General features: G+C 37.3%; 1 protein-coding gene, 1 long non-coding RNA gene and 2 pseudogenes across 2 annotated transcripts; 1 reads left to right on the forward strand and 3 right to left on the reverse strand.

Moving 5' to 3' along the window:
* Positions 1–3289: 3289 nt before the first annotated feature.
* Positions 3290–3773, reverse strand: LOC147524242 (uncharacterized). The gene is made up of 2 exons (XR_015196916.1): positions 3690–3773; positions 3290–3601 (listed from the first exon to the last, which is right to left on the reverse strand). It is a non-coding gene; the product is annotated as an uncharacterized LOC147524242 (long non-coding RNA).
* Positions 3774–8087: 4314 nt separating this feature from the next.
* LOC147524243 (small ribosomal subunit protein eS26x pseudogene) lies at positions 8088–8683 on the reverse strand (annotated as a pseudogene).
* Positions 8684–12674: 3991 nt separating this feature from the next.
* Positions 12675–16257, reverse strand: LOC147524244 (uncharacterized; annotated as a pseudogene).
* A 19985-nt stretch (positions 16258–36242) lies between these two features.
* LOC147524245 (uncharacterized) lies at positions 36243–36845 on the forward strand. The gene has a single exon (XM_086574041.1). It carries the CDS (start codon positions 36243–36245, stop codon positions 36843–36845), a length of 603 nt encoding a protein of 200 aa, XP_086430167.1.
* Positions 36846–62438: the final 25593 nt, after the last annotated feature.

Consider the following 62438-nt stretch of genomic DNA (forward strand, 5'->3'; position numbering starts at 1 on the left):
TCATTTAAGGACTTTACAGGATATAATATAGGGGCACACCCTACGTTCCTACAAAGCCTTATTTTTTTTTAACAAAACTAAAGATATTTACAAGAATTGACACAGGGGCAAACCCTATTTTCCTACAAAACTTTGTTTTTATAAGATTCGCAATACAAATTTGTATAAAATATAATTCAACACTTTTGTCATTTTCCCTCGATGGTTGAATGTACGACTATCGGAGAGAAAATAGGGGCATATTTGTATACATATTTATGAAAATAGGAAGTAGATATGTGACAAAACTATTTATGCAAATATGGAGTAGACACGTGACAACACTTCCGTAGTAATTGGATAATATGTAAGTATGGGTAAGAAGTACCAGAACATACTTTGAGCTCACTTCCAGATCAACACACTTTCTATGGAATGAAAGTGGAACTACAAGAGGAGTTGCTAGATCTTCGGAAGTAACTAGCAGTATTAGAAGACATAAACTCCACTTTCCAGTCAGGAACTCCAAGTTTGGAAATACACGTTTGGAATTTGTCTAAGTTCGGAACTTCACTACTTTCTAGCTAGTCAGGAACTCCATGTTCGAAACTTGTCCAAGTTCCAAACTCCGCTTCCTAGCTTGTCAGGAACTCCACGTTCGGAACTTGTCCAAGTTTGAAACTCCACTTCCTAGCTAGTAAGGAACTCCACGTTCATAATTTGCCCAAGTCCGGAACTCCACTTCCTAGCTAGTCATGAACTACACGTTCGAAACTTGTCCAAGTTTAGAACTTTTCCAAGTTCGGAATTCCACTTCCTAACTAGTCAGGAACTCCAAATTCGGAACTTCACTTCTTCTATGCGGGAAGTCCAAGTTCGGCATTGCTCTATCGAGTAACAAACCCGAAACTGTTTGTGGACTGAAGAATCTAGAAATGCATTGTCTAGTACTAAATCCGGAACTACCTCACCAATTGGAGAGCTAAAAATCTGATTGGTGAGACATCAGAATTGAGAGCACACAATCAATTGATAAAGTCGGAATTGGTTCTTTTTACTTGATCAAATTAGGAGTTATGGTTCGATTAGCAAACCCGGAACTAATCAAGACTGAGTTTGACAGTTTAGTTTTTGAAGAAAAAGACATGGTTGTTTACACCGAAAGTCTCAATTTTCTCTTGTACAAACTTAAAGAAGACAACCGAATGCAAAGAGAAAGGCGTTGTGTGGTAACTGATAATGGTGGATTTATGATAAGTTGATGAACAGTAGAATTATGAGATCATGAACAGTAAATTATGATGGAAAAATAGTAGATAAAACTCATCAAAATCATGTGATAAAGAGGAGAGTAGTCGTGTTCGCCAAACTCTAGTTGTACACTACTTGGATACGAATCTAGATTGCAAATATGCTTCACTAATGAGAGTCAAAACAGTAGATATGAGGTGAAAACAATGAATTTAAATGATGAATAAAGGTAATAGAAGGGATTTAATCCGCCACGCGATTCGATTGACTATTAGTTAGTATCAAATTGCTTGTATTGATCCCTAGTGAAGACCAAGTCCTCTCGGATCGAGGTTTCACTAACATGAGAGTCTAGCTCCACCACAAATCTCTTTGGTGGTGGATCTATATTCTAATTCTCCATTATGAGCTCTATCTCTAGTTACTTATAACGAAGAACTTGAAGTTCTTTTATGCAAAAGAATAAATACTAATGGTGAATCATTCTCACATGGCTTCATAAACCTCCTCTAATCGAGGTTTAGCCTAGTGTCATTGGAATTACTATACTAAAGCAATAACAATGAGATATTATAAAGTAAAGAAGAATTTAATAAAAAAGCTTTTATTGAAACGTTTCTAATGGTGGCTACAAACTAATTTATTCTAACCCTAAATAAAGTAAAACTAATTAAAACTAAACTAAACTAATTATTAACTAAGGAGGGGAAGGAGAGAAAGTGTTTAGCCTTAACCTTCTTTATATAGGAGATGGTTAGGGTTATATTTTCGTGCATGGGCCAAAAAGTGGGACTTTGGGCCTCTAAACGAACTAAGCCTAAAGTCTATTAGGTTAAGTTTAAAAGGGCCATAGTTGCTGGAAATTACTTATATACCTTTTTTGTTCACTTTTACAGCTTTGATTGGGGAAAACCGAGGTCCATTGGAAAGCTTATTCCTAGTCAGTCGTTTTGACATAAAGTAGGCCCAATGTCGAGGCCCGAGTCCAAAGATACGGCCTGTTGAAGTTCTGTTGACTTTTATTTTATTTTTCTACCCAGATTGACTTTGACTTCCCAGCTTTGACTAGGCTTGAAAAAGACTTTTCTCCATGATTCTTAGGCTTTAAATGTAGAACTTCCTTGGCAATCAACTTCAAGTCCTAAAATACACAAAACACGTAAATAGTACTAACTTTTATTTATTATAAACATAATTGGCCTAATTAGAGTACTATTAAGGGGTTTAAACTACCCTTTTGAGTGCTTATCACACCACCCCCAAATAGCATTTTGCCTGTCCTCAAGCAAAGATGAGAAATAAAAACAGATAAGTGGCAAAAAATGTTGTCCTAACTCCTAACAAATCTTTTTTTGCAGAGTGTGATTGCATTAACCATATGCAATAAAGCCTTAAACCACTAGGAATTCTCTAATGGACGAGTTATAGCCTCGTGCACTGCTACAGAAAAGCTCATATACCACTGTTATTTACAGTGGTAAAAAGCCTTTGGCCACTGTTTTCATACCGTGGTAACAACCATCGTGACAAATACTTCTAACAAAACCGTGGGAAAAAGTACCTCTTATATACCACGGTTTTAAGTAAAACAGTGGTATTAGGATTTACAAACCGTGGTTAATAGTCCGAAAAGTTTGGTCTTATATTTACAAACCGTGGGAAATAGTGATGATATATACGACGGTTGGATACAAACCGTAGGTTATATAAACTGATTATACCTCGGTTCTTATCAAACCGTGGGTTATATAAATTGCTTATACCTCGGTTCTTATCAAACCGTGGTGTATAGTCATTACAAACTGTGGGTTATATAAATTGCTTATACCTCGGTTCTTATCAAACCGTGGTTTATAGTTTTTTTTTTTTTTTTTTTTTTTTTTTTTTTTTAAAAAACCCCTAATTATTTGATTCTAATCATATTCATTCAACCTGCAACCTGCCCATTTTTACCATATATATCCACACTGGATTTAAAAACACATTGCTCAAATAAACAATTCATAGTGCAACACAAACAAAAGAAATAAATTTACATATCCAACACAAAGACATTGAATTGCTAAAAGAATTTTGAACTTTTTTGAGTCATCAATAATGAAAGAAACATCCAAATTTACTTGTTATATCAAAATAATAATGACCTAACTTGTTGCATCAATAAAAAAAACAATCTATTTGTTCTATCTAAAATATAAAAAAGAAAATGGTGAGACCAAGCACCACACCTTAATTGGAAAGGGTCAAAACCTAGCTAAGACTCGACGCTTGGCTCTAACGCTCCATTATGCTGGATGAATCTAAGAATTTCAAGTCGAACAACATCAAGTTCCTCTTGTGTGTATGTATCTTTGAGGGATAGATTTGTCATCTGCACGATCAAAGATAAAAAAGTATATAATAACTAAATAATGAAGAGTAACACAAAATAGAGAATGCTAGTGTATGACGAATTATACCTTATTTTCAAAAGAATTATCTGAACAAGCTTCCATTATTTCTCTCATAAACTTCATTACGTAATACCCACACTCTTTACTACCGGGTTAGTGCGGCCCTAAGTACAAACATGGAAAATATTCATAAGCATATATTTTTCCAAACACACAGTATGTATGCATAAGAATTTGTTTATTACCATAATCTTCTCCCACTTCACTGGACCTTTACTTCCTTTCCCTTCAAGTCTTTCTATTTTCATGACCGCACTTCAAAATAAGATCAATGTAAAACTTAATTAGCAAGTAAAAGATAAGCACGTAATGATCTAATTATTTCATATACATACACAATCATGACAAACCTGTTAAAATAGATATCCATATCATTAGATGGTAGATTATGCATTGAATCCAACCAATTAAAAGTCATCCGTGATAAATTAATAGCAATCAAAACCCAATGTCCACTAAAAAGATCAGAGGCATGTGTGGTTAAAAAAGAAAAATTAGGCATTAAAACTATAATATACATTCCAATGAAAATGATAAAACATGGATAATATTAAAAATATAAGACAATATCCTTACCCTGGATTATAAGGGATAAGAACAACTCTTTTTCCACTTGTATTCTGCAAGCTCTCCACAATAATTTGAGTTTTCTCATTCCCATTAGCTCTTGTGAAAGATAAAGGGTTTACAAATCCAACGATATCACGACAACTCACAAATTCGTCATAAAGAATCCTAGAGAAAAAAAAAATAAAGCAATCATAATTACTAAAACTAAATATGAATATCTAAGATTTACGATAGCACCAACAATGAAATTTTGCAGATATTCTAACCTCATATATACCACCAAAATAGCAACATCTAACCAACCCATGTTACATACATCCATTATATCGCTTTTCTCCATAATGAAACTACCCATATTATCTCCAAACAATTCTCCTCCTACTGGAAAATGTATCGAACCTTGGTCCCCTGGAAGCGCCATATTGAGGAATCCCACAAACGAATCTATTGCACCTTGATTATGACTATCACTAGTTTGATTTTTACTTCCCTAAATTAAAAATTCAGAACAACCAATTATTAAAAGAGAAGCCAAATTCAGAATATAACTTCATATTAAAGAATCTTGTTATTTACCTCAATGTCATCTTTATAATAGACATGGTCCTTTGGCCAAGGAACTTGTGTGCCAAGAGCATCTGCGACATATCTAAGCTCCTCATTCACTTGTATAGGAAGAGCAAGACGGCCAGCTTCTTCAGAAACAAGCGATACAACAGCAACACGAACATTATTAAGTCCCAAAGGGTAACCGTGAATTTCTTTTCGTTTATTTCCCTCGTATACCAAGCCTTCAGCAACAATATTTGTTCGGCCAACCGCAGCCAAATAACATTATTTTTCCTATATAAATGTCTATGTATCATAATAAGCACACAACATTATATTTTAATAACATATTACGTGTAAACTACAATTTACCTCCCCTAGACCAAATGTTTGACCACGTGTTTTCTTATTTGCCTTGTTCACATGATCAAATTGAGCCAAATTACACTCTAGGCCCTACAATTGAAGTATAAATCTTAGAACCATTTTAAAATTATATATATAATGTGTAAAACACTACTTACCTCTCCTGGACCAGATGTTGGACCCTGAAATGATGTTTGACCCCGTGTTTTATTCTTATTTACCTTGTTCACACGATCAGATTGAGCCAAATTACACTCTAGGCCCTACAATTGAAGTATAAATCTTAGAACCATGCAACATTATTAAAATTATATATATCACGTGTAAAATGCTACTTGCCTGTCCTAGACCAGATGTTGGCCTCGAAAATGGTGTTTGACCTTCTTGTGTTTTCTTATTTGCTTTGTTACCATGATCTGGTTTGGGCTTTGATGGAGGTTGGGCTGCCTTCCCATTTTTTTTCAGCTATTAGTCAGAAAAATAAAATTTGTAGTTAGAAGGTCGGAATGCATAAAATGGTTGGGTCAAACTGTTGTTGCACAAACACTAGATGCAACGATGAATGATGCACAAATAGATGGCAGGTTACCAATAAAAAAAAATAAAAGAAACATTCAAGTAGTAACTTACTTGGCCGAGCATTTTTACTAGTCTACCCAGTTGATGTTTACGGATGAGTGTATCGTCGATCAATATTGACACTTTCGTATTCTTTGTTTGAAGAGATTTTTTCAGATGGTAAGGAGTTATCTTTGTCCTCCAACCTCCGACTCTATCCAACAGCAACCTAATGTCTTCCTGAAGACGGTAGTTTTGGTCCCGTTGCTCTTGAATTGTTGATTCCAACTTTGTAACATGTTCCTTTGAGCCACGTTTGTTAACATGGAAATATGTGGTGGGGGTGATCCCCTTTCCAACTGCTCGAGTGCGACCAGGATGCTCGGGTGTGCCCAATGCTAGAGTTAAGATGTCTTTACTTCCTTCAATAACTACCTTTCCCTCCTCTACTTCCTTAGTCAGCACATCCTTCAATTAAGTTTTGAAGTAAACAAGGATTTAGCAAATCCAAATCACAACAAGCATTCATGTCTAACATGAAAACATAATAATAAATGATTAGAAAACTTACAATCTTTTTAGCCACTCTTTCCGTAGCTACTTCAATATATTTTCCTTTTTTTGAGTAAGCTCTTTTCCATATTGAAGGCCTTCGATTTTTTCCATTAAAGGATGGTCCCAACTATTTTTTCTATGGTTACAAAATAATCACACAAACGACATGGTTAATACGATGCATGTCTTCGAAACTCTTGGTTGAAGGTTTATCATACCCAAACAAATTAACAAGTGCCTACATATATAAATGTTGAGACAGACAATGTACTCACCAATTGTTCTCCAATATCAGCAAATCCCGTCTTGCCCGTCCTGTGGTTATATACTTTTGCTACTCGTCGCTGTGAATTAAGTTTGCTAATTTCCTGGAAAACATGGAATTAGTCGTATTTAGGAATAAAAAACAATATATGGGTTTAATGTGATTGGATGTCTTTAATAGTCAAGGAATTAATTATCACAGCACACGTCAAAGGCAATTTGGGGAGGTCACATTCCTATTAACAACCTAGGTTGGCACACAATCTTAGACTATCAAAGGGGCTGCCTGAGTTTAGATGTGCAAAAATACCGCTTGTAGATGACATCCTATGACAGCAGCAATTTGGGGAGGTCACATTCCTATTAACAGACAAGTAAAGAATTTTTAGAGGACTAACTATTTAAAGGTGCTTACTTGTGGTGGGTTTGTGCGTCATGATGATTGCCATGTTGTTAGGGCCTATATTGACAACATTCATTGTGTTGACTGGAGAACAAAAGAGTGAATGAGACATTTCGAGGCTTAGTCACATGATTTTCATGACTTAATGTTGGCGGCATATGCATTTTCATGACTTAATGTTGGCAGGAAGTCACTACTTAGCTCCTAACTCTCCTCGCCTAGCTCCAACTCTCACTTTCGTCATAATGATTTTCATGACTTAATGTTGGCAGGAAGAAGTCACTACTTAGCACTAGCGGTAGAAGGTTCTATTTACACAGCAGTAGTAGCTACCCTACAAGGAATGCATATATAAAGATAGCAATCACTATCCATAGCTCCAACTCTAGCTCGTCGGTCAAGCTCGACAAGACTTCACTTTAGCTCTGTTATCCTTGTTCGAACATTTCCTAAAAAGTCGACTACAAGTTATAAATCGAGGGGAAGGCAGGTGAAGTCCTTTCCTCTGGCCCGCAATGCCCCGGATTTCATCGGAATGGAAAGAGAATCAAAGGTAAGCCAAAGCTTTTCGCGATAATGTCACTACCCGTTCCTATAAGCCATAGCTCCTCACTCTTCACTGACGCAACTATAGCTCCTAACTCTCCTCTGCCTAGCTCCAACTCTCACTCGTCATAATAGTTTCGTTACGTTCTCTATTGTAAACAAAATTTTAGTGAGCTTACGCTTGGGGCCCTGTAGCTAATTAAAGCTTAGAATATAATGGAAGAGCGACTTCAGGGAAAAACATTACTGGAAGCAGCTGTAAACAGATGAGACCTACTAAAGTTATAATTTTCTGGAAAATATTTTGTACAACTTATATTTAACACAAGACCATGAATTACTGAATTCCACTAGGCATGAATTACTGGGGAGAATTTTCTATTTCTTTTTTGAGAAACAGTCCTCAAAAGATTAATGGTTAAGTGATAAAGAGGACCACACACAAAAATGGGGTGTAATCCAATAACCCAAATCTCTAACCTTTGCATGTAGATGAGAAAAGAAAGTCTATTTTTTGGAGTTCATACTTGTGAACCAAGTGTATGCCAGCTTGTCAAGACCCAGGACTTTTTTTTTCAAAAAACATGACCATAGGTTTGCCGACAATTCTACATCCATAAATGATATCTTCCCAGCATTCAGTGATGAACACTAATGGGTCATAAACAGATTGAAAATAAACAAAAAAACAAGAGCTTGAAGCTCTGAAAGTTGATTGCTGATGGTAAACACTACATAACGCTGAGCATGTAAGAATTAACTTGAAAAAAACTCAGATGCGAAATGGGGAAGGAGCTCCAGCTGGGCGTGGGGCTTGTCCAGGCTTTGACATGTCATCCCTGCGTCTGAAACGCTGTGGTGGCTTACGGTTCCTTCGGTTAGTACGAGACCGAACCCTCACAACATGAGAATGAATTGCACACGAAACACAATATTGCATCTTCGCATACAACTTTGGCAGAGTATATCCTTCATTGACACAAGCTTCTTGAACATCTCTAACAGCAGCTTGCTCAACAATATTCCTAACCAGAAACCTCTTGATTGCCTTATCCTTGGGGCAACATTTGCCACAGTTAGAGCAACGAATGAACTTAACATGACCACGGCTGTGCTTGTTACGGCCCCCATTCCTACGCTTGAACGTCATTTTCCCTTGAGGAGATGGATTAGATCTCTTCTCTCTTCACTTCAACGACTGTAGTTGATTAGCAAGACCCAGGACTTTCAACTGGGAATTATGACTGGTGTATAACAGTTTACATAGAGGTTTAAAGTGTATAACAATTTTTCCAGTACATAATCTCTTGAGGATTGTGCTCGAAAAGAAATCAGATTGCTTTCTATATTGTTTATTTCATCTCAAGGTGGAAGCAGTGTTTGAAATGTAAAGTTTTCAGGCACCATCTCCATTTTCCACAGCGTCAGAGAGTACGTGTGATTCAAATTACTGGCGGTCTATAAGTCCACTACTCTACTGGACCATGAATTACTGAATTCCACTGGGCAGCATGAAAAGAGAGGTCTTAAAGGGCAATAAAGTTTCCAGTTGGCTATCTAAGGGTAGGATGCACACCGCCACGACAGACTTAAGGATACTAAGAAGACTTGATGTTCAGAACAGAAGGGTAGACTAAGAAGACTTGATGTTCAGAACAGACTTAAGGATACTACGAAGACTTGATGTTCAGAACAGACTTGATACTAAGAAGACTTCATTGGGTAATATCAGTCAAATTCTTACAAGTCTAAGACTTATAAGTCCCCTGATATTCTCTACAACAGCTAATAGGTGATTGTTTTCAAGGTCTAAAGGCAATCGAAGGTTGAGTTTTTGAATATTCGATCTGCTTCGACTAATAAACTGATGAAGACCCTCTCTACTATCACCATCATAGAGTAATAGTGAATTAAGAGAACTGCAATGTTCAGCTAATAGTAATAAAATTCTATCAACTAGGAACATACAGGACTGGAAGTTATTTACTCGGCTTTTCTATAACTTTGCCCCTGTTCTGTTCTCCATTTTGATTGTCCATAAAATTACGGGCAAATCATTGTCACTTAAGTAGTACCATCCCTTCCACATCAACAAGAGCCTCTACTACCTTTACAAAGACTCTCTTTCTCTTTGGTCCATCTGGCCTGAAAGAGTGAAGGCCATTACAAACAGCTCCGAAGGGATCAGTGCCCGCTTGTCCTGAAGGCTAACATCATCAGCCCCGACTCACGAGGCTTAATTGTTCTTCGAACGATAAGTAGCTCTAGACCCTGACCCAAGAAGTTGTAATCAATCCAACTTTTAGCTGATGTCATAGTAGAAGAATTGGAGTTTATCCTTCATTCATGACGTCCACATTCGTACAACAACCATTCTAAAACCTGAAAAGCTAAGTTTATTTGCATCTTCAATATGAATTTCTGTTGTAGAAACACCTACCAAGTCCCTCAACTACCCCTGTTCTAGTACCAGAAAATATTCTAAATATGTCGTATACGGTCGGCTCGACCTCGTTACATCGGTTTCTCCTTAATAGACATAGGTTCATGCAGCGAACTCTTATAGATGTCGGGCTGTTTTCTTTCTCCTATAGCTAACTAACAAGCAAGGGATGAGCGGGCTACCGCGAAAGCCGTATAGCGTTAGCGCTTTAGTGTTCTTGCTGCATATGTTTTCTTGGTCGCTAGTGCGCTCATCCCTTGCTTGTTGGGACCAATTGTTCAATCAATCAATAGGTGGTTACAGCACTAGCATCTGTGGAGAATTCCGCTGACAATGCCTAAGGTCGAGCAACTTATAGTTGAACTTACTCAATGAAGCACTGACCCGTTACCGGCTTAGCTAGGTTACCTACACTTAGTCGGGTTGCCACTGTAGCTTAGACCGGGCTGGTGGAATTGCTTGCCAACTCCAACTCTGCACCGTTTCCTTGAAGAGTCGGATGGCGGCGATAGCGATATCGTAAGTCCCACCCGTGGGGTGAGACAACCAACGCCTTTACTACTGCCCGTGATTGCCTTCTTGTACCGAGTGCGTTTCAAGATAACTCATATTGATAACTTTCCTGAATCACGGGTTCCACTTCGGAATGGTTCTTGGACAAGAGCAGGGGTTGGCGAGTCCCTCAAAACATAGCCGAACCAGAGGGTTTTGTGTAGTGAAATATATCTTCGCGCTCTCCTATTCGTTCCTCCTTGAGTTCATTCACTCAAGAGGGAGAGCAGGGTCTATTGGGATTTTATGGCCTGAACGCGTGTGAGATACGCATTTGATCGGACCAAGTTCTCGGTATCGATCTTGACACCTTTGAACGGACTTCCCTTTAGCTGCAGCTACAAACAACTCCTTACTTGCTACCAACTCCTTAATGCCCGGACTCGCTCCTTCCTGACCAGACTTCACTTTAGCTGAAGCTACAAACTAGGGACTTGGAACTTGCTAGAGAAATCGAACTGAAGCGGCTTCAGCCGCAGATAACAAATGGGGACTACTTGCCCTAGCCACTAGGTATTAGGATACCTTTACGGACTCTTCTAAGACACTTGGCTTCCCGGGAGTTGATTTTTGCATTCGGTCGGACGGATAGCGACTAACTCATAGATACGAGATACCATACACTAACTAACAGAGCTCTTAGCTCTAGCTTCCTTAGAGGCTAGCCACCTTCACTTCCTCTGCTAAGAAGACCTTTAGCTTACTCATAGGTGGGGAAGGGAGTTGTTGCTTATGAGTTACTTGCTTTAGGGGCAGCTTCCGCCGAAGAGAAAAACTCGTTACTAGCTTGCCGTTTACAAGTCGTTCAAGACTTATGAGAAACGGTATTCTTTCTTTCTTGAACGATTTCCGGAATATTTAGCCCCGTATTCTGGCTTGAGTGACTCCGAAATAGTAGGTCGGATACGGAATCTATTATATTTGGAATGAAGAGACATAATGTAAAAACTACTAATCATTAGTATGAAAATGAGAATGAAAAAAGAAAAAATGAATACCAAATTACTAAAGAGACTACCAAATTACTATGACTAAAGAGACTACCAAATTACTATGAATATCTAGCAAGCGTCTAGACTTGTGAGAATCGCCCCCAGACTATGACTAAAGAGACTACCAAATTACTACCCACACCCGCACCCAGTAGAAAATCCAGCAGAAAGTAAGAGCACATGGGGTGAGGTTTTAGAGAAGAAGGCAGTAGGAAGTATCAGAAGATAGAATGCTTGTTAACCATAAATGAATACAGTTATCCAAAACCAATCAAAATAACAAAAATAAGTTATCCTAACCTGAAATTTTGGTGTCAGTCTTGACTTCACAAATCTTTCCCAATCTTCCTGTCTAATATTTTTCTCGTGTTTTTTAGGTGGCTTCAAAAGCTTTTCAGGTTGGTCTTTGTAGGGAGTGATATAGTACCTAGTCAACCGACTCTTGAATTCTTTCTATTTCTCACCAATATCTGAGACAACACCCTTCTTTTCGTCTTCTGTCAAGTTGAATTTGGCCTATACAAAAAGAATAAGCTATAAAGTTACAATAACCTAAGACTAATTAGACAATTAATAGTACAACTAGAGCTATTTACCTTTATAGTATCCCATAACAAGTCTCTCACTTCATCTCCGACAGCATGCCAATTTTCATAATCAACAATAGAGATTCGGGACTCCGCTAACAAACCTGAGTAGCTTGCCAAATCCTTTCCGCCTTCCCCTATACGTTGACCATCTTCATTGTATTGAACATTCAATAGTTCACCCTCTCTCATTTTTGTTATCCTTTTGCATTGAACTGCTCCTCTTCCTATCCTTTCTACACTTGAATCTTGTGTATTGTTAACTTCCATTGGTGTATCGGAAGTCTCATCAACTCCCATATCTGAAACAGAATCAGAATTCTCTCCTGGATCCATGCTGATTTCCTATATACCGAGTATAGACATGAAGAATTTAACCAATAACAACATATGAAATAAGCTAGGTATCAATAACTTGGACAATATTAATTAAACAATAATAAGACAAATGATCATCCATAACATAAATTAAAGTATTAAGGCAAATATAAATATCAAAGTAGGTATGAATTCACATTTAATAACAATATTCAATAGTCAAATAATAAAGGAACAAACTTGTTCAAACATCCCCATAGAAAGAAAAAAATCATAACATGCTCTAACTTAATCGTTAGAGGTAGGGTCGACATAAGTCCCCTCACAATCTACACGCGCATAAGATGATACTGATGCACCTGAACTAAGGAAGTCGACATCTGGAAAGACTTTACTACTTGTATGATCTAGCTCATCCTCATTCCCTTCCTCAAGGTAGTCTCTTTCAGGAGTCCTCAAAGCTATTGACCATTTTGGATCGAGTTGGTCAGGTACATAAAAGACTTGCTTGGCCTGAGAGGCCATCACAAAAGGGTCTTCCTTATGTCCAATTCTACCAAGGTCAACAGAAGTGAAACCCAAATCGTCTACTTTGATGCCATTTCTGTTGTCAACCCAGTCACACTTAAATACTGGGACTTTGAGTACCAGATAGTCGAGCAGCCATATCTCAGTTATAACACCGTAGTAACCCATTTCTGAAACAACGGGGTTCTTATCCTTGGCACTAGAAATTTGCACTGTTGTCGCCATTAAACCCACACCACTATTTTGGTTTACTAGTGAAGCTTCATGATCCTTCGTATCAAAACGGTATCCACCAATAACATAGCCTGAACACTTTAGAACGTCTCGACGAGGTCCTTGAGCTATAACTTTCAGGGTGTTTGAAAGTTTGTTACCGGTAACTGCTGCCTCCTCCTTAACCTGATTATCCAAGTTATCTAAGAATCTTAGTCGAATTTAGCAAAGTTGTATTAGATGTAAAATAATTTAAGATAATCTTACCCTTTGATCTAATCCAATAAATGAATGTGTGCGAGTGTGCTCATCTTGATACCATTTGGTGACTTTACGAGGATAAGTAAGCTTTTAGGTGTTCCATATGCTTCCTATCAAGTTAAGAAAAAGCTTGGTCACCATTATCTGTCTAGGTGAAATAAGGAAAAACAAAATCCTATACTAACGTACTCGATATAAGGTTGAACGTCATTAGTGTTTGCCAAAACACATTGATGAGCTTGCTCCCAAGTCTTCTCGTCGACTTCAACAACATTCATACCACCAAGAGGCTTTCCCTTAGAAATTGTATTTTCTTTCTCCGTATCATTAGTATCCATGCTTCTAACTGATGGGACTCCCACAGCATTCACTCCAGATAAGTACTCGCTAAGGAACTCAACAGCTTCTTCAAGGATATAATTTTCAGCAATGCATCCTTCTGGACGATTTCAATTCCGCACGTAGCCCTTTAGTATTTTCATGAACCTAATATTCAAAAAGTAACAAAAAAAGAGAAAATACAAACAAACAAACAATCAAATTGATGAAGCTTTACTGAATTATTGAAAGTAGTTAATTCAATTTTTCTCGCGGTACTTGCCTCTCAAATGGATACATCCAACTAAAGAATACCGCCCACAAAGCTCAACCTCCCCTTATAAGATGAACAGATAGATGCACCATGACGTCAAAGAATGATGGTGGAAAGTACATTTCCAAGAGACATAAAGTGAGGACCAAATTGTCTTGAATTTCCTTTAATTTGGACACATCCACTACTTTGGTGCAAAAGAGTTGAAAAAGAAACACAACCGAAAGTGATGGTATACCTCACGCTTTTGGCAACACCGATCGTATTGCCACGGGGAAGAAGTTGCTGCATCAATATGTGACAGTCATGAGACTTGAGACCATACACTTTTAGATCTTGCATTGACACGCGGTGTCTAAAATGTGAAGAATATCCATCTGGCACTTTGAGCTCACGCAAAGTGTTGCAAACTGTTACTTTCTCAGCTCTAGATAACGTATGACATGCTGGTGGAAGATAAGTCCTATTTCCCCTTTTCTCTGGTGCTAGTCCTTCCTCATGTCCATTTCTAAGAGGTCTAGGCGACTTTTGAGGTCATCTTTTGTCTTGTACTTAATGTTAAGTAGTGTGCCGATGATGCTATCACAAATATTTTTCTCAATATGCATGACATCCAAGTTGTGTCGCACAAGCAAGAATTCCCAATATTCAAGCTCAAAAAATATGGATCTCTTCTTCCAATATTTACCACTTTCATTCTCATCAGAAGTGCTAGGCTGCTTCTCTCGTGGTTTGTGACTCTTCATTGGATGCCTTTGACTTCTTTCTTGATGTTTTGGCTTTGGAATCACCAGCTTTGGTTTCCCCATCTAACTTTCATCCCTTTGAGCTTCTCCGAAATCACCTATCCGGTTAATGGGGTCCGGATGTGATCTTAACTCTTCTTTCGACCATTAAATGCCTTCCTTTGCCTTCGATAACGATGATTTTTTGGAAGGAACTTTCTATGGGACTGATATATGTTTTTATTCGAGTGTTTCAATCTTGTAGAATCAGTTTTCTCACCACATATTGGACAAGCAAGATATCCCTTGACACTACACCCAGTTAAATTTCCAAGAGCAGGAAAATCATTGATCGTCCACAGTAGAACAGCCCTTAATGTAAAAGATTCTTGCTTGTAGGCATCATAAACCTCCACACCAGGATTCCAAAGAGCCTGTAAATCTTCAATTAAAGGTTTAAGGTAAACATCAATATCATTACCAGGTTGCTGGGGACCTGATATCAACATTGTCAGCATCAGAAATTTTCTCTTCATACATAACCATGGCGGAAGATTGTAAGGGATCAACATAACCGGCCAGCAACTATGCCTAGAGCTGAGATTACTATGTGGATTGATCCCATCTGTTGAAAGAGCAAGTCGCAGATTTCTTGGATCTTCAGCGAACTCTGGCCACCTTTTATCAACCTTTTTCCATGCTGGAGAATCTGTTGGATGACGCATTTGACCATCAACTTCTACTCTTCTATCTGCATGCCATTCCAAATCTTTTGATGTCTGAGTGGATTGAAACATCTTTGCAAACCTTGGGAGAGGCGGAAAGTACCACAAAACTTTCGCAGGCGCTTTACCCTTCTTTTCCTAATATCTCGACGTTCCACAAGTTGGACAACTAGTTAAATCCTTATACTCATCTCCTCTGTAAAGTATGCAATCATTGGGACATGCATGTATTTTTTGAACTTCCATTCCAAACGTAGACAAAATATTTCTAGCTTTGGTCATGGATTGTGGCACTTCGTTATTATCCGGCAACATTTTTCCCAACACCTTCAATAGCTTGGTAAAACTCGTGTCTGACCACCCACTACTGGCTTTCAAGTTGAACAATTCCACAAGGGATGATAACTTTGTATAGCTTTTGCAACCTTTGTACAAAGGTTTCTCAGCATCTTCAAGCAATTTACAAAGCTTTTCAGGATTCCCCGTGAAACTCTCATATGTATCATTAACCATTCTAACCGTGTCCCCAAAATCACATGGGGTTTCCATATCAAAGTCTTGACATGGAGGTTCATGCATATCGACACTTCGGGACTTTCCACTGTGAGGCTTTTCCCCATGCCATATCCACGTTCTGTAACTTTTTTCAAAACCAACATGAAACAGATGATCCCTGATATCGTCCAAACTCTGATGCAAGTGGTTCCCACAATTAAGGCATGGGCATCTTATGAAATTATGATTGTCTAGGCCTGCATGCTCTCCAACACATTTTCTTCCTCGTATTCATCAGAAAGTCTATCCATAGTCATCCAAGGCTTATCCATACTCAATGTCAGAAATTTAATACATGAGTACTACATACACATGAAAAAAAAAGGTGATTAAGCAAGATAAAATCATGCAATTCATAGATTTTGGCTCAATCTGGTGGTTGAAGCAAATACAAACATACAATATAACCTTGTACTAATCAACCTAAGGTGCCAAAAGTGTAGCGTGGGAATGGATTTAGGCGTATGAATGGGGAAATTCCTACTTTCCTTACATGTGCCCGGCCAGCCACCTAGATACTTGGTAGACTAAAATGAAATAGTTAAGTGTCGCATTAAGATTAGGGTCTTGATACTAGAAATTCCTAGCAATCATAATATTCAAGACTTAACTTTGCAAAAGAAAACACACACACACACAATCAACAAATTGAAAGCTAGTAATTTTTTTTTTACCGTTGAGTAATGCGTGTTTATCTATTTGTCACTCAAATCACGATCCACCCGCTGCTGCCCAATATATCAATCAACAATAAGCAAACTTGCAAACTAATAGTAAAACAACAGGCATAAGAGCTTCTAAAATCAGTTTATGTACAAGAACAGTCTCCATCTCTTACTCATTAAGTCAAACACCTTAAGCCACTAACAAAAACCGTAAACATGAACTGCCAAGCCACTATACAAGCAACTACATGTCATCACTAGGCCAATATATCAATTAACAATAAGCAAACTTGCAAACTAAAAATAAAAATAAAACAACAGGCATAAGTTTCTAAAACCAGTTTATGTACGAAAACAGTCTCCATATCTTATTCTTTTAGTCAAACACCTTAAGCCAATAAGAAAAATTGTAACTGCCAGGCCACTATATAGGCAACTACATGCCATCACCAGGCCATTACAAGTTTTACCAGGCTACTAAAAGGCAAGTATTTGGTGAGAGCTAAAACCTTGCTAAACCTTTCATTGGACCACATTTTGACGCATCGAGACAGTGCTATGGGATTTCATATAATTTTGGGACCTCACATGGAATTCAATGAAAAATATCCCCAAGCAATTCAGTGAATTATAATTTGAGGAATGCAAACACCTGATCAATGCACCTACTATATTGGGGGAAGAAAAGCACTAAACACACGGCAGCAAAAGTGTGGATACAAAATCTATTCGAATGATTCGCTCAAATTTATGTAGTAGTGGAACCACAACAGAACATAACCTATATCTATTCTCCAATTTATTTATTTTTAGTATTGTACAAGACCATACTACCAATTATTTCCAAGCGTTGAGTACCATATTCTTCCCCAATCCTATATATCATCAGGCTACTAACAGTCATCATGCTACTAACATTACGACTTCTAGGAAAAAGACTATCTTGTCGATCACAAGCATAACTATTCTCCGCCTTTTTAGCACTTATAACATCAAACACTTCCTCTGATTTCTTAGTAGAAAAATTATTTGAGATCAACGACATAACTTTCTTATTCCATTTCTTCATATTGTTCCATTTGCTAACATCACTAGCATTCTTCTGTGTCCCTTTCAATCTTTTTCGTTATTTAGTTTTGATGACTTAAACAAATACTATATTATAGGTTTGCTCCATTTCTAGCTCTTTAAATATTTATGGTCAGATAATACTACAGGTTTGGGGAAGCTGTTGAACTTATAAATGTGTGTTGGCTTGACATCAAAGTGAACAAAGATACTCAAATACTTTCGCCAAAGACTACCTATGCAACATACCTTGTAATCAAATTTTATGATGAGGGCCTATGGACTTCTTATTATGAAATTATGAAGAAGTCGCTTCATTCTTTCTTTCTTTTCATTCATTGATGTATCGCTTCCCACCTTAGGACAGATCTTAGGAGTAAACCAAGGGTCAAACGAAAGATATTGCTTATGTTATGGTATGAGAGATCTAAGTCTTTAAAATGTTGAAACAAGTCAGCCCTTACGTACTACTACTTATTGTAGTTCGACCAATCCTTTGGGATTTCAACTATCAATCGCTGGTTCCATAACAAAAAAGGGCAAGTCTTCTTATATATGAGACCTTGCTTGAGTTATTTAATGATCGTCACGCTTTCACTTTAATTATTATTAAAGCCACATAAATAAGGCTTTGGATACTGAGTAAACCTCATCTTCCTAAAATTGATCTTTTCTTTCCTAGCCCCACTAACTAACCATCAATACAAAAGACCTTTTGCAGTGACGGAAAAGCTTAGAAAAAAGATCGAGCACTACCATGGAAAGCATGGTAGTAAAGGCAACTGTCTTCGTATCCGCTTTTAGGCATAAACTAAAAGATCGAAGATCTCGGGCTTGGTGAACCTTTCCATAATCTTCTCATCCAACTGGTTGAGAATCCAATCAATAAAAGTAGGCCTCACCTTCTTCCCTTTCTGGTGGAAATGCAACAAATAATGGAATCAAGGAAGGGTGTTCACACGGCAACCCGAGGTTTGTCTCGCTCAGGAGATCTACGAAGAGTAGACCTGTAGCCGCGGGTCCACAGCCTCGCCAGATTCAACGACAACTGACTGGAGCCTACATAAAGTGGTTTCCACACCGACCTCGACATGCTTAAGCGAGCCTACCCGTTGAAGGGGGGCCCTTCTCCTAACAATCTCGGAAAGCCTTGAGAAAGGACTGATTGACCCGATTACGAAATAGAGTCTTTGTTATACCCTTTTCTTGTCTGTTATCCTTGATTATTTGGGGGGGAGATCAGCCAGGCCAAGGGAACCTTTGAATCCCTGAACTACCAATTTGAATACAAGACTAACTTGAGGTTCACGCCTATCACTTGTAGGGTGGGCCACCAGCCACTTACTCTTTTTTTCTGGAATTGCACCTCAATATCGATCTACCTCCTGGGAAGCGCTGCATTAAGGCGATTCCCTATGCGCAAGGCCCATGCTTAGTTTTCAATTTCAGCAGGAACAATGTCATCGTGACACGTCTTTGAGCACAGGTCATCTTTGATTCAATTCTGAGAGTGGGAGCCACTTTTTGATATCATATCAATCTACCAACGATTTGCTCAACCTCGGCTTGAGTATGATCCATTCGTTACCACCCCAGCCCTAAGGCTTCCATTCTAAAAAAGACTTGCGAAAGCGAGGTAAAAACGGATTTCAATACAAAAGGTTCTCCATTTGGTTGCGATGATTTATTTTGTTTTTTGTTCAAAGCAAAGCGAGCGGTGTTATTGTCCCCTTCCTTCTCCTAGCGTTTAGACATCATATGCAGATCATCGGGATCGGTAATATCATATAATAAATTATTTGATCTGTGAACGCAACCCTTGGCTTACCCAATATTGGCCAGGGAATGGACCAATTCCTTCAAAAAGGCATATTGATTGAGAATCTATGCAGGAGATCGGGTCGCGAACCTTCTCTTTTATCAGGTCCAGAGGGGAACTTAGTTAGGTCCCTCAGGATGCCTATCCGGTAACAGGAAGTCGGGATTCGAGCCATGTATGTGGCATACAACTGGTTCTATCGATACGAATAAAAATATCTTTGATTTGTTTGGTCTTCGGAATCAAGCGGAAAATAATGGAGTGGGGAGCTCTGACGTGCCATTTATTAGAACTCATGAGATCTGGTCAACAAAGGCCAAAGTCTGAAGTCTCCGCTAGAGCTAAGGCTGTAGTTCAAAATCTTAATCTTATTAAGCTTAAAAGAAGAAAGGGGCATCTGTCCTGGTAAGCTGATATTCCGATGGCAAGGCTAGCGGTGTAGCGCGCATCATTTCTCAAAGAGAGTGAGACAACTTAGCACCCATCCCTAAAAAGAAGAAAATGACTTCTATGCTTGTAGTAAATATACCTACGATATTAATGATATCATTATCATGGGAATAGGCCTTAATTAAAAGCATTTCCCTTACATAGGAAGGATGACGGAATACAAAGTAAGGGCTAGGTCGAAGCGAGGGCAAGATCTAAGATTCGTACTATAAGTCTTTCGAAAGTATTTGAAATAAAAAAGATGTCGAAGTGCAGTTCTCCTCCGGCGGATTTCCCTAGCGAGTATAAACTTTTTAAGCTCTTACTTCTCTCCTAAGTAAGTAACCGCTTCAACAATTCGAGGCAGTCTCGAAGTAGATTCGTATAGTACCTTATATCTATTTTTCTTGGTCAAGTACTTCAGGTCTAGTGGGAGAAATCCCAGACTCGGCTCAAACCTTCTTATTGGATTGGATCTAGACCCCCGCCCTTTATGTTCGAATTAGTCAATCTCTTTTCCCCACTGCTTACTTTTTCATTTTTCAAGGCGAGCTACCCATTGTTCCCACGCCTATTAGTTTATGGTCATTTATGGCCTAGAACACGGTTTCTTCCTTCAATGCTAACATCTCAAGTGAGAGTCCTCAAACAACAGAAAAGTCTAAGGAAAAATGGCAAATAAATCTTTGTAGCATCTCTAGCCAACGGATTCAAAAGCGTTACTTAGCTGACTAAGTTCTTGAGCAAGGAATTACTTGCTAAATACTTGTCGAAGGGCATACCCTTATGTATACTACTGCCAGCCTTTCTCAAGTCAGGAACGAAACTACGGATTAGAAAAAATCATTCTCCAAAGTGAGGCTACTCTTTCTTATACCCTAATCAAGTGTAAGGGATAAAATCTATAGTCATTTATCGTATATATCAATCCTAAGGATCTTTGCTCTTCTTCTTAGCCTTTTTCTTGTCATCAACAACAAAAAGAACCATAGGTGCACCAACCAAGGCAGAGATTGGAGTGCAGTGACCGTACCCGAGATAGATATGAACCGACGGTTGCGGTGAATAGGTGCAACGGGGAATAATGGGAATAACGAGAGGGTACGTAGGGAACATGGCTGACCAAGATCCTTTTTTTTTTCTAAGGATTGAAAAAAGAAATCGGCCGGTGTTCTTCCCAACTGCTCCCGCTTATGGTAGTAGATAAACAGGTGGACAATTATCATTGCCTCTGCTGCTGGTAGATTGACTGCTTTATTTTATATGGACTTGGGGCTGCAACTGAGGGTAGTGCTTGGTTGGGAATGCTATTAACGCTCTAGCACCCCTTACTAGATCAAATAAGGCACCTACGAACCGCTAAAGATAGTTTATACCCCCTATCCTTTAAAGCGAAGCGGGACTTCTTTCTCTCTCTCGTCTCGGCTTCTTCAACTACTTTTTCAGCATGCCCTATGTTGTAAGGGATGGAAAGTGCAATCGCCCCAACTATTCGGAGGTCTTTCTAAGATCCTGTATCTGCTCTCGGCTTTGTGCAAAGCCGGAAGCTCATCTCAAACAAAAGCTATAGGGGAGAGGATGGCCAAGGAAGACTTAGCGCAAGGAATATTCTCAAAACAACTAGCAGGCAGTTCCGAGATCCACATTGTTTCCACTGAAGTGATGAACCCCAACTTTAGCCGACATTACAAACTCTTCCTCATAGACAATTATATATCCAATCATAATAAATCAAACACACATCTTATAATAATAATAACAAATTATTCTACAGAAAACAACAAACACACATCTAGCTTTATTCTTCCAAAATTCTAAATATCTAATAGAAGAAAGGATAAAGAAACCACAAACAAACAAACAAGAAACCTGCATAAAGGATGATATAAGAGGATTACCTGGAAGTAGTAGCAACTGCCAACAAGTAACCTTTGTGTAGCGGACAAACGACAAAAGTGGGCTGGTTTGATCCTTCCTTGCGGTAATACTCACTTCGTTCGGGACTAACACAAAACAAGAACCAATTTTTTTTATCAAAATTCTGTGCTTGGATAAGAAAATCAAACTTTTAGAAAACCCTATTAACATCAAAACTAATTTATATTATAGCCGAAATTGGGAGAGGGAAAAAAACACAAATACCTGATAGTCGAAATTGGGGAGAGATGAACAAAATCACTACTTCAAACCTTTGTACAAATCCCTAGTTTAAAAGAGAAACCAATAGAAGTTGAGACTTGAGAAGAGTTCTGGAAGTTGAAAAGACTATGTTTTAGCGCGAGACAGATTTTCGGGTTTTGCTAGATTGTTTTACCCACGGTAGGCCTATTTTTTGGCAAAGCATTAGCCACCTTTTTTGTAGAAACCGTGAGGTATATTAATGTGAAAAAACAAATTAGGAATTTTGGGTTGTGCCGTGGTATATGGCATATTATATCCCACCGTTTTACTAGCCCAGTGGTATTTGCTTGTACTAAAATTAGAAAAACCTTCCTTACCGTGGTTATTGACTATTAGCCACCGTTATTGTGAAAACAGTGATATATACCATTTGGTCTACCATGGTTAATGTGCATTTCTGTAGTAGTGGTGAAAGTTTTTCAGAGAAGGTACTCACAAACTTCATTTATACTACAACGACTAAAAGATAAAAATAAAATTCCCTACTTAATCTCAGATATCTATACATCTCAATAACAATATAATAAGAATAATGCTTTTGAAACCTAAGCTAATACATGCATAATATAAAATCATCTAAAGATACACATGCATGCTATGAACTATGTTATGAAATGTAATGGCAGGTCCGTTTCTGAAACTTTTGGCATAGCGTCCTTAAGTAGGTCGTCACAATTTGTCAAGACAAAAATACTCTGATTTTTTCACTCAAGTTAGCTCACTCCAGTATGCAGTGGGCACACATTTCCTCATAATCTCAATGACGTCCAAAAGAGCCGAGGTCGATCAATCACATCTACCACTTACTATCACACAAAATTAATCCTAATTGAGCTAGAGGCCTTTATTAGGTGATACGGGGCTGAGATGATGGTTTAAGAAGAAACGGAATGGATATTCAAATAAACAAGTCTAAGATAATAGGGTCTTCAATTACATGTAACTAGAGAAAACCATGTTCTTACTTTGCTTCTACACTTAGTTTCTATCCTTAGCCTTTTTATTTTGTCTTTTTGACTCATTTTATTCTATTTTTGGAGTTTTTGTTTTATTTATATATATATACAGTCATTCTCTAAAAAGTAGCTACTTAAGTTAACTTAAAAATAAGTACATAAGTAAAACTTTACCTAGAAAATGAATTCAACCCTAATATTTTGTGGTTATGAAGCACTCATCATAAAAGATTATATCTACAAAATTACAACGCATTTGAAAACCTCTAACATAGATAAAAATTGTTGTTATCTTTAAAAAGAAATCTAATGGTCTAGAAATGTCTAGTTTTTGCAATAATTTTTTGCCAATATTAGAGGTTTCCAAATGAACTGAAATTTTATGCAGATGATCTTAATGTTAAGTATATCATATCCACAAAAAATTAGAGTTGAATTCTTTTTCTAGGTGAAGTTTTACTTACATACTTATTTTAAGTTAACTTAAGTAGCTACTTTTTAGAGAATTACTCATATATATATATAGTCCGGCTCCTAAAAGGACCTTAAATAAGTACCAAATCTAAAACACCCACAACTTTACCTACAAAATGATTTAAAACCTAATCTTTTGTGCATATGATCTATTGACCATAAATAGCATCTCTACAAAAATTCAACTCGCTTAATATCCTCTAACTTAGATAAAAATTGTTGTCCACTTTTGAAAAAATATATAATAGTCCAGAAATGTCTAGTTTTTGTAATCATTTTTTGCCAATGTTAAAAATTGTCAAACAAGTTGAATTTTTGTAGAGATGTTCTTTATGGTTAGTAGATCATATGTACAAAAGATTAGGTTTTAAATCATTTTGTAGGTGAAGTTGTGGGTATTTTAGATTTGGTACTTATTTAAGGTCATTTTAGGAGCCGGGCTGATATATATATATATTTCTTTGTATGGATTTTTTTTTTCTAAAGCAACTAACTAATTTTAGTTTTCCACATTTTTCTCTTTACTCACCCTATTCTCAGACTCATTCAAAGATGGGTAGGCTTATTTTTATTTTTATTGGTTTAAAAGATGGATAAATGATTTGTGGTTGCGAAAAAGCTAATTGAAAGGCTCATAAGGGCGACTAGCAGATAATTATTTATAGGTATAAATTTTTAGCTATATTGATCCAAAGATGGCCTAAATTCTCGCTTAGGATATGGAATGGTGATAAAGCAAATGAATGTGTGATTTCTCTACTCAGATTATATGTCTTCTTTGTTTCATCACTTAGATACTCACTCATATGAGGCTTTTAGGTAGGGGTGTGCAAAAAACCGAGGTACCCGACAGAACCGACCGACCCGACCCGTGCTTTTTGGTTCGGTTAACCATTTAAGACGGTTCGGATCGGTTTGAAATATGGCAAAACTGACAGAGTCGGTTCGGTGCTCGGTTTAGATCAGGGGTAACCACAATTAACCGACCCAGCGACTTGTTATGTTTCATTAAAGTATAAAACTTTTATTTGCCGCCCTTTGATATCAATCTAACAGTTGGTTTACAACATATAAAGAATAACTAACCCTAACATCTTTCCATCCCTATTTCCTCTCTCAAATTCACTAGCCGACCTCTATTTTTTCTTATCCACTCTATCTTCTCACTAATCAAATTCACTCACTTCTCATTCTCACTAAAAGAAATAAGAATAAGAAATTTTTGGTCTCTTCCCTCACTCTTTTTGGTTTTCTTTGATTTTCATGGAAAAATTGTTGGTATGAAAGAAAATTGGTGGTTTATGTATGGATTAGGGTATAAAACGGATGGATCTACAATTTTTATTTAAAGAGTTGAACTGAAAAATCAATTTTCCTTTGATTTAGTTTTTTTTTTGGTTTGAAATAAGGGATCTGTTTCCCAACCATTTTAGATCCGGAAACCGACATAATTGAACCGATATTTTGGATCGGTTACTCAATTTTATCGAATCGATTCGGTTAGCAATAGTGTGGAACCGAGAACGTAGGTTCGGTCATTGGTTTTATGCAAAACCCAACCCAAACCGACCCGTGCACACCCCTACTTTTAGTCTAGAATCTCACGGAATATGTAAAATTAAGTAGTTTAACCTAGGTCTCAGAAAAATACTGCCAAGTACACTCATGCATGCTCATGCAAGATGTTAATGAAAAGATGCAGTGACTATTACCTACGTATTAACCTAAGTTTCTAAGAACTACGCTTAATTTTATTGCTACTTGATATTTCTAGACTAATATCATCATGAAAAAGAAAATAATACCATTACCCTAAGTGCATAGTATAAACTATTTTTATGCTTTTTCTATTTTTATACGATAAATAATACGTAATATACAACCTAATATGTGTTTAAATATTTACAGCGTGTTTCTATACCACCCCTAAACAGAATCATGCTTTATCCCCAAAGTATGGAATGAAAATAAATGATAGAGAGTACAATAGAAACATGCTTAGAAATGGGAGCACCTATAAAAGAAAGTTAAAACGATACAAATTTAAAGAATAGAATGCAAATGCAACACCTATATGAGTTCCATCCATTATGGAGGTAACAGAAAATAAAATTTTCTTGCGACATAAGCGGACACTAACAAGAAATATAAATATTACCATATATAGTTGTTTCTAATCATGCATTTTCCTCCGTTTGCTCCTCACTTGTGAAATGAGACTCATTTAAGTCTTGCATATCTATGACTACTTTTCATGCCTTCATCTTGTTTTCATCTACCCTAGCCAACCTATTTAGTGTAATTTGGTCGGACGCGGTGCATGGGGCTACTAGGTGAGGTTGTAGGCACCAGCCAGGCCAAACCATAACACGTAAGGAACAGACTATAACATTGGTCGTGCGCCAGTATCAACTTTAACCCAATTAGTGAAACGTGTACAGAATTCTGGGAAAAAGAATCTCATTATGCGGCAAACCATAACAGGCATAAGAAGGTACTCATGCCTTATTGTATGGGCTCATGCTAAACTAGACACTATGGTCTTGGGAATATCAAAGTGCATACATCCCTCAGCTAAAGCAAGGAAAATGTTACAAGTGGCGCTATTCACAATTGAAAAATGTCATTCCCCTAATATATTGAGCATAATGAAAAACATAGTAGAGCCTATGTTAAGGGCCAAGCTTTTTAAGCGCTATGTTATGTTGGCCTTGGTCTTCTAAATGGAAAATGCCCGCCCCATAAGTCTCGTGGAAGTATGCATAGTTATAATAGAAGATATTATCCGACATGTAATCCCATGTGTCTTGGCCAGGAGGCATAGAAAGTCCTAGCGCCAATGCTAACAAAATTTTGCTTAGATCCATTATTTCATTATTTATGGAGACAGAGAACACTTGTTCTCCATCTTGGTTATTAGAAAATTTACAATTATCATAGAAATAAGTAGTAAGTTGATGTGAATAAGTATCACATGAATATACCAAGAGAGGGTGCCAACCTAGTTGGTTAATCATGTTGTCGTAATAAAAGCCATAAGTGTCACTATCAAGCAAGTCATAAAAAGACTGTTCCGGTATAATTTTTGGAGTAGACATAACAACTGAGTAATGAATTAAAGTACTGGAAGTTAGAAAAGTGGAACCTGGAAATCCGAGCCTGGAAGCTTGTGGTGAGGGTGTGCACGCACTTGGAATAACCCTTGGGTGGGCGTGGTGCACGAATAATAATGTTGATACCAAATTAATACGAGCGCACTACGCGCTAAGTTTGGTATTGTGTGAGGCGCGTGCGTGCTTTGAGATGCAGCGATGTGTTTAGGGTTTCAAGTTATGAAACTACATGCTTAGAGATTATTTTTATAGTGTTTGGTTGCTAAGTATAAGGCCGGATGGTTGCTAAAATAAAAGATGTGAAAAAACATATTTTTAGAATAGTTTCCTACACATGAATTCTATTTCAGTTTTTGGAATTTCTATATATGATTAGCCTCCGAAATTCCCTGAAATTTTGACATTCCAAGAAATTTAAGGTTCCTAATTACATTATGGATCCCAATTGAATGAAACAAGGCCCATGGGCTGCATATAATGGGTTTCTCTATTAGATTAGCTTATGAAATTCCACAAAACATTGAAATTTCTCAAAATATCAAGTACCTAGTGACATTGTGGATCCCAATTAAATTAAACAAGGCCCAATGGTTATTATATTTTGGCCCAAAACTTATATAAATGGGATTTAAGACATGCAATTTCATACGTTCACATATATTAAAATATACCACCCCCAAACAATTTGAGAGGGGGGACATTGATCAATTAAATTACCTAAACATGCTGAATATCAACTCAAAAACTACGTGGAAAAAAAAAATATGCGATTAATCATGTATAAAATTTAACAATATGTGCATAGATGAATAATCACATAAACAAATAAATACTAACTACTTAACTAAAAATAAAATTAACAATTAATTAAACTAAAGTACTGAAATTAAAACAAGTACGGAAATTAAATAGTTATTATAAAACAAGAATAAATCTAAATCAAATTCATCACAACAAATATAAAATAAATAAGCTATTGATAAGAGGCCAAAACTGTAGTTTTAACCCCTTAATAATCATACTTTTAGACCAATTATGTGAATAATAAGTAAGAGTTAATACTAATTACGTGTTTTATGCATTTCAGGCTTCAAAGTCCATTATGTGCAGAAATGTGCTACTTTAGCGAGATAAAGGAGCAATGGTTGGTTGCTAAGGAGTTCTGTGATTAAAGGCCAAGATTCAAGAAGACAAAGCCTTTCTAAAGCCCGGTCAAAGCTGAAAAGTCAAAGTCAACACCCGGGCGTAAACAAAGACACAAAGTCGTGAGAACTTTAGAAGACCATATCTTTGTACTCGGACCACCGAATTGGGCCTACCTTATGTCAAAACGACCGACTCGGAAAGAGATTTCCAATGGTCCAAGCCTTGACCCAATCAGAGGATCACAAGTGGACGAAACATCTGTCGAAGCCAACTGTAGCTGAAGAGCCCATTTTGGACTAAAGAAATTGGGTTTTGGGCCTGATTCTCTGGCCCAAAACATGGCTCCAAGCCCATGCACGATTTTTGGATCTGAAAGTATAAAAACAAAATCTTAGCTCTTTGTTAATGGTAGATAGTTAGACCTAGATTAGAATAAGATTAGTTAGCCTCCATTAATGAGTTTTAGAACTTAGTTTTAGAATTTCATTTCTTGTCTTAAATTAATTTCTTGAATCATTGAATATCATTCATTAGATAAATAAAATAGTTATTATTCTTGTCATTTCGATTTTTGTTATTTCAATCTATTAGATCTAGTTTTAATTATTGTTGGTTACCATTTCTTAGTTGTTAATTAGATTTTAATTATTGTTTAATTTAGATTAGTAAATTTCAAATCTTGATATTATGTTTAGTTTAGATTCATATGGAAATGATTGCGGAATGATTCTCGGCTAAACCTCCATTAGAGGGGGTTGAGAAGCCTTGATGAAAGCTTGATTCGATTATCGTAGAAGTCGCCGTAAGTAATTTCTATTCCACTCTAAAACGATTAATTAGCCATGAGAATGGGTTTAATCGTTCACATGCTAGTTATGAATTGGTAGAAATGTCATGTGTAATTTGGGATTAGGAAGAACTAATTGTTCTCGTGTAGCGATTCAATTTGATTTCTGACGATTAAATTCGATTAGTGAGTTAAGTTGAGTTAAGGTGGAATCAATCCCCCCTAATTCCTTATTATAGAATCAACGTAGTATTTCCGTAGTTGAATCAATTATAGTTTGTATCTTGTGGGTAGTTGCATCGTAGTATAATTCCCCCTCGTAAAACTCTCATTAGACTTAAGACCGATTAGTTAATTATGAAATCATTTCATGCTAGAGAACTAGGAGTGGAACGAACTTCCTACTCCACTATATCTGTTCAATAGAAAGAGAGTAGAAACTTTGATAAATATAGACTCGTAATAAGTTTTAGTTTACTTACGCATCTGAGTTTCATCGTTCATTTCGTAGGTAAACCATCATTTTTATAGTATCAGCTATCCCTGGGAAGAAGGTCCTGAACCATCAGACAGACGATGACGACGACGCTCACGTCTAGAGTCAGAAGAAAAAGGCGAACCTCCTAGCTGGGGCAAATATCTCAAGACTTTGGCCTGAAAAGCTGCTTGCGCCTCTTCCATATTCTCTATCGAATTAAGCATGTCGGCGTGGTTATCGACTATGGTTCATATGTTAAGCTCTAAGCTGCAGTGATCACATTGAATGGAACCCTGACGCCTTTATATCGATTCACAGAGCATAGTTAGGTTTCACTGATGATCATAAAGCGTACACATCCCGCTATGGAGTAGTGAAAAACATGCAAAATCAGAGGTAGCACGATCCATAGCATTCTCAGCAAAACAAACAGGATATTCATCTTCATCTGCATCCTGATCCATACCATCAACTCTCTCTTCAGGCAATGTCCAATGCTTTTGGTCACAGTCACTGTATGCCTTTGCGTTTGAGTGAAGCTTAATATGAGTCCTAGGTGACTCAGGCACGCAACCCCAAGATAACATAATCTTAGTAACTAAAACAGGTAGGCAGTGCTCAGGCCTACAGCCATAAGCTCTTCACGTATAAAATCAATGAGTCAAAAACCATACTTCCTGTTCTGTAGAACCCAAATAACGTGCAGGAATGACAAGCTGATGTCACTCAGCTTCGAAGTGCTACATAGGTTCTTCCCTAGCCACTGCGTCACAGCCAGCTGGTTAATCCTCAGCTACTGTTGCCTGGCACAGTGAGAATGATCATTGTATCAACCCTCAAGCATCTCTAGCATCAACTGATGCACTCCATCAAATTGGGATCTCTATAAGGTCAAGGTAACCTATTTAGCAGGTATCCCAATTATGGTAGCAAGCAATTCATGAGTCACATCCATGTGAACTCCGACCAAATCCACAAACATACTCCCTGAAGGAAGTATCCTCTTATTATGATAAAATTGCAATACCAAATGCTCATAGTAGTACTCTTAAGTAGAGTACCACATTCTATCCAACCCTCTAGTATGCATCTCCGTACCATAGAATGGCTGGAATATCTCTACATTAAATGCGAATTCCGACATGATTTTTACTGGTCGGGCTATTGGTAGGTTAGATTTTGAATACGGGTAGGGGTATAAGTAGGGGATGATTAGGGGAAGGTGATGTACAAATTTGGAGAAGGTCTGTTTCGATGGAGGCATGGGGCGTGCTTGAATTCAGTTTTTGATAGGCACGGTGCGCGCTTTGATCGATTGAGGTTAGGTTTAATTTTGGTTGAGAAGATGAAGTGAATGTGCTGGGGCACGAGTTTAAATGGGATGGTCAGTGGGGTGTAAATATCATGGGTTGGGTGGGAAAATGAATTTTGGCCCAAGCCCAAATCTTTTTAATAATACTCATCTTGTCCTGCTGCCTTGTAAACTTAAAACTAAGATAACTGATTCGTTAGCGGTCCGATTTTTGCGAATGAGCTATGAAAATGATCAGCATGAAGAATGCTATCTAATGATCTAGGAAAAACTCAAATCTAATAGTGGGTGACATATGAAATGGTGGAAGAACGCCTCGAAATGCGTAAATGGCATAAGTTATGAGGGCGATAGAAAATTTAGAAGACTTGGTTGTGTCACACGAATCTATACGACTAAATGCAGCATAAACAAAGATAGGGAGTTAAGAGAACAAGATGGGGTGATTACCCACCCCCAAACGAAATTTTAGAATAGGATGAAAAAATTTTGTTGTGGTGAAAAAGAATGTCTTTTAAAGTCAGATGCCCTAGACTTTCTAATCTATCTAATATTTATGGGTTTTATATTTTATAATTTTTATAGAAGAGTTTCTTCTACAGCGGGAGAACATAATTCATGGAAATGTTTTAAGCGTTGGCCATTTACTTGAAAGGTACTGTTGTCTTTGGGATTTACCAAAGTAATTACCCTTTGAGGAGTAACATCAGTAACCAGAAAAGGTCCGGACCAACGTATTTTTAATTTACCAAGAAAAATATGCAAACGTGAGTTATATAATAATTTTTTTTTTACCAAGGTCAAACTCTTTACACAAAATATGTTTATCATGAATACGTTTCGTGTTAGTTTTATAATCCTTCGCTAAATCGTAAGAATCTCTACGGATCTCTTCAAGCTCATTTAATTACAATTTGCGCTTGACACCAGCGGCGTTAATGTTGAAATTTAAACTTTTAATAGCCCACAGGGCATGTTATTCCAACTCAACATGCAAGTGACAAGTTTTACTAAAAACTAAGCAGTAAGGTGACATACCAATAGGTGTTTTAAAAGCCGTTATATATGCCCATAAAGCATATGTTAGGTGTCTAGACCAGTCTTTCAGATCATATCAGGATTAACTGTCATTTCTAAAATCTTTTTAATTTCTCTATTGGACACCTCTACTTGACCACTAGCTTGAGGATAATACGGAGTCGCCACCTTATGGGTAACTCCATATTCTTGACTAAAGCTTCCATAACTCTATTACAAAAATGTTTTCCTCCATTGCTAATGATGGCCTTAGGTACGCCGAAATGGGAGAAGATATACTCCTTCATAAACAATAATACAGTTTTATGGTCATTATTACGATAAGCCATGACTTCAATCCATTTAGAAACATAGTCTACAGCTACAAGAATATAAATGAAACCATGCGAAGTAGGAAACGGGCCCATAAAATCTATACCCCAGACATAAAAAATCTCCACTATAAGAATGAGATTTAAGGGCATCATATTACATTAATTAATAATACAACCAAGTTGTTGACATCTAATACACATTTTGCAATGTGCATGGGCATCTTGGAACAAGGTCGGCCAATAAAAACCGCATTGAAGAACTTTGGCAGCAGTTTTCTTTGCACTAAAATGACCCCCGCATGATTGTTCATGGCAGAAGGATAAGACTTCATTGTGCTCCCACTGGTGAATGCAACGACGAATTATTTGATCCGCACAATATTTAAAAAGGTAGGATTCATCCCAGTAGTAAAACTTAGCTTTGGCCAAAAATCTCTTGTGTTCATTCCTAGTCCATATATCAGGAATGATCTCAGACACTAAAAAGTTAACAATGTCTGCATACCAAGGTGCAGAAAAAATTGTATAAAGATGCTCATCTGGAAAAGAGTCTGATATTGATTCGGAATCACTGTCATCTTCATTAGTTAACATAGATAAGTGATCTGCAACTACATTTCCAACTCATTTTTTATCCTTAATTTCTAAGGTAAATTCAGTTAAGAGAAATATCTAACAGATCAATCTCTGCTTAGCATCCTTCTTCGAGAGAAGGTACCTAAGCGAGACATGGTCTATATAGACGATGGTCGTGGAATCAACTAAGTAGGGATGGAACTTATCTAAGGTATAGACAATGGCTAGAAATTCCTTTTTAGTAGTAGTGTAATTACATTGAGCATCATTTAAGGTTTTACTAGCATAAAAAATAACTGTGGATTTATTATCTAACTTCTGTCCTAGCACATCACCAACGACATAATCACTAGCATCACACATAAGTTCAAAAGGTTTTGACCAGTCTGGTGGTTGTATGATAGGTGCAGAGGTTAAAGCGGCTTTTAAAATTTCAAAAGCCTATTTGCAGTCATGATTAAAATAAAAAATGGCATCTTTTAAAAGCAATCGTGTTAAAGGTTTACCTATTTTTGAAAAATCTTTTATGAAACATCTGTAGAAACCTGTATGGCCTAGAAAGGCTCTAATGTCATGGACAGTCCGTGGTATAGGCAGAGATGCTATCTTATCTATTTTAGCTTTATCCACTTCTATTCAATTTTTAGAAACAATATGACCTACAACTATGTGGCCGGCTATGCGATCAAGCATTTGGTCAACAAAGGGTAAAGGAAAGTGATCCTTATGTGTCATAGCATTAAGCTTCCTATAATCAATACGAATCCACCATGTTATAGGAATTTGGGTGGAAACTAACTCTCCATTGGCATTATGAATGACTATAACACCTGATTTCTTAGGGACTATATGAACTAGGCTCACCCATTCACTATCTGAGATGGGGTATATAATGCCAGCATCGAGTAATCTCAAAACTTCCGCTGTAACTACCTCTTTCATGGCAGGGTTCAAACGACGTTGTGGCTCACGGGAGATTTTCGCATTATCCTCCAAATGTATGTGATGTTTGCATACGCTAAGGTAAATACCCTTAATATCGTCTAAAAACCAACCAATAGCAGAACAATGTTCACGAATAACCCTAATCAAATTTGCCTATTCAGTAGCATATAACTGAGATGATATAATAATCAGATGACTGCCATCCGGATCAAGATGAATGTACTTTAACTCAGCGGGAAGAAGTTTAAGCTCAGAGGTGGGAGGAGTGGGAATGAGGAAATAAGGAGGGTTTTCCTCCTCTAAAATGCAGATTTGTTCAGGAATGAGTTCTTCAAACTCAGGAGCTAGATCGTGAATAGGAGTAGATTCTAAGAGGGCATGTACTTCTTGGATGTATGAATCCTCAGTACTGTCAAAGGAAAGAAATTGGTGCATCTGATTATCTAGAAAAGTTTTGTTAAAATGATATTGAGTGAGACTTTCTATCATGCTAATTTCACCATCTATAGTCGTGTCTGGTGTCTGTTGCATCATTTTAAAAACATTTACCTCAATAATAAGATTTTCAAAGGAAATGGACATCGAACCATCGCGACAATTAATGAGGGCATTGCCAGTTGCCAAGAAAGGATGCCCTAAGATGATAGGAAGAGAGTCATGGGCGACTTCTGTGTATAGAAAGACAAAATCAGTTGGATAATAGAAGTCTTGTACTTTAATAAGAATATTTTCAACTATGCCCTTAGGATACTTAATCGAACGATCGGTTAACTGCAAAGTCATTTTAGTTAGTTTTAGATCATGTATACATAGTTATTTATAAAGGTAAAATGGGAGTATGTTAACATTCGCCCCTAAGGTGTTGTGAAAGTATCGCCTAAGGTGCATTATACAGTGGGACAACCAGGGTCCTTATACTTAACGATTATGTTGTGCTCAGATAAAGAGAGAAACTGTTCTATTAAGAAAGCTTCTTTAGGTATGTTTATTTTTCTCTTTGTGGTGCACAAATCTTTAAGAAACTTAACGTGTGGTGGAAGACATTTTATGGCTTCGAGGAAAGGTAGGTTTATAGTTAACTTTTTAAAAACTTCCCTAATCTCATCAAAATTATCAACATTCTTTAGCATAGCTAGTCTCTAGAGAAACGGTGGTTTTTCTCTATATTTAGCATAAGGGTTAATAGGAGTATTGCCCTTTTCTTTAACTGTTATCGGTTTCCCCTTAGGTTGAGGATTAACTAGTACTTCTACAGTGGTAGGATCTTCAGTTTCAACTATGGTATCTAGTAAATTTTCTTTATCTTGTTGTGGGGAATCCTCAGGCATTATTTCTTTGTTGTCAACCACTTTCCCTGAACGGAGAGTAGTTACGGCCTTTCATTCTCCTTGTATTATATTTTCATTAGTAGAACTACCATTTAATTCAAAGGTTGTGTTTGTTAATTTTGGATCAGGTACGGGTTAACCTGGAAACATGCCTTTTTGTTGTGGTTTTTCTTGGGCTAACTGTTGGATGGATTATTGGATGGTTAGTAATATCTGTTGTTGAGCTTACATGTATGTATCAAATCTATCAGTTTGGGAAAGTTGAGTTGTCACGGGTTGTGTAACAGGAACTATCTCACGTTGATTATTAATGGGTAGATTTTGATAGTTGTTATTAATCGGGACAAAACTTCTATTATTATTATTATAATTACCTTGCCTTTGTCCTTGCCTTGGGTGATATTGATTGTAGTTGTTGGTGGACCTAACGTTTTGATTATTAAAACCTGGAGGTGTTGCTTGTTGGTGATTATTACGCCAACTAAAATTAGGATTTTGTCTCCAAGGTGCATTAGGTATATAATTAAAAGCACATACATCTTCTGGCTGTGATTGTGGTTGTTTATAAGCAAGAGGACAATAATGATCGGAATGCTCAAGATTATAACATAAATTATAGCAGAAGAGAGTTTATGTTCATGACGGGAGTTGGTTTCTCTTCTTGTTTTTTAACAGAAAGGGCATCTACCTTACGAGTGAAGGATTCAATTAAAGTTTTAAGTTTAAGATCTAGTTTAATCTTAAACATACTGGCTGCCTTAGCTGTAGAAGAAGGAATGGAGCGGGAGTAATCGTTACCTCCCCAGTTGTTACTTTTCTTTGATTGATTATCTAGAAAGTTATAAGCATTTGTGGCTCTTTTACCTAGAAAATTACCTCCATTCATGATATCTAAAGTCTCTTTATGATGTTGGGATATGCCTTTGAAGAAGGCACGAACTAGTGTGTCTTTACCCAGATTATGATGTGGACATTCTACTAGAAGATCAGTGAAACCCCGAACCTGTGGCCAAACCCAATGGTGGTAACAATATCAGTGCTTTGCTTAGAACATTTTACATAAAATGTGCTAATAGAAGCATCAAGAACTTCATGTTTCATTAAGTGCAACTTTTTTGCTTTTCATACTTGCAAAATTTTAGATGCCACAAGTTATACTTTTTAAACTGATTGTTTGTGTTTGTTTACCCAAAAGTTTGCAAGATAACGATATGAAATTATCATGAATCAGCTGAAGTTCTTTCAGAGTAATGCGGTTTCCATCGAGAAGTTGATCATCGTCTCTTCTAATAAACATTTAGGGGATGTATAACAAAGATACTCTCAACATTTCTTAGACTCAACGTTATTGATTGTGAGCGGAACCGTAGTTTCTTGATTGCGTGCTCTCATTGTCTTCTCAACAGCAGAAAAACGCTATTGGTGTACGAAATAACGCACGAACTAACACTTGGAGTGCACTGTTCGGTCGGAATGGGGCACAGGAAGCGACTGTGGCATTTAAAGAATGCACTCCAATCTATGTAGGAGAAGTAGCTCAGTTTCCACAAGAACTGCTTGAGCAAGGAATTCAACAATGGGATGAGTACCTAGTAGGTTATTTTTTGGAATCGAGGCTCTTGTAACTAATGGTAAAGGATTTCCTGGAGAAAAAATGGAAGCTTAAAGGATCTTTTGATATCACCACTGATAAGGAGCCATTCTACATGAACTTCACGAGCCCTGAGGATCGCCAAATGGTACTCGAAGAGGGGCCTGTATTCATTGCAGGTAGAGTGTTTGTTGTGAAACCATGGACAGTTGAGGTAGATAATTACAGGAATAAGGTGGCCTCAACTCCAGTCTGGGTAAAGTTGATGGATGATCCAAAGGAGATGTGGACATTTGATGGCTTCTCTTACCTTGCTAGTTTGGTTGGAGGAACACCTATGTTTATGGATGATGCGACTGCTAAATGGAGAAGATTATCTTTTGTGAGATTTTGCATAGAATTTCTTGTGAATCATGTGTATAAGGAATCTATCAAAGTGAAAGTTGGAAATAGTGAGGTGGTAATACCACTTGAATACACATGGAAGCCTGTGTGCTGTAGTAAGTGTAACCGGTTTGGGCATACTGATGACAAATGTGCAGGAAGGACTACTCGGGTGTGGGTAAGAAGAACAACACCACAAAATGAGGAGGTGCAGATAAATCCAAATGCAGTTGAGGGCCACACAGAAAGCCAATAGGAGGAGGTTAGCTTGACAGAACAAGTAGATGGGGGTAATGTGGAACCCCTAGCAGTAATGGTTGCTTTAAATAATAACCAAGAGATGATCACGAGGCCTGAAGAGAACCAAGAAAACCTTGCTATAGTTGCTACAGTGGGTAGTACTAACCAGCAAGGTTTATGGCAAGAAACGACAGAAAGTGAAGAGCCTGAGACTAGGCAAGTTAACATGGTATCTCCTGGAAGAGTGGAGTGTATGTATGTTATAGATAGCCAAGGATCGGCAGAGACATCTGCAAAGAATTCCTTAGTGACTCCTCTCCAACAAATAAGGTCGACCCATCCAGATGCAGAACTGTTTCAGGTAGAGAGAAATTTATTTGAGGCATTAGTTGACATGGAGGATGACCTATCTGATGCAGAACTGGAGTTAGTTGGAGATAACAGCTCAAATCCTGCTCCTGTGAGAGATACCCCAGTACGTTCCTCTGTACAAACTAGGGCCCAAAGCAAGCTAAGTGAAAATCAATCAACGACATTGGGGAAACGAAGAAGGGGCAGACAAAGAGGAAGAAGAAAGAGGAGGAACCATTAACTCAAATAAAACGATTAAGCTATGTAGCTGGAATGTTAGGGGACTGAATGAGACTACAAAAGCAAAACAGATGAATAAGTTTATTACTAAGCAAAAGATAACATGTATGGGGTTTCTGGAAACGAAGGTTAGAATGGATAGATTCAGAAGTATAACAGCGATGGTTTGCCCAACATGGGAAGTGGAACATAATTACTCGAGTTATAAGTATGGTAGAATATGGCTTGCTTGGGATCGAAATTTTTTGAATGTGCAAAGGGAAGTGGAGGGCAGTCAGTTTATCCACTATAAGGCTACCCTCCTCCAATATAGGGTTTCCTTTTTTGCTACTATTATATATGCGAGCAATAAAAGACATGAAAGATTGATTTTGTGGGAGGAGCTGAAGACTATCAATGCTAGTTTGCATGGACCTTTGTGTGTAATGGGGGACTTTAATAATGTGCTATTCTCTCATGAAAGAATAGGTGATAGAGCTGTGCACCCGAGGGAAACCCTCCCTTTTGCCAATAGTTTGAATGTAGCTGGGTTAGTTGATCACTCGGCATCAGGATGCTTCTTTACCTGGAATAGTGGAGGGGATAGTGTTAGAAAGTGGTAAAAAATAGACAAATGTCTAGTCAACTCTACCTGATTTTCTATATAGATGGCTACAAAGGAGGAGTTCCTCAATCAAGGTTGCTCTGATCGTAGCCCTTTGGTGTTGTCTTTTCTCTCTACCTTCCGAAGTTATCCCATGTTTAGATTATGTAATTTCTAGATGCTTCATCAAGACTTTGCTGATATGGTAAAAGAATGCTGGACAGTAGCAGATCATGGATGCCCTACGTTTATGTTAACAACGAAATTGAAGAGCCTAAAACCTGTTTTGAAAGGGTGGGCACGGTCTGTCTGTAGTAATAATCAAATGCTTGTCAAAGATACAAGAGAGGAGTTGGATGTTATTCAAGAAAGACTCCAGCAGAATCCATTAGATTCTTCTCTTAGTGCACAAAAGTTCCTCGTTCAAGGGAAATTGTGTGACTTGATCAAACTTGAGGAAGCGGATATCTATCAAAGAACATATATAGATTGGATGACTTTTGGGGATAAATGCAGCAAATTCTTCTTTAATTCTTTGAAGGAGAAAAAGAGGAGAAATTATGTAGAGAGTGTTATAGATGATCGAGGAATATGCAGGGAAGGAAGGGAACTAGTAGCATAATCATTCTTGAACTACTATAAAGATTTGCTTGGGAAGTCATCTAGTGCATCATGTGATACTGAGTTCCTTAATAATCTCAGGGTGGAGGAAATAAGCACTGCTACTAGTCAGTTTTTAGAAGCTCAAATATCTGATTTCAAAATAAAAGAGGCGCTGTTTGGCATGGAGGATAATAAGTCACCGGGTCCTGATGGGTTTAATGCTTGCTTCTTCAAAAAGTGCTTGTCAATTATTGTGGAGGATTTCATACGAGCTATCAAGTATATTTTTACACACAAGAAATTGCCAGGAGGGATAAATGCTACGATGCTATGTCTTATTCCAAAAATGAAGAATGCTTCAAATGTTAGTGCCCTTAGACCTATTGCCTGTTGTAATATCATATATAAATGTGTTTCTAAAATGCTAACAAATAGGATGAAGAATTGTATAGCATCGTTGATTTCTGCATCCCAATCTGCTTTTGTTCCCAAGAGGTCTATTCAGGATAACCTTCTCCTTGCCCATGAATTGTTCCGAAGGTATTCAAGGAAGAAAGGGCATAAAAGATGTGCTATAAAGTTGGACATAAAGAAGGCATATGACTCGGTATCTTGGCCAGCTTTAACAGTCGTTCTGCAAAAGTTCAAGTTTCCGCCGCTTTTCATAGATTGGCTCTATATGTGTTATGCTTCTCTTTCGTATTCTGTGATGGTTAATGGCACACTAGAAGGGTATTTTAGAGGAAAACGAGGGCTGCGACAAGGTGACCCAGTATTCCCGTATCTGTTTGTTCTTGTTATGGAAGTGTTGAGTGTTCTTCTTCAACAAGGGCTCCAGATGAATACGATACAAGCCCACTCAAAGTGTAAAAAGCTGGAGATATCCCACCTCTATTTTGCAAATGATGTCCTACTGTTTTGTAAAGGAAACATGGATTCTATCTTGGCAATCAAGGATATCTTAGCATCATTCTCTCGAGCTACGGGGCTGAGCCTGAGCAATGAAAAGACTACTCTCCTGACTGGAAGTATGTCTGAAGAGGAAGGCCGAGAGCTAGCAGAAGTCATGAACATCTCGATAGTGTCACCACCAGTAGCCTACCTTCGGCTTCCTCTGACAGCATCAAGATTGGGAATAAGAGACTGTCTACCTCTTATAGAGAAGATCACTAGTTGTATCTCCAACTAGAAAAATAAAGACTTGAATAGAGCGGGAAGAGTACAATTAGTCCAATCAGTTTTGTAATCATTTCAAACTTATTGGGCTAAGACTTTTGTATTGCCAAAAGCAGTTTTGGAAAAGGTGGGGAAGATTTGTAACAGATTTATTTGGTTAGGACCAAAGATGGAAAGGAAGATGCACCACTCGAGTCATGCTACCCTCAAAATGGAGAAAAAAACAAGGAGGACTTGGTTTGATCGATCCAAAGTGTTGGAATCAAGCAGCGTGCTGTGGCTTAGTGTTCAAATTGGCACAGAGATCTGACAGCTTATGGGCAAAGTGGTCATGGGAACATAATATTAAGCATAACAAGTTCTAGACTATGAATATTCCACAGGACTGTTCCTGGGTTTGGTGAGGGATATTGAAACATCGGGAACTTTCATGGAAGTTTGTGAGGTATAGTATAGCAACTGGTAATGAAATAAGCTTTTGGCATGATCCCTGGTGCTCGAGACCTCTCTCCTTAAATAATCAAGCCAAAAGTTTGCTAGCCCACCTTGACCTTAGGAAGCAAATGTGGTCGAAGTGATAACTAATGGCTGCTGGTCGAGAACCATCTTTGACTTACCCGAGTCTGACATTAAAAAGTGGATTCTAGGTATTGAAATAAACTCTTATCTGGATGAAGACAGAGTTATTTGGACCCCGACGAGCATAGGGGAGTTCTCTATTTCATTTGCCTATGCTGCTATAAAGAATGTGCGAAGTAAGGTAAAGTGGTTCAAACTTGTTTGGGGTAAGCTTTCGATTCCAAAGCACTCCTTCACTATGTGGCAGTTATTCTCTGGAGCTCTGCCTACGCAGAATCAGTTAATGGCGAAAAAAGTGCTCAATCAGTCTTGATGTTGTTTATGTGATTCCTCTGAGGAAAGTTTGGCACATTCATTTTTTATTGTTCTTATTCAAAAATTGTGTGGCAAGGTGTAAACACGGCTATGGGCTTATCATAACAGATTCGTGAATCCCATGTCGAATGGTATCGACTCATGCACATGTGTAGAGCAAACATCATGGCGTCTGAAGTAATGAGGGCCCTAATCAGTGCGGCAATTCAAGCCATCTGGACTGAACGGAACTGGAGGATTAAGAAGAAAAGATTTACATCTGCTGAAGTGGTAAGCCAATGAGCCCTCAATAGAATGAAACTTTATTTAGGGAAAAATGCTGGAATCAGTAAAGGAAGATGCGGTGTTGCGTTTGCTCCTTTCGAAGTGGGGAATAAGAGTAAGGTTCAAACAAAAGGTGGAACAATGGGTTCGGTGGCAGGCAGCACCTTCTGACACTATTACCCTAAATGCTGATTGGTCGATGCAAGCTAACAGTGCTGGATTTGGAGGAGTACTAAGGGACAGCAGAGGAGAGGTAATGCAAGCATACAGTGGAACTTCCTCTAAACGATCGGTGCTGCTGCAGGAACTGCTAGGGGTAGAGAAAGGGCTGGAAGGTGGCATAGCTATAAGTATATGGAAGTTACAAGTTCAGTCAGATTCTCTAAGAGTGGTCCAGATCATGAGTAATAGAGAGCAACCGCTGTGGTACTGCAGGAACCTAGTCTCCCATATCAAAAGATTGGCTACACAGTTTGAACTTATTGAGTTTAAGCATGTGTTTCAAGAAGGTAATCAAGTGGCATATTACCTAGCTAAAGTTACAAGGTCTTTATGTAATGCTTCTATGTTCTTTATGATAGGTTTATATACTAAAAACATTACTTTTGTATTAACTCTAATTCTTTATATTTTGAATGAGAATCATATGGACAAATGTTATGCATATTATATATGTTATTAGTTATATGCATGTGTCTAATATTTTATGTTGTAAATGATATGGTGTGTGGTGACACACAGAAGATCATATCATCAGTACCTTATAAAGTATAAGTCAACGTTTACAACCTAGATGGATTTGGACAAACCATTGGTACGGTTGTAGTATAATCTGGTATTAGTCTATCTTGACTACAGGATTACACTAGTACACTTTGTGTGTATTGAACAGGACCAAGTGAGATTGTTTCTCTTTATACTGACTATATAAGAGAACAAACACCTTTTTTATTATGGATTATTGTCCTCTTAATCCGGATATAATAACGAACACTTACATGCATTGTACATTGCTTTAAATCATCAATGAGTGAGATTCATTTGTGAATCAACAAACTCGATGGATTGGGTAATGACATTGTATTTAAGGTGTGTTGTTGATTATAGAACGAATCTGTGACCCGCAGGAAGTCGGGTTGATGATGTCCCTTTGAGGAGCTCATTAGGATTATCATGTAAACCCTGCAGGTGGATTTAATCCCACATGACAATAAGGTTGAGTGGTACTACTCAAGGACATAAGAAGTTGATTAATGTAGTTATCAGTAACTTGACTTAATCAAAGGGCATTCGATATCTTAAACACGGGGAGATCAATAAGCATATAATATGGAGCCCATAAACGTAACACGTAATTTGGGATTAGGGTGGTAGTGCAACAATGGACTTTAATGGAATAAGCCATTTGTTGACGGAGTTGGGCCGTGTGTTCTGGGCGAACATGGGAAGCCCAAGCCCGTTAGGAGGCCCAACCCTAATTTCTCCTCACGGTCCCTGTTGTAGCCTATAATAGAAACCCTTCTCTCCTAGCTGAATTCACTATTCATTTATTAGAAAAGAGAGGCAAGGAAAGAGAGAAAGAAAGGGTGGGTAGATCATTGCCCACATAACGTCCATTCAAAGAATAGGAATACAACAGAAGATCAAGAGGTTGCTGATTTCATAGAGCTTGGATTCTCAGAGTTATCTTAGCCGATCTAAAAGGTATGATTTCTATCCAAAACCGTGAGAACCCCTTATTTCGCTGTGCGTGGGTTTTCGCGGTTCGTAGATCATTCGTTGCAACCATAACGGTTCCTACACGTTATACCCCCCATGGATCAAAAACTCTATGAGTTGATTAAAGGGGATAAAGACGGAAAAATGTACTTGCGTATTTTGGCTTAATAAATGGTTGGGATCTCCTTAACCCCTAGTTACTTCATAAAAAGAAGAAGATCAGTGAAACGATTCCAAGCCTCAGAAATGAATTCTTGAGGCTTTTGGCGAAAGAAATGAATATTTTGTAGCATTTCATCAGTCTTCTGTGGTGGGAAAAATTGTTCCATAAATAATTATACTAGTTTTTCCCATGTGTCGATAAAGTTCGGCTTTTGTGCTGTTAGCCAAGCAATCGCTTTGTCAGCTAGGGTGAAAGGAAACACCCTGTGCTTTATTTGTTCATGTTTTACATTAGGATGATGAAATGTAGTAAGAACTTCTTGTATCCTACGTAAGTGGTGATAAGGCTTCTCATTTTCTAATCCATGGAAAACAGGTAGTGGATTAAATATATGGGGTGGGGGTTCTAAAATCTCACGTAGTATTTGCAAGAATTATGCAGGACTCATGTCCATTATTTAAAGCCTTATAGAAATTAGAAAGAGGTCTCTATGCTATTTCTCCACCCATTGCTACAAATATAGTGTTGGTGGGTATACGTGGTGTGTTTGTGGTGATTGGTGAATTTCTAGATAGGTGATTATTTCTGCGTCTATGATAAACTAATATGACAAGTTTATGCGTACCAGATCTTAATCTCATGCAAGTTTTAAGTTTAATATGCAATTCCTAACGAGCATGCAAAAATAGCCTAATTATTACTAGAAATATAATCCTCTGACAGCTATTTCGAGGATGTATAGAGTTGTTACCTGGAACGTCCTTGCAACGTGTATAAATAGCGTCTTCAATAGCCTTGAAACACGTCTACATTACTTGAACAATTATATGAGTATTGGTCCTGGTACACGGTGTGGATTGTGAAGTCCTATAAAAATATTAACCTTATTAGTTTTAAATTTTTTAAGAATTAGGAAAAGGATTTTTACTATGGGCTTCGTGTTGAGCCGTGATGTTAGGCCGGTGAAACGGGCTTTGGTAGTGGGCTTTCTAATTTATATTTAAATAATTAATTTGTTGTATTTTTTATCAAACCAACGCCCATGTCACTTAGGAATTTGAGGAAGGTTGTTCGTGCATGCACGTTCCTTAATTAGAGAACTCCAAATTCTTTCAGTTTTCTAAACACCGTCTAGAATGAAGAAAAATAATTTTTTAAAATTTTGTAGTTGATAGCATACGAGTACTGTACTGTACTCTTGAGATAAGATTGGAAATAATATTAAAAAATTAATTTAAGCTAATTAACCTAGGGCGCGTGCGTGCTTAAAATTTAGTTAGATTGGGCGCGAGTCGCACTAAGTGAAGACAATTTTAGGGTGCACTCGCTCGTGAGTTAAAACTAAGGTTTCAAATTTTTAGGGTCAGGTCACGGGAGGGCAGGGAGTTGGCTGAGCAACTCGTAAGTGTAGGAACCATTATGGTTGCACCAAATGATTTACTACGAACCGCGAAACACCACGCGCAGCGGAATAAAGGGTGTCTCTCATGGTTTGGTTAGAAATTCATACCTTTAGATCAGCTAAGATAACTCTGAGAATATAAGATATATGAATCAACAACCTCTTGATCTTCTGTTGTATTCTTATCCTTAGATTGGACGTTGTGTGGGCAATGATCTACCAACCCTTTCTTTCTCTCTTTCCTTGCCTCTCTTTTCCATCAAAAATGAAATAATGAATAATCAATTCGGCCAGGAGAGAAGGGTTTCTATTTATAGGCTACAACAGGGACCATGAGGAGAAATTAGGGTTAGGCCTCTTCACAGGCTTGGGCTTCCCATGTTCGCCCAGAACACACGACCCAAGTCCGTCAACAAATGGCTTATTCCACTAAAGACCATTGTTGCACTACCGCCCTAATCCCAAATTATGTGTTACGCTTATGGGCTCCATATTATATGCTTGTTGATCTCCCCATGTTTAAGATATCGAATGCTAGTTGATTAAGTCAAGTTACTGACAACTACATCAATCAACTTCTTATGTCCTTGAGAGTACCACTCAACCTCATTGTCATGTCAGAATAAATCCACCTGCAGGGTTTACATGACAATCCTTATGAGCTCCTCAAGTGGGCATCATCAACCCGACTTCCTGCGGGTCATGAATTCCTTCTATAATTAACAACACACCTTACATACAATGTCATTACCCAATCCATCGAGTTTGTTGATTCACAAATGAATCTTACTCATTGATGATTTAAAGCAATGTACAATGCACGTAAGTGTCCCTTATTATATCCAGATTAAGAAGACAAGCATCTATAATAACATAGGTGTTTGTTCTCTTATATAGTATGTATAAAGAGAAATAACCTCACTTGGTCCTGTTCAATACACACAAAGTGTACTAGTGTAATCTTATAGTCAAGATAGACTAATACCAGATTATACTATAACCTTACCAATGGTTTGTCCAAATCCATCTACGTTGTGAACGTTTACTTATACTTTATAAGGTACTGATGATATGATCTTCTGTGTGTCACCACACACCATATCATCTACAACATAAAGGATTAGACACATGCATATAACTAATAACATATATAATATGCATAATATTTGCCCATATGATTCTCATTCAAAATATAAAGAATTAGAGTTAATACAAAAGTAATGCTTTAGTATATAACCCTATCAGTATGCTCTTGAACGGTAGCAGAAAAATTTGAAAAAAGTATGAACAGTGTTTTAGTGTGTGTTTTGTGAATAGTGAAAATAATGTTTTGTAGTCTAAACACGTGTAATGTAAACAAACTACATGGCAAGAGGCACTATTGATAATGGTGAATTTATGATAAGTTGATGAGCAGTAGAATTATGAGATCATGAACAGTAAATTATTATGGAAAAACAGTAGATAAAACTCATCAAAATCATGTGATAAAGAGGATAGTAGTCGTGCTCGCCAAACTCTAGTTGTACACTACTTGGATACGAATCTAGATTGCAAATATGCTTCACTAATGAGAGTCAAAACAGTAGATATGAGGTGAAAATAGTAAATTTAAATGATGAATAAAGGTATTAGAAGGGGTTTAATCCGCCACGCGATTCGATTGATTATTAGTTAGTATTGAATCGCTTATATTGATCCCTAGTAAAGACCAAGTCCTCTCGGATCGAGGTTTCACTAACATGAGAGTGTAGCTCCACCACAAATCTCTTTGGTGGTGGCTCTATACTCTAGTTCTCCGTTATGAGCTCTATCTCTAGTTACTCATAACGAAGAACTTGAAGTTCTTTTATGCAAAACAATAAATACTAGTGGTGAATCATCCTCACATGGATTTATAAATCTCCTCTAATGGAGATTTAGCCTTATGTCATTGGAATCATTATACTAAAGCAATAATAAGGAGACGTTATAAAGTGAAGAATAATTTAATAAACAAGCTTTTATTGAAAGATTTCTAATAGTGGCTACAAACTAATTTATTCTAACCCTAAAGAAAGTAAAAGTAATTAAAACTAAACTAAACTAATTATTAACTAAGGAGGGGAAGAAGATAAAGTGTTTAGCCTTAACCTCTTTATATAGGAGAGGGTTAGGGTTACAAAATCCATTAGGTTAAGTCAAAAAGGGCCACAACTGCTAGAAATTACTTCCATATCTTTTTCGTCTACCTTTAAAACTTTGATTGGGGCAAGACCAGGTCCATTGGAAAGCTTATTCTGAGCCGGTCGTTTTTACATAAAGTAGGCCTAATTCCGAGGCCCAAGTCCAAAGATACGGTCTGTTAATGTTTTGCTGACTTTTCTGTCCTTTTTCTGCCCGGATTAACTTTGACTTCCCAGCTTTGACTGGGCTTGAAAAAAGCTTTTCTCCATGATTCTTGGGATTTAATTGTAGAAATTCCTTGGCAATCATCTTGACTCGTTTTTCATGCAAAAGTGGTGCCTTTAGTCACCTAATCAACTTCAAATCCTGAAATGTACAAAAACACGTATACAGTACTAACTCTTATTTATTATAAACATAATTAGCTTAAGTAGAGTACTATTAAGGGGTTTAAAGTACACTTTTGGGTACTTATTAGCGACCAAGCAGCTTCAACAACCCATTAATGGTGGTTTCATAGAGAAGAAACAATCGAATATTTAGACCAAGGTAAACTGTTGGAGCCAAAATTCGAGCTTACTATTTTCTTTTCTGCAAGATCGAAAGACGTTGGATGTAAGCACAATGCTACAAACTTAAAGAGATGTATGGGATGCTTCAATGGGCGGACACAACCAAATTGGTTCTGGTGGCAGGAAGGACTTTGTGGAAGTGGGTGCTTAAGTTTACATTAGGATGAGATAGTAAGTTCATTTTCTAGTTTCTAATATTTAAAGAGAACAAGCACCTAAAAGAGGAATTCAAGCGGGTAAAGAAGTTATAATAATAGAAAGAAGACGGGAATTCAGCAAGTATGTGAGAAAGTCAGGCTTCTGAATTTCCTTTATCTCAATTCCGGTGAGTATGGGATTCACCTATTCCGGATGTGGTTTGCAACTTCGCATGTGCTAATTCCTCAAGTCAAATCCGGGTGAATTAATAAGAGTTAATACATGTTCTTATTTGAGAAAGTCTAATTCCTTACCTTAACATGTGCTACTTTAATAAGTCCGGATGGATTTGTTTGTTAGTTTGACATGTACTGCTTTGAGTGATTTCTCAACTCCGGCTTATTAGTAGATCATTATCATTATTAGGCATGCCAGTTTCGGGTCATTATAACACTTGGCAAGTCCAGGGGTTTAGTTCGTAATGACCAAGTCTAGATCATTGTGAAACTTGGGATGTCCAAACTTGATTAATTTATATTCCTTGTTTTCTCCTAATATATAAGGTCCGACCTAATATATAAGATTCGGGTTATGGTTGTGGCATGTCCAGATAACACAATTCCTTGAGTTTAAATAATGCGAGATTTTGGGAATAAATTCCAAGGAGAACATCGTGGTATATTGCTTAGAGTGTTTTTATTATGCGGTTCTATGTAACCTGCTGATAATCGTAAAAATAATAGAATCCTAATATCAATATTAACAACACTAATACGTAATCCTACCGTTCTTACGTTTAAATCAATTCTTCTTACTCTCAAAATATAATCATGGAATATAATGAGTAAGAATTCGTTCCACTCTTAAACCCTCAAGACTTAAATAGAATTCAATTATTCAAACACAAGGAACAGTGAGAGTGATGTGTTTGGTGTTTAAACTAAAACTAATTATAAATTTAAGACAACTAAATCTAAAAATTCTAACTTTATGAAATTTAACAAACAATAATTAAAATCTAACATCAATAACTACGAAATGACTAACAACCAAGAAATGAAATTAGATCTAAGCAATAGATAAATGACAAAATCGAATTTGATCAATAATAAACTACTTGATTTATCTAATGAAGCAATAACAATATTTTAATACTTTAAATTAAAACAAGGGAAATGAAAACTAATAAAAATGGAGATTCAAAACTAGATCTAGATCTAAAAACTAATCTAGATCTATCTTTTTCTAACCCTAAACTCCATTAACATTAGCTTCCTAACCTAACTGCCATTAACAAAGAGTCAAGCTTTTGTTTTATACTTCCAGATCCAAAAATCGTGCATGGGCTTGGAGCCATGTTTTTGGGCGGAAAATCGGGCCCAAAACCCAATTTCTTTAGTCCAAAAGGCCTCTTCAGCTGCAGTTGGCTTCCACAGACTTTTCGTCCACTTCTGCTCCTCTGATTGGGTCAAGGCTTGGACCATTGCAAAGCTCTTTCCGAGCCGGTCGTTTTGACATAAGGTAGGCCTCAATCCGAGGTCTGAGTCCAAAGATATGGCATTCGGAAGTTCTGGCGACTTTTGATCCTTTATCTCGCTAAAGTGGCACATTTCGCACATAATGGACCTTGAAGCACGAAATGCATAAAACACGTAATCAGTATTAACTCTTACTTATTATTCACATAATTGGTCTAACAAGATGATTATTAAGGGGTTAAAACTACAGTTTTGGGCTCTTATCAAACCACCCTAAACAAACATTTTGCTTGTCCTCAAGCAAAGATGAGAAATTAGAATAAGTGACCAAAAATGGAGTTCTAACTACTCTCGTCGTTTATTTGAATGCGATTGCATTGACCATATGCAACAAGGCCTTAAACCACTAGGAATTCCCTAGTGGACGAAGTTATAGCCCTCGTGAGAGTTTTCCAGTGAAGGTACTCACAAACTTCATCTATACTACAACGACTAAGAAAATAAAACTATTGTTTCCTTATTCATGCTCAACTATCTATACATCTCTCTAGCAATTACATAAGAATAACCCGGTCGGAACCCTAAGCTAATATATGCATAATAATCAATCATCTAAAATAAACATATAACAATGAGTAATACTATGAAATGTAATAGCAGGTCCGTTTCTCGAAAACTTCGGAATAAGCGTCCTTAAGTAGGTCCTCACATAAATGTCAAGATAAAACCACTCTGATTTTTCCACTCAAGTTTAGCTACTCCAATTAATGCGGTGGGCACACTTTACCTTACAATCTCAATGACAAACAGAAGCGGAGTCGATCAAACACATCCGCCACTTACTATCACACTAACATATTCCTAATTGAGCTAGAGGTCTTTATTAGGTGTTGCGGGGATTAGGAGATGGTTTCAGAAGGAAGGAAATGGATATACAAAAGGACAAGTCTGAGATAATAGAGTCTTCATATTATGTAACTTAGAGAAAACCTTGTTATTTTCTTTTGCTTCTATACTTTGTTTCCATCCTTAGCCATATTTTTTTTTTTCTTTTCTTTGGCTTTTGACTCCCTTTTATTCTATTTTTGGAGTTTTTATTTATTTCTATTTTTCTTTTTCTTTTCTTTTCTTTGGATGGAAACTTCTTTTCTTTTTCTGAAGCAACTAACTAATTTTTGTTTACACAGGTTTTTCTCTTCTTCTTTCTTCACTCATTCTATTCTCAGACTTATTCTAGATTGGGTAAGTTGAATTTTTTATTTTGTTTTGTTTTTGTAACAGGGGTAAAGGAATTGTGGTTTATGGAAGGCTAAAAAGAAAGGCTCGAGGAGGGGCTTACTAGCGGAAAATAATTCATAGGTTTGAATTTTTGGCTATATCGATCCAAAGAGGGCCTAAATTCTCGCTTAGGATATGGCATAGTGATCAAGCAAGTGGACGTGTGATTTCTCTATCCGGATTTTACTTCTCCCTTGTGTCATTTCTCAAATATTTCGCTCATATAAGGCTTTAGGCTATATTCTCACAGGATTTGTAAAATAAGTACTCTAGCCTAGATTTCAGAAACTTACTACTAACAATCATAGATACTCATGTAATATATTTATAGATAGATGCAAAGATTATTACCTACATATTAACCTAAGTTTCTAACAATTATTCTGATGCAAAAGCTACGTGAGACTTCTAGATTGTTAAGAGCATAGAGAAAGAAAACAACACCAATATTCCTAAGTGTATAGCATAAACTTATTTATTTATATTTTTGAAATTTTTAACTTGAGAACAAATGCATATTATACATATCTATATCCTAACAGATGTCTTAATTACACGTGTTTCTATGCCCCCCCCCCCAAACAAGAAGAATGCTTTGTCCTCAAAGCATTTAAATAAAGATGGTAGAAAAATACCATGGAAATGCGTGAAATTCGGAACATCCGCAAAAAAACAAGGTTAGAACATACTAATATAGGAAATAAAAACCGACGCAACTCTATAAGAGTTCCACCCATTATGGGGTTAAGCAGAATTAAATTGCTTGGGACATAGCGGACACTAAACCAAACTAAAAACTTACCTCCACTCCAGCGTTTACTCGTCATCCTCCTCTTCTATAAAGAAGTGAGGTTCCTTTGCATCCTGCCATGCCATTATAATTTGCCAAACTTGCCGCCATTTATCATCTACGGATCCTAACCTGTTAAGCGCCACTTGGTCGGATGGGGTGTAAGGTGCAACCTGATGAGGTTGTATCCTCCACCCTTGCCAAGTCATTGCACGGAAAGATCGAATAATAGAATTGGGGGGTCTCACAATGTCGACCCCAACCTAGTCCGTGAAACGGGCACAAAAACAGGGAAGAAACATAGTATAATACGGCAAACTAATATAGGCATAAGAAGATACTTATGCCTCATGCTATGGGCTCGTGCTAAACTAGACATTAAGGTCTTAGGAAGGTCATATAGCAGCGTTCCTCGCCTAAAGCAAGGAAAACATCGCAAGTGGCATCATTCGCGAAAAGAAAAATGCCACTCCCCTAATATGTTTAGCATGATAAATAACATTACCGTATCACATTAAAGGGACAAGCTACCAAGGGCTACGTTATATGTCCCTTGGTCCTCTACACGGAAAATGCCGGACCCATAAGCCTCATGCAAAAAGTCATAAGTGTAGACATACATATTATCTACCCAATAGCATCATGGGTCTTGTATTTCAGCGGGCATGGCAAGTCCAAGAACAAATGCTAGCAAGAACCATAAGCGGTTCCCAGCCTACGTGTGTGATCACCTCGCGAAACCAAGCACCATAAGTAGTGCTTTGAAACAAATCTTTGAAAGACTGTTCTGGTATTATTGTAGGAGATGTCATCTCAAAACTACGCTCTGGAATAGCTGCAAATCACCCGGGAACAACCCGCGGAAAACTGGAATTTTTCTGGTCCACGGAAGTCGAGATGCCGAGCGCTCTCGAAAGCGGCTGGCTCTCGAAAGTTTTAGAATTCCGGTGTTTGATTGGTCGGCGCTCGGCAGGCTTTGGCGTCTAGGTCAGGTCGATAGAGGGCGGGTCGCCAAGTATGAGGGCGGTCGCTCTGAATAAATTTTCCAAAATGTGAAGAGGCGCGCAGCGCTCGATCGATGAAGCGCCTGGCTTCTAAAGGGTGAAAACCGGAGTTTAGATGAAAAAGAAAGTAAAACTTGGAGTGGATGGTGCTGGATGATGGTGGAATGTATTGTGGTTTGTTAGTGTAGAAAGAAGGGAGTTTTTATAGGTTTTTAATTGTTAAAACGAATCGGTAAGTTGCCAAAAAGTTTTAAGGCAATTTCAGGAAACAATAAAATTTCCAAACCCGAAAACGGAAACAACTCATATTCTTGATTCTAAAACAACCCCTAGTATCTTTTATCTTCGGATTTAGACTAGTAACTTCTAAACTCTCTTATATTTCATCCTACCACCACATCTAATTATAGGTATGCCAATTACGACAATATTCTCAACCTTCACTCCAAAACAAACTCTAAAATGGAGGATCTTCTACAAATCATGATAGAATAAATAATACCACCCCCAAACAATTAGGAAGGTGGGATTAACAATAAAATCTATGCACAATTTGAAAAGAACCACATTATATTAAAATTGAAATTCAAACAACATTTAACTACCAAATTCAAAGTTAACTACTTGAATTTAACAACGTAACATCCTATCTACTAAAAATAATAAAAACAACATCAAAACGACAAACAAGAAGAAATCTAACTACTCTTCAAAGGGGTGAGGTGGGGGTAAGAATAGGAATTTGAGTGATCAAGAATGGAAAAACCAAACACCTTCATTCCCCAAACAAATTTTTGAAAACAGGGTTTGTAAAAATTTGTTTTAAAACGTGGGTCTTTTAAAGTCGATTCCCTAGACTTAAAGTGATATATATGTATTTACATGCAGTTTCCCATATATCAATAATCTAAAAGTTGTGGGTCTTTCCACAAATAATTAACATGGAATGCACCATCAAACGTAATTAAGCACCAAGATTTCCTATGATGTAGCTTAGTGGAATGAGAGTAAAAAGCCTTATAGATCTAAAACCTAATCGAGCATCTGGTTTCTTCTTTGTCCTCCTACGAAGGGAATGCCAAGTAAATGAACATGAGAAAATTGATGGTTGTGGAAGATAACGTAGGATATGGATAATTTTGAGAAGGGAAAAATGGAAAAATGAAAAAAAAGTCCTATGGGTGGCTTGTCCTTGGGTGTTACTTCTTCACTAGTTGGTTTTAGATAGTTATGAAGCATAGGAGAAACACCAAGGTCAAGTACAAACTCAATGGTTCTTTGAAAAGGTAGGGCGAGGAACATTCGTGGATGGAAGGTGAATGAGTGACATGAGGATGTGAGGTGGGTGAATGGTGTTCAACTAGTGTTCTTAGGTCTATATCATCGAGGCTTTGAGATATGCAAGACATTCCTCAATAGGTGGGTAAGAAGAATCACTTTGGGATAGAGGGCTTAAAAATTCTTCTTCCGTCATGCGTCAAGAGATGAATGGATGTCAATAGGAGAGAATTCAAGGAGTCGAAGGAAATCTTCCTCGATGTTATCTACGCCTAGGGAGTAGAAATTGTGATCCTTGTCTTCTTCCATAAGAGGGGTATCTACTAGTGTGGGGACTAAAGTGTTAGCCGCGACTAATGTGAGGTACAAAACTCTCAATGGACTTCACTTCTCCTTCTATAGGCAAACCTAGTTGTCCCCTGTTTTTGTCTAAACATGTTAAGTTCTACGAAAGATTTCCAAAAGAAAGAGTCATTGAGCCATCCCGACAATTGATTTGGGCATTGGCAAGGTTGCCAAGAAAGGGCGCCCTAAGATGATGGGAATGGAATCATGAGCAACTTCGCGGTCGAGAATAACAAAAGTCGGCAGGATAGTAAAAATCCTGAACTTTAACAAGAATATTTTCAACTACACCCTTGGGATACTTAATAGAAAGATCGGCTAACTGCAAAGTCATTTTGGTTGGTTGAAGTATTGTTAGACCAGTTGTTTATATAAATAAAAAGGGAGTAAGTTAACACTCGCCCCGTGTCTAATAAAAAGCAGTTATTATGAAGGTATCACCTAAGGTGCATTGTCTGATGGGGCGACCGGGGTCCTTGTACTTAACAATTCCGTTATGTTCGGATAAAGAGGGATATTGTTTCGGAGTTAAGAATGCTTCGTGGGGTATGTTGGTTTTCCTCTTCTTGGTGCACAACTCTTTTAGAAACTTAGCGTGTCGAGGTAGACTTTTTATAGCTTCTAGAAAAGGTAGGTTTATAGTCAAATTTTAAACACTTCCCCTAATCTCATCAAAATTCTCGTCATTTTTAAACACAACTAGTCTTTGGGGATATGGTGCTTTATCGCTATTTTTACCGAAGGGATAAAAGTATTATTAGGCTTTGCTTTATCTCTATCCGTTTTCCATCTAGGTATCCATATTGGAACCTCTACAGGTGTAGGGTCTTCACTTTCTATTATTGGATCTTGTAATGTTTTCCCTTTTGGTTGTGGTTTAACCGGTACTTCTACGGTTGTAGGGTCTTAGGTTTCTATTATAGTATGTGGTATGGTATCATTTTTAGTTTGTGGGTAATCTTTAGGCATAGTCACTTGGTTATCAACTACTAACGAACGGCGGTAGTGAGTGCGCCAGAGGTCCCCTTGGTTTATATTACCATTACAATGAATACTTTTTATTTCAAAGGCGGTGTTTGTTGACTTAGGATTAGGTAATCGCTTGACTTGGAAACACGCCGGTTTGGTTATTATTTTGGTTAGAAGACATGTCAATAACCTTTTGGCACAAAGACTGCATCATTTGCATCGTTTGTTTCATCATATTAGAGTTTTGATCATGCTGATCTTTCATCAAGTTGGAGTTTTGTTGCATAATTTGATTTTGTTTCTCCAACAAGGTCACTACTACTTTGTCCGTAGATGGTTGTATTGGAATTAAAAGCTTTGTTGGCGTTCATGTCTTGATGTTGATAGTTACGGGTTATGGGTACTAAACCTCTATTCTGGTCACCTAAGTTCCTTTGTCCTTGATGTTGAGTTAACTGGTTGAAGTGTGATGGTTGTGGTGGTGTTTGTGCATAGACAAGAGGACAATAGAAGTCGGAATGCTCAAGACTACAAATGCACATTACAACGAAAGTAGAGTTAATGTTCATGACTGGAGTGGGTTGTTGTTGAACGAGATGGCATCTACCTTTTAGTGAGGGCATCGATAAGAGTTTTAAGCTCGGGATCATGTTTAACCTCACGAGAAGAAGGAGAGGAGCGGGAGGAATCGTTACCTCCCCAATTGTTGTTCCTCTTAGATTGATCTTCTAAGAATGTATAAGCCTCTAAGGCTCCTTTACTAAGAAAACTACCCCCCCGGTCATGATATCTAGAACCTCCTTATGATGATGTAAAAGCCCCTTGAAGAAGGCACGAACAAAGCGTGTCTTTTCGCAAGATTATGATGTGGGCATTCAATGAGAAGATCGGTGAAACGATTCCGTGCCTCACGAAAAGGATTCATGAGGATTCTGGCGGAAGAAATGAATCTTTTGAAGCATTTCATCTGTCTTTAGTGGTGGGTAAAATTGTTCCATGAACAATTGAACAAGTTGAGCCCATGAGTCCACAGAGTTTGGCGTTTGGGCAGTTAACCAAGACGCCGCTTTGTCGGCTAGGGTGAAAGGAAACACCCTAAGTTTAACTTGATCCGGACTTACGCTAGGATGATGGAATGTAGTGAGAACTTGGTCTATCCTATGCGTGTCTTTGGTAAGGCTTTCGTGGTCTAAACCATGAAAAACCGGTAACAAGTTAAATATATTAGGGGGATTCGAAAATCCCCCACTAGTTTTGCAAGAACGATGCACCCACTTAGGGCCATCGTTTAGGGCTTTATAAAAATCGAGAGAGGAGTCTCTTGTTCTTTAGCCATTGATGCAAGTGTAGTGTGTGAAATTCTAGATAGGCGTGTTGTATTTATTTCTATGAAAAACAAGCCCGATTATACTAGAATTAAAACTCCTCCCGGTAAGAGAGGAAGAGTGGGAAGAAGGAGTAATGCCTCCTTGCTTACGCCAGCGTTTGAATAAGCGTCTTGTATACGCGATTTAAGTGTATTTAACAAGTTAGAAACACTTAATAACTTTTAAGGAATAAAAATATGCATTTACCTATGAAAATTGGGCTGTTCGGATGAATTTTCCTTGTTGGGCGCGGGTAGGGCGCGGGTTGGGCGCGGGCGCGCTCAAGGTAAGTTGAAATTACAGTGAATAAGGGCGGGTCGCGCTCAACATGGGCGCGGGCGCGCTCCAGGGTTTTCAAGTTTTAGGCCTTTTATCGTACTCCAAAAAATCTGAAATTTTTACAGTAATTTGCTAAGACGTCTATCAAGTAGCCTGTAAAATTTCAGATCGATCGGAGCTGTGAAAGTCCCTCTACAGCCCTCCAAAGTTTGCGAAACCGTTTTCAGACACAATACAAACAACCGAATGGTTAACCCATCAAAACAAATCCAAAAATTTCCAAATTTTTACTGGAGACTTCTAACAGATCCTAGTTGTTCCTGTAAAAAATTTAGAGCAATTGGATGTCTACAACCTCTCCTTATTGGATGGTGTTCCAGATATTAAGTGTTTGCAACACTGCAGAAACACACTGGAAACACTCTACTATTTAGGAGGTCAAAACAAATCAAAAACTCATCAAATTTTTACTACAAACTCCTGGATTAGGATAGATACTCCTGTAAAAATTATAGAATTTTTAAAACTCCCTAAGTAACCTTATTCGTCTGTTTTTCAAGAACATACGGTGTGAAAACTGAAATGCAGCACTGTAAAGATCGTATTTTTTTCACAAGGTAAACCAACTTTGAAAAATCTGAAAATATTCTAGTAAATCAACAACATATTAAATATTATGTATGAATATTTTCAGAATTTTCGAAAATTTAGAAATACCTTCACCGCAGTGTTTTTCTCTGTGAATCCGCAGCCCCTAAAGCTGAAACATTGAAACAGCCCAGTTCGAAAATTCAAGAAATAAGAATGAAAAATTAAAAGGGTGGGTGGGTAGAGAATGGGGGATTGCCCCTTGGATTCAAGCAATTGAATTCTTGTCATGAACGAGATTAAGATGGCAGCGGCGCCATTTGATAATCGTAAAAATAATAGAATCCTAATATCAATGTTAACAACACTAATACGTAATCCTACCGTTCTTACGTTTAAATCAATTCTTCTTACTCTCAAAATATAATCATGGAATATAATGAGTAAGAATTCGTTCCACTCTTAAACCCTCAAGACTTAAATAGAATTCAATTATTCAAACACAAGGAACAGTGAGAGTGATGTGTTTGGTGTTTAAACTAAAACTAATTATAAATTTAAGACAACTAAATCTAAAGATTCTAACTTTATGAAATTTAACAAACAATAATTAAAATCTAACATCAATAACTACGAAATGACTAACAACCAAGAAATGAAATTAGATCTAAGCAATAGATAAATGACAAAATCGAATTTGATCAATAATAAACTACTTGATTTATCTAATGAAGCAATAACAATATTTTAATACTTTAAATTAAAACAAGGGAAATGAAAACTAATAAAAATGGAGATTCAAAACTAGATCTAGATCTAAAAACTAATCTAGATCTATTTTTCTAACCCTAAACTCCATTAACATTAGCTTCCTAACCTAACTGCCATTAACAAAGAGTCAAGCTTTTGTTTTTATACTTCGGATCCAAAAATCGTGCATGGGCTTGGAGCCATGTTTTGGGCCGGAAAATCGGGCCCAAAACCCAATTTCTTTAGTCCAAAAAGGCCTCTTCAGCTGCAGTTGGCTTCCACAGACCTTTCGTCCACTTCTGCTCCTCTGATTGGGTCAAGTCTTGGACCATTGCAAAGCTCTTTCCGAGCCGGTCGTTTTGACATAAGGTAGGCCTCAATCCGAGGTCTGAGTCCAAAGATATGGCATTCGGAAGTTCTGCTGACTTTTGATCCTTTATCTCGCTAAAGTGGCACATTTCTGCACATAATGGACCTTGAAACCTGAAATGCATAAAAACACATAATCAGTATTAACTCTTACTTATTATTCACATAATTGGTCTAACAGTATGATTATTAAGGGGTTAAAACTACAGTTTTGGGCTCTTATCACCTGCGCAAACATTTTTTACCGTTTTTCCTTAAGGGTTTGAGTTACAACCCATGAAGAAAAAATGGGGGCATCTGTGTGTACATATATTAGCAAACAAATATATGACATGTGACAACATCTTCTTAACGCTCGGGTATGGTTTTAGTGTGGGTAGAAAGTACTAGAACACACTTTAAGTCCAAGTCTTGACTAACTCACTTCCTAGGTTCGGGAGTGAAATACGAAAAAGAGGTTCGGAATTGGTTGGAGTAGTAGGCATGGAGAACCAGCTCCTGACTATGAACACCAAATCCGGAACTCCAACTCACAATCCAAACTCGAACATGTTTCCTTGTTGTTCAAGTCAATAAAGGAGATTTATTGACTTGGGAAACATGAGCTTCTAGAAGAGTTTGGATAAGACTTAACAAGAGATTGTTTCCTAGTTAAAAACTAATTACTTATCTCATAAGTAGTTATGGGAAACTTAATCTATTCTTATAAATAGAATAGTTGAACTACGCTTTGAGTTTGATTTCTTTTCACAGAATACGTAGGTAGCCATTAAAAAACGTGGTTCAACTCATCATCTTCTAGATCTTTTTTTCTTCTTAATTCAATACTTCTCATTGTTCTTTGATCATCAACAAAATACTTGTGTTTCTAGATTAGAAAAAATCATCACACAATAATATATTGTAACGGTTACATATTCATTACTAAAATTTATTTTAGTAACACTTCAAAACTGTGATTAAATTATGGTTTTGTTACTGTTTATTTGTCAAGCATTTATGTCAACGCAAGATAACTGTTACTAATATTTTTGGTAATGAATGTATATCCGTTACAAATCAACATATATGGTGTAGTGCCGTGTTGCTATGGGGGATTAACACAAGACTACATGCTCCACTAGATATGGGGCATACGAGTTTATAGTCATGTCGTTCGGCTTGACCAATGCTCTTGCCACCATATGTACACTCATGAATGAGCTATTCCGCATGTACCTAGACAAGTTCATGGTTGGTAAAAGTGATTTTACGTATTCTAACTATCTATGCGTAAACACAAATAATCAATTTACGTAAATACGTGTTTATATCAATATTCCTACTCTCAATAGCGAAGTAATATAAGAGAGTCAGGATTCGTTCCACTCTTAAACCCTCAAGACTTAATTAGAATTCAACTACTCGACACAAAGAACAATGTGAGAGTAATGTGTGATGTGAAATTTCTAATATCATTATATTATCATTTCCCAAGCAAATCAAACAAGACATGGTATAAAGGGTTGAACTTTGCTTGTTCGAATTTAAAAGGAAACTACTCATGTAAGAATTGATTTAAACTAATAGTGACAAATACTAAATCAATGAATTGCAATAGATGTTTAATGGAAAATGAAGCTAGATTATCAAAGACAACTAACTTTATTAATCTAATGAAAAGTAACAATGATTCAATAATCTATATTAAAACAAGGTATGAAAACTAATTAATTAATGGGATAAAACTCAAAACTAGATCTAGATCTATCTTTTTCTAACCTTAAACTCCATTAGCATTAGCTTCCTAACCTAACTACCTACCCTTAACAAAGAGTCAAGCCTAATGCAAATGTGACTAAGGTTAATCTGATGGATGGCGCAAAGAACAATCCCTCGAGAAGTTGGGTGTTTGTCTTTGTTGGTAGAAACTCAAATGGTGAGTTTATCTTTGTCTACAGTAGAAACATTGGCATTGTAACAAACTACATGGCCCGAGTGTCTTCGCTATACTTGAAGGCATGGAGATTGCAGTCAATAAAAGGTCGAGCATCCATTTGGGTCGAATCCGATTCAAGGGCGTGAGATAATGACATTCAACTCTGGTAAAATTCCATGGAAGTTGAAGCAAAGATGGAGAGAATTGCAGACCAAATTGACCTTTTGTACTATCACTAGTACTTGGCGAGAGGTAAATTTTTCTCTGGCGATAAAGCCGCAAATTTTGGAGTAGAATTAGGTACCGATGAACAGTTACATATGTGATGGTAGACCCCATGGGTCTATAAATGGGAGGTACCGCAGCCGAAATCTACTATAGATTTACTTGAGTGCAGACTTGGTGATGTAGGAGTTTAGCACCCCTTACTCTCCAACATTTGTATAGTTTTTTTTTCTGTTTTTTCTCATTAATGAATTTCAATCCTATTTAGCAAAAAAAAAAAAAAAAAAAAAAAAAGAGTCAAGCTTTTTTTTTTATACTTTCAGATCCAAAAATCGTGCATGGGCTTGGAGCCATGTTTTGGGCCGGAAAATCGGGCCCAAAACCCAATTTCTTTAGTCCAAAATGGGCTCTTTAACTGCAATTGCCTTCGACAAACGTTTCGTCCACTTCTGCTCCTCTGATTGGTTCAAGGCTTGGACCATTGAAAAGCTCTTTCCGAGCCGGTCGTTTTGACATAAGGTAGGCCCAATTCCGAGATCTGAGTCTAAAGATATGGTCTTCGGAAGTTCTACTGACTTTGTGCACTGTTTCTGCCCGCGTGGATTTTGACTTTTCATCTTTTGACCGGGCTTTACAGAGGCTTTGTCTTCTTGAAAATTGGCCTTTAATCACAGAACTCCTTTGCAACCAACCTTTGCTCCTTTATCTCGCTAAAGTGGCACATTTCTGCACATAATGGACTTTGAAGCCTGAAATGCATAAAAACACGTAATCAGTATTAACTCTTACTTATTATTCACATAATTGGTCTAAAAAAACGATTGTTAAGGGGTTAAAACTACAGTTTTGGGCTCTTATCAAACCACCCAAACAGCATTTTGCTTGTCCTCAAGCAAATATGAGAAATTAGAATAAGTGACCAAAAATGGAGTTCTATCTACTCTCGTTTTGATGAGTGCGATTGCATTGACCATATGCAATAAGGCCCTAAACCACTAGGAATTCCCTAGTGGACGAGTTATAGCCTCGTGAGAGTTTTCCAGTGAAGGTACTCACAAACTTCATATATACTACAACGACTAAGAAATAAAATTATTGTTTCCTTATTTATGTCCCAATTATCTATACATCTCACTAGCAATGAATACATAATAATCATGTCGAAACCTAAGCTAATATATGCATAATAATCAATCATCTACGAATAAACATATATATAATGAGTAATGCTATGAAATGCTTAGCAGGTCCATTTCTGAAAACTCGGAATAGCGTCCTTAAGTAGGTCCTCACATAAAAGTCAAGACAAAAATCACTCTGATTTTTCCGCTCAAGTTTCGCTACTCCGGTCTTGTGATGGGCACACTTTACCTTACACAATCAATGACACACAAGGGAAGCCGGAGTCGATCAAACACATCGCCACTTACTATCACACTAACTTATTCCTAATTGAGCTAGAGGTCTTTATTAAGTGTTGCGAGGTTTAGGAGATGGTTTAAGAAGGAAGAAAATGGATATTCAAAAAGACAAGTCTGAGATAATAGGGTCTTCATATTACGTAACTAGAGAAAACCTTGTTCTTTTGCTTCTACACTTTGTTTCCATCCTTAGCCTTTTTTCTTTTTGGCTTTTCGACTCCTTTTATTCTATTTTTGGAGTTTTTATTTTATTTCTATTTTTTTTTTTCTTTTCTTTTCTTTGGATGGAAACTTTTTTTTTTTTTTTTTTTTTTTCCGAAGCAATTAACTAATTTCTGTTTTACGTGTTTTTCTCTTCTTCTTTTCTTCATCTCATCCTATTCTGGACTTATTCTAAAATGGGTAGGTTGACTTTTATATATATATATATATATATATATATATATATATTTTTTTTTTTATTTTATTTTTTGTAAATGGGGTAAAGGAATTGTGGTTTATGGAAGGGCTAATGAAAGGCTCGATTAGTGGGGAGACTAGCGGAAAATATACTTAGGTTAGAATTTCTAGCTATATCGATCCAAAAAGGGCCTAAATTCTCTCTTAGGACATGGTATAGTGGTCAAGCAAGTGGACGTGTGATTTCTCTATTCGAATATACTTCTCCCTTGTGTCATTTTCAAATGTTTCACTCATATAAGGCTTTAGGCTATATTCTCACAGGATTTGTAGAATAAGTACTCTAGCCTAGATTTCATAAACTTACTGCCAAACAATCATAGATACTCTTGTAATATATTTATAGATAGATGCAAAGATTATTACCTACATATTAACCTAAGTTTCTAAAAACTATTCTAATGCAAAAGCTACGTGAGACTTTTAGATTATTAAGAGCATAGAGAAATAAACAATACCAATATTCCTAAGTGTATAGCATAAACTTTTTATTTATATTTTTAAATTTTATATTTTTTAACTAGAAAACAAGTGCATATTATACATATATATATCCTAACAGATGCCTTAATTACACGTGTTTCTATGCCCACCCCCAAACAAGAAACATGCTTTGTCCTCAAAGTATTTAAATAGAGAGGGTAGGAAAAATACCATGGAAACGCGTGAAATTTTGGAACATCTGCAAAACAAGGTTATAACATACTAATATAGAAAAGAAAACTGACGCAACTCTAGAAGAGTTCCATCCATTATGGGGTTAACAAGAAATAAATTGCTTGGGACATAAGCAGACACTAACTGAAACTAAAAACTTACC

The sequence above is a fragment of the Coptis chinensis genome, chromosome 1 (genome assembly GCF_015680905.1).
Source record: "Coptis chinensis isolate HL-2020 chromosome 1, ASM1568090v1, whole genome shotgun sequence".
In the NCBI taxonomy this organism is placed as follows: Eukaryota; Viridiplantae; Streptophyta; class Magnoliopsida; order Ranunculales; family Ranunculaceae; genus Coptis; species Coptis chinensis.

Coding starts and splice junctions, on each gene's coding strand:
- LOC147524245 (XM_086574041.1), top strand. CDS start 36,243: ATGGTAAAGGATTTCCTGGAGAAAAAATGGAAGCTTAAAGGATCTTTT.